The sequence below is a fragment of the Athene noctua genome, chromosome 1 (genome assembly GCF_965140245.1).
Source record: "Athene noctua chromosome 1, bAthNoc1.hap1.1, whole genome shotgun sequence".
Lineage (NCBI taxonomy): Eukaryota > Metazoa > Chordata > Aves > Strigiformes > Strigidae > Athene > Athene noctua.
The window spans coordinates 85574932-85634759 of NC_134037.1; the positions used below are offsets into that span (position 1 = coordinate 85574932).

The following is a 59828-nucleotide window of genomic DNA, read 5'->3' on the forward strand; positions in this document are numbered from 1 at the left end:
CTCTTTTTTGTTCTCAGCAGCTCTGATATTGGATGCCAATTATAGACCTCTGGGCTCCAAAACAGTCAGCTTGCCTTTCATTTAGTCAGTAAGGAGTGAATGATTGTCATAAATGAAGTGAAGGAATTGAAACATTGCTAACAAGTGACATCCATTTGTGTTGGGAAACAGCTCCAGTGAGCAAGATGTAAACTCTGTATTAGCTTCCCATGCTTGAAAGAAATATGCATTTTAGAGAAGAAGGGGATGAATTTCAAATTTACCATTCTTCAGTTTTACCTTCTTTTGAAAAATATTCATTTCTGATGAGAGGTCTTGCAGACTTCAGGAAAATAAAATACCTAGTACTGTTCTGTTTTAGTACCTACTAACAATATATAACAACTCAAGTATAATCAAGGATGAGATTTGTTCTTTATTTTTAGATTTGGCTTTATTCTGCTAAGAAGAGAGCAACACAAGGAATCCATACTATCAGCTGAGAGCCTCCACAATTCATCCCACCATGCTGTGCTAGCCAACACAAAATTAGTTACTCAGCATCCTGTTTGCTGCATACAAGCAAGTAAAAAAAGGTAATACTTTATTTACAAAAAATGGGCAAACGCACTAAAAGCCTTAACAAACATTTGTTTGTATAAACAACATCCAAACCAAACAGTAACTTGTCTTTTGCATTTTTTAGATGCTGCACTCTCCAGTAACCTCAGAACAGCTGAAAGCATGAAGTTTTAAGCAACTATTAGGCAAAACACGTTGTAAATACTAAACAGCACTCTCTTTGCAAAGTTGGTCTTAAGTACTGCACTCAAATAGTTTGTGCTTTTAAATCAGAGACAAAAACCCCATGCAACTCACAACCCAAACAAAAATCCATACACATCTAGGAACCAACTGGTTTCAAATGCATTACTGAATGCTACACATCACACTACTCCTAAACAAGATATTGATTGATCATACTTGTTGGAAAATAATTTCCAGTGATAAATACAGTGGTGATGGTTATAAACGATCAATAGATGATTTGACAAGAAGCTGGTTTTTAATTTTCTGAGTTTGTGAATCACTACAATAAATACATTTTTGGTCTGTGATCAGAGAAAGATCTTCAGCAAGAAGATTCAACATATTGCCCACCACAAGCATTTGAATAAACCCCAGAGAATGCATCAACGCATGACTGTAATCAGATTGAGTTTCTGCCACTAGATGGTGTCCAGTTACATGAGCTGTAACCACACCTGCATTAATCAAAAAACAATATTCAGAATTACTGAATGCTTGCTCTTAACAGCTTTTGTTGATGTTTTGGGTAAGCTATTTTCCAGGGAGATTTGGCTTTTCAAGTCTTATTTTTGATCTCTGTATGATCTTTCGAATGGGGAACGATGCAGTCTTTGATGTGGATTCTTGCATAAACAAAAGCAATGAACTACAGAGCACCTAACTGCAACCAAGGGAATGTGAGCCAGGGTTGAAGTAATGCAAAAATAGCCTTTCCAAAAGTAGGGGGAAAACGGAAAGGAGAAATGCGAAGGGGGGTCCAGAGAGTAAACACCACCACAACTGTCCTACTGAGCAAGCCACAAAGATTATAAAAACCAGCCTGAAAAAAAAATTAAACCCTTTCTGCGTACTGGAGAGTTTTGTACCCTTCATTTGTGAGCTACTGTTGTGAGGAAAACTGGAATAAGAAGAAAGGGTACGAGAGCACTGAAGAAATGTGTGATCCAGACACGAATGTGTACTGGAAAAGAGCATTTTCTCCTTTAGTCCTCTTTTACTCGTGTAATTAAACACAGGGATAAACTGAAAACTCAGTTGCTGCTCTGCTTCACTCTGTTCCTAGTACTGCTAATAAATAAGGCACCAGGGGGCCTCAGTTATTCACTAGCAAGAAAACCAGGGCACATTAACTCTTTACTTGCTGAATTAATACACTTCAGAGTCTTCATTTAGCAAGAGTAAAGACAACGCCTTCAAGGCAAAAGAGGAAGAAGCAATAGAAAAGGAGCATTAAAGCTCATCTGTGCAGAAATTCACAGTAAAATGACTAGAAAATGTGACTCGAACTCAGTTTTACTGTTTGTATGGGAAGTCTCCAAAATGGTTTCATGGTGGAAAAGCAACAAAAATCCCTTACTTACCAGTGTCATAATGGGGGATGGAGTGATTTAAAACTAAATTTAAAAACTAATTCGTTTGAGACCTTCTGTTCAGCTCTAGTGATAGATAATGAGAGGTGTTCAGTTATCTACAGTGTTTATGAAGGAAGCAAAGTCAGTGATGAAACTCATTACTTCAGGGCTGTTTAGCTGTAATTTAAGAGAGTCCTCTCTTTCAGTTTTTCCTCAGAGTGATACCTGCACGTACAAGCACAAATTAGACTCTTACTCTGTAAGAGTATTACAAATCAGTGTGCCCATGACAAGCAGACTTCACTGATGTCAGGTTACATGTAATCCTCCTACAAACCTGAGGCCTGTAACTGCTAGCATACTCCAAACGATTCAACAGCTGCCTGAAAATCAGATTAATTCAAAGTAACTCATATTTCCTACAGAATTAACTTAATTTTACTATTTTTTTTCCCCATACAAAATACTAGAATTACAGCCATTTGACTTTCTGTAAGGGGACAGGCCTGTGGGATCCAACTACAAGCAGAAAAAAAAAAAAAAACCAAACCAAAAAAACCTTCTCTGATGCCTGGTTTATTTTCCACTTGAAGCAGCTGCAGCTGGAGGCATCTTGGAGCTCCAGGCAGCACACTGATCCAAGATACAAAGAACAGAAGATTGTTCTCTTGCACAACTCTGGGAAGCCTCTCAAAAATTGACAAGCGCCTAAGGAAACCGTACTTGAAGCCTCTCCCTTTGAATTTAGTAAATTACATAGCCATCTAAAATGCTGAATCAGAAACTACTACAACTTAAGTGATATGTGGCAATTTTGCGTTAAGAAAATGATATCTGATCCATATACAACACTATGGCTAACACAGGCATGATAAATAGCCACCTAACCACACAGTTTAACTAATAACACTAATACAGTACTTAATGTTTAAAACGCTGTGTGTGTTATGCAGCTTGATGATCGACCTTGACGTTAAGGATTAAATTCTGTGACTTGTCTGAAGGCATACTGCACTCAGCTGTATTTTGCTGCTGAATATTGTGATATCATGTGACTGGACTGACCGTCTTTTAAACATCTCATGAGTTTATGAGACTAATGACAACTCAGACTGGAACAAATGCAGAATCTGAAATACAGATAGATACAGAAAATAAGAGATCTCATCTCCAGCATAGCCTTCTGTGGCACATGACTAGTCCCACATTCTCCAAACCAATTACTGTATTTCAGGTTTCTATATTGGAATCATTATTTTGTTAGTATTATGCTTTGTTAGTAATTGAAGCGACAAAATCTTTAAATTAAACATTTCACAAGGCTCCCTTCCTGTGACAGCATCAATCCTGACTTCACTTCAACATAATATCAATCAGTTAGAGGAAGGTTCTTCTTGCCCTACTGACCTTTTGGCTTACTCTTCCCCTCCTGCATCTGCAGCACGTGCATCTTTGCAGAAAAGTCTGAGGGCTGTACTCCTGAACTTTACAGTTTAAGACTACAGCCTGACAGGTAGCAGAACTGCTGGCCTGATTCCTATGTTAATAATCTTGCTTTTCACCACCTAAAGTTTGGAAACTCTCACTTCCTACTAGTGAGTTTGAAGCTGCTGATATCACTCTATGCCAAATATTTATAAACAGACAGTAGTTTGGCACAGAGCATCCCTTGTCACTGAATGAAACCAGTAGTCATCATTTCTCAGTGTATCACACGAAAGGAACGAGGAGCAGACCCAGAAGGGGTCTTTCTCATCGTAGATGTGGCATTGAGACTCTCACATCCCCTTCTGCACACTCAGTCACTGCATAGTCCAAATTTCAGTTGGTGCATACCCAGCTTTATAGATCGACCCTGCCCAATTCCAAGGCCCCAGCAGAACTGTAGATGAGACATTACTTTGCCTGTCTCATACTACTCTTCCCAGTGAAGCTCCCTCCAAGAGCTCCTGCCTTTCTGTATCCAAAAGGCTTTCAGCTGCATTTTGACAGCAAAAAGCCTCCCCTGTTCACACCAGTCTTCCTAAAGTTGCAGTTTGGTGGATTAATTCCTATCACACGTGGAGAATACATATTTTTCATGGTTTCTGTCAGTCCCAGGGCTTTCAGTGGAAAAGGGTAGCGGCACAGCACCTCCATGTTAGCTCTAAAAATTGAAAACAGGACTAACAAAAGGATAAATATCTATTTTGTGTGCTGGAATAGGGCTCCTACAAGACAGGAATGCAAAGAGCCATGTAAATAGCTTTCAGAATGACCAGGAAAAAAAATTACACCGACTCTCCCCCATCCCCCTGCCCCAAAGGTAAGCTTAGTGTAAGAAACTAAAGTCTCTATAGACAGTTCATAAGAACTGCGTTCACTGTTGCCCACACCAAGCATTAACATTACCTTCGTCAGGTACCAAGACAATTATATTATTTAGGTCTCATAAGACCACATTTGGAGAACATCTGTTTCATCTGGGACCCTCAAGGCAAAAAAGATATTCACAAACTGGATAAGGTCCCCTGAAGACCACTAATGGTTAGAGGGCTGGAGTACATGGCATATGAGGAAAGGGTGAAGCAACTGCTGTCTTCTACTACCTGGAGAAAAGACCTAGAGTCAAACCCTCCACATAGGGGCACAGAGAAAGGACAAGAAGCAGCGGTCACTAGTTGCATCAAAGGAAATTCCCATTGGACTTAAGGACTTCCACACCAAAATAGTTCAGTACTGAGATGTTGTCCAGAAAAGCTGTAGCATCTCCACCTTTGGAGATTTCAGAAGTTGACTGGACAAGGTCCTGAGCAATCTGCTCTTACGTGAAAGTTGTCCCAACTCTGAGCAGGGAATTGGACTTGAGATGCTCCAGATGTTCCTTCCAATCTAAATTTCTGTATAAATCATCTAACAATTAATATAGATAACACAAATTTGGGAAAAAATAGTATCATGTGTGACTTTTTATTTGCCTTTTGGAGTCAAGTTTATTAGGGGTCACGTGTCTAAGAGCTGAGACTTTAGGAGAAAACATTATTCTTGATAAAAATCTGTGAACAAACTCTTACTGTGTGTTCTTTAACTGTTGTACATTTGTTGCTCATTAAAACAATGTCTTAAGGAGTTTTTTATACAAGAACATGCTCATCCTCCCTCTGTGATTCTTCATTCAAGTAAAATCCAAGCTGAAAATGAAAGAAAAAAAAAGAAAGAATTGTGTAATTGCAGGAACATAAATTTGTCACAGCACTGGGGGAAAAAAATGAAGCTAAATTTTCTTGTTCCACTAATAATAAAATACAGTATTATAACAAATTTATAATATCTAGAGGGTTTCAGACCCTAGCGTCATTTCTTGCAGATAGCCAACCTAGCAGACAAACTAAGAAATGATCAGACAAACATATGTACTGCTGACTTGTACTTGAAAAGTTTGGATTCCAGGGAACACAGAGTCAGGACTGAGCTTTCACAGGGAGCACATAAATCTGTGGCAGCACCTCCCCTGAGAGAAACAATTTCCTCCTCTCTGTTTTAATCAATGCCTAACATTAAAAACATCTTTACTGGTGAAGTCCAGGCTCTCAAGATCATAAAATTAATCAGTAAAATCTACCAGATAGAGGAGTGCAAGTCACAGACAGCTAGGGCAAATCACGTGAAGACCACAGCCATCTGTCATTGCTGAAAGTTCCTCTTGCTATGACAGAGCACAGACAAATCTATCTGGAGAAGTTACATCATGCCAGATTTTTTTGGCCCAGGACCAAATACATTTTATTTAATTGATACAGAGGCCATATCAGACTTCATACTCTGCCTTATTGGCTGGGTGTAACACAGTACAGGATCTAGCAGACATGCTAGGATTTAGGCTGAAACAACTGTAAAGAAAAACCCATTGGTTCTGCAGGTTAGAGTCAGCTAAAAACGTCCGTGTAGTACGACAGCATGACCTTTGAGTTACAAGGCCTATAAGCACAGAAACTGATTGCAGCACATCGTCCTTTGACTGTTTTGAAAAAATAAGTGTCATGGTTGCACTGTCACTTGGGAGCCTAAAGCCTAGAAGGGATACTCTGCCTGGAAGAGAATGAAATTAGCTGCATGGTTTCCCACTTCCCCGTATGCGTATGTTTGAAAGGACAATGGGCCACTAAGATAAATGATTAATTACAGTGCAATCACTTCAAAATACATGAGATACATCAGCTCAAAGATTAATAACCAATAAGACAGACTGTAATACCATGCAAAGGAAAAAAATCTCATGCGTACAAAAGTGTCATCAAGGACCTTTGGATTGAAGCTACTGGGTAGGTTTAGCAGCTTGTTGGCAGACTAGTGTTTTGTCACTGTTTATTATTAGAGACACCTCTGTGACATGCTTGGTGTACAGTCAATGTGCACAGCAGTCACAGCTAGAGGATCCAGTTCTGGAAGAGGTGGTGCAGGTGGGGATTAGAAACTGTCTGAGGAGGACCAACCAGGGAGAGCAGCTGCACCATGAAATCCAGCAGTGGCTCACCAGGGTATCTGGGGCCATCTCAGGAAGGAGTCACACTCAGCAGCATGCCCTCCTTCTGCTACAAAGCTAGATGGACTGTATTATTACTTTCCCTCCTCTGGCTTATCTGCTTATGTTTCCTACCTACATAAATCAGGGAAGAGAGGTGGGAAGAACAAAACCTCATACTCTTGGGTTTTGTTCTCAAACAGAATTGGATCTGGGATCTCACAGTTTATCCCACAGTGCCTGAAAAGAGTGCTGTGGTCAGTGGGATATTCTGGTTCTAGTGGGAAAGGAAGAGACTGGAAGGGTTTTTACAATCCACTATAACCCAGCAACTCTGCATCTTACTCTCCCTCACCCTATCCCCAGCAGCATACTGCTGAACTAACCAAAGACCACAGAAGCACAGCACTACAATCATCACGCTAATTGCTCGCTCCACCTCCCAAACTTCGCACACAGCTGCATCCACTGCCATCTTCTTCCTCTTCAATTGCCTTCCACCACAATTCCCCTTTCTCCATAAGCCTACACTCAGCTCCTGGGAAGATTTCCACTATCATCCCCAATGCTGCTGTACAAGTTGCTGGATCAGATCCACAGTCACCCCTTGGCATCTGTACAGCAGGCCATTTTCCTCATCTTGAAGGCCCTGCACTCCACAGCTCCTCTGTGTGCTTCCTCTGTGTTCTAGACACCCCATCGGGTAAGGAAGGACACTGCCTGTCCAGAGCGAGCAACACCAGCACAAACTGAATGGACTCTGGTGAATATTTAAGACAAAGAAGCCGAAGGCTGAAATATGCCATCCTGGCTGCTTGTGGGAATGGCAGTCTGTCCCCATTCATCAACTCCAGAATCCTTCTGGAAAAAAAACAGAAGAGCATTAAGTAACTGCAGCCCCATCTGCTTTGCCACAAAGCAGCAGGGAAACCCACTCACTGCATTCCACTGGCTGCTGAGCCTTTTGTTAGTCAAGCAAAGCTCCAGAGTCATCAGTATGTACATTTGTAATATGCAATATACTGACCTTTCAGCAATTTTATTGACATGCTGTCCTAAACTTATTTATAAGATAAAGGACAGATTTTAAGTGGACTAGAATTTAAACAAAGGAGGTGATTCAATCACGTAATGAACTAACTGCTGCCAAAATCCCCAGCTGGGGACTCAGGTTCTGAAGGTAATACTTAGTTTTTACAGACAGGCCAAGCAGGGGGCTTCTCACGACTGTATTCTCTACAACCATATGTGTTTCCCATCCTGCTTTTTTTTTTTCTTTTTTTTCTTTTTTCAGCAAGGTCTCCAAGCAATACACTATGAAATACCACACAAAATACTACACAAAAAATACCACACAGGAAATGCTACACAAAAACAGTTTGCATTTAACCATAGGTTAAACTGATGCATTATGACACTGCCATTGAGGGGCCATTATCCTCTAGTAATCATCTGTCATTCTTAATTATATGCCTGCAAGTTAAAAATCTAATATGTTGTGACAAAACAGTGCAAACTGCAGAGTAAGCAGTTTGCCAACTTGGAACAACAGTGGACAGGACACAGAGTTTCAGAACACCACGCTGGATTTTCACCATGAGGAGAGAGTTCTTTACAGGTTAAAAAGTGGGTAAAGTTGGGGTTTTCAAACACCTTTCAGAAGGAAAGGCAGCCCAACCACCCCATTAAGTCATCAGGAAGCCAGTACTACTTTCAGTAGATTTCACTTTTTTGCAACTTATTACATCGTTGATAAACATCACTAATGGTCTTACCATTAAATACATTTGTGTGTACTGGAAGATTTGAATGGGAGCATTTAAGAAAACATTTAACTTACCTCTGTGATAAACCTAAGAAATATTTTGTCCTTTGTTTAACCATAGAAGCAATTGTTCTCCTTTCCTGGAAAAGCTGAGAATCTACTATTTTTTGTAGCAAAAAAAGAGAACTGTAGTTACACTGAACCTTTTCTTCAACCAGAGACTGACATGATTAGCAGTCCCAGTCTATTATAATAATTAAAAAAACCCTATGTTAATAATGAAAGAAAACACATCCCATTTTCCATTACCTTTTTAACCCAAAACACAACATAAAATATATCTGAAATTTACTTGCTCCTGAACAAGACTAGAACAGTCAGACACTAATAAGCAACAGTCAGAAAAAGGATAGGCTAGATGAATCAGGTCAGCAAGAGAAAACCCTGTGTTACAAAAAGATACCATTAACTCTCTAGGGTTAGAAGAAGGAAATAGAAAATTCACATTTTTATCATTCAAAACACTTATGAACATTTAACTTGAAAAATATGATAGGGACAGGACAGATATTCTGGAATGGTTCTCAAAGGATGAGACTCCTACCCAGACTGTGATTAAAATAAGGAACTCAAGACCACAAATCATTTTAGGGGCCAAAGATTTAGCAAGATTCAATGAGAAAGCAAACATATATAGGAATAAAGAACTCCAGAGTGTCAGGACCTGGAGCACGCTCCAATCACTGGCAGCTTAGTTGGCTGTTCAAGGCCAGCCAGTTGACAGAAGGTATGAAGAAAACTTGAAGGAACTTGAGCAGAGGTTTGTCCTTAAACAACTCTGTTGGGAGGAGTCAGTGAGGGCAACCCTCTTTCCCTTCAAGGCTGTTTTAAAGCTGAGGTTCTCACCCTGGTCCTTCCCTGAGCTGTGCCACAGCCATGCACCCCATTGATCCAGGTCCAGCCCGGCGTGACTGCAGGCCTGCTTCACCACTGTGGACTTGCCTGGCAATCACCGATTCTAGCCACTACGTCCAGACCTGACTGCGATCCTGACTCAATTTCCCAACTTGACTTTGGACCTACCTTGTCACTACAGATTTGCTTGGTGGTCTGGCCCCTGGGCTGAACCGAGCTAACATCATCGGCACTGTCTGCCTCACTTGGGCTACAGTGGGACTGGTCCCTTGCTGGTGAAGCTACTGCTTCTGCTAGCTTCCTTTCCCTGAGGGAACAGCTTTGCCCTTGCTGCGCTCTTGACATGGAGCTACAACAGCTGAAGCTAGCAACAAGTATTTGCTGGGAAACAAAACCTGATGTTTGAGCTTTTATAAAGTGGTGCAAACTGTCACATATACACTGCTGGCACAGATCTGATGAAGCTTCCCTTAATCCAGTACTAGCTACTGCCAGATGTGGTACCAGAGTTAACAGAGACACTCAGTCCATAGTAATATCGCTTCTCCCTTTGTCATACAGACTACATAGGAGCTCATGTATTAACACTAGAAGTTCTGCTGAGGTGTATTTTCCTTGACATCTGTGTCGTTGCTCATTGATTAGCACAGAATTAGTTGACTGGGGTTTAATAAATTAGTAACTGTTGTAATGCACAAAGAGGAGTATTGTGTTGGTCCAAATACAAAGCAGAAAATATCATTTTTGAAGGATCAGAATAAAAAAAATCAAAGCATACAGTAAAGAACGCACTAAAGGCCCAATTCCCTCCAATTCCATGTGTAGTCCCCAGTATGGATCAACACCAATCTCCTCCTGTAACACCCCACACCATCCTTTAGATCCCAGTAGCTCTCCTTGCTGCCTCTCTGCCTACCTTTCCAGCACCTCACGTGACGGGCACGCTACTCTCCAGCTGTCCATCCACACAGCACTACAGAGCGTTTTGTCATCTCCCCCGAGGCACTGACATGTTGTAGCCATAAAAATTGAGTTTAAATCTCAGCATCACCACCTCCAGCAGGCCACACTTCACTTTGCTTGCAACTTGCCCTGCAGCCACAGCACACCTGCAGCCGTGCACAGAGCCTGTGTGCTGTGGCACCAGGCAGCAAAGCACCCTGTTGTCTAGAAACTCAGCACCAGGGCATCTTTCAGCAGAGGGATAAATTCTGCCCCCCATTTAATCTAGTCCTTGTCCTGTGTTTCCACTAATGTAGAAGTCTGAAGTATGGTGTAACTGAATTATGCCTACTTGATAAAGTTAAACAAGAGTTAACAACCAGTAAAAAGTGTATCAAAACAGAGGAAGCTGTGTGTTCTTTAAGCACTCTCACATATTTGTTTTGAATAAAAGTATCCTACTGATTTCAGAATACAAAAGCTCCAACAGCAGTTTTTCTCCTATAGTGTTACATCTTAGAAGTATCATCACTAGATATTAGAGTCAGCTAAAAGCCAGAACTCAACAGGAAAAGAGATTTGAGACATCACATTATTACTTCCTTCTGCAGGCATGACTTTTTTTATAGAAAATAAAAACCAAAAATTTTTATTAACTGTACTGTAGATACCTGTACAGAGTGTAAACTTTAATATTTCACCAGACACATGAATAATTCTGGAGAAAGAGTTATCAAGCACCTTCATTTCAACAAATTTTTGATATTTACAGTAAGACATACCTGATTAAGTGTATGAATAAAATGAATTAAAAGTTATACAAAAAAGAATTTTTAAAATGCTTATATGCTTTCTTATTTTATGATAAATATACAATTAAAGACAAAGATGTCACACAGTTAAGACTCAGAATTTGCTCTGTTTAAAACTGTTACTGTTGTGTCCGAAGAGGGAGTGAGGAAATGGGGATGTTAGCTTACTGCTCTGATCATGACATTGTGAAATGTGCTCTGGCAGAAGCCTCACAAGCCCTGTTTTGTTCTGTTTCAGGTAAGCTTCCTTCCTAACACACACTGCGGAAGCCAAACTTCACTTCCAGATGTGTACTGCTGATTTGACATAAGAACGTACATTTTGATTTTCCTTCCCTACTCCAAACTTCTTGGTGATGATGAAAACATCAACTTTACTTTTATTTTCAGCACACTTTTTTGCTGTTACTGACTATTGACACATAAATGGGGCATCACTATCTTTTTTTCTTTTAAGCACCAAGACACAGGTGACCTTCCTGGAAATCAGATTTTTAACTGCCATGGTTTCTCATGGTCTACAAAAACACACAGCATGGTTTGCTAAAGATGAAAGATTGCTGGGATAGAATTCAAAGACTACTTTCAGGCTTACAGAATCAAACACAGAAATATTCTTTTAAAAGCTCTCAGGAAACAATTATGACTGTGTCTCTAAAACCAAGCATCTTCAAGTGAATCTACATCCATTCTTTGATGAACTATCAGCAGTAGAGATCTATATCTAAAGTTTGTTTAGTGGAAATACTCAGGAATCCACCTCAGACAGAAGAAAAATAAATCTCTTCAAATCTAACAAAAACTTCAAATACATCCACTAAGCAGTGCCAATTATCTTTAAAAAAATCACATGCTGTGGGAAAAGATCACAAGTGTTAGGGTGAAAACTACCCTCACAGCACATGGATTAAGTATTTCCGTAATAGAAGAGTCAAAAGTTGAGATTCAAGTTTTGGAAGAGGAAGGACTGGTAGTGGGAAGGAATGCAGTTAGGCATTAAATCTGTGATATTACTAGGTGTTCCCACTCACATCTATTCATCCTTGGGACCCCCTGGTTGCTTCTCAGTGAGAGATGTGGCCGTCACATATATGAAGAGCCAAGCATGCCACTCTGCAGATAACTGCTGCATACTCGGAGGTACAACCCAGTCTCAGATTTGAGTCATGCCAGCATCTTTACTCTGTTCAGTATCTGTTACTTTTAATTTTGCCAAGAGACACATCCTCCTAGCCCAGCACAGGTGGCCTCCACATTTACCTTTAAAATAAAGGAGATAATTTTACAAGGAATAAGATGCAGTTGGACCCAATCTGGGCAGCTCTGTCTTGCTTAACTGCTACAAAGCAGTCACTGCCTGTGTGTGTGTCTGCACATGCACATTGTGGCTTGCTGTGAGCAGCACGGAGCACTTATCTTTAGGGCCTGATTGTGTTGATAGGAGTGAATTGTTTACAGCACATTTTCAAAAGGTGTCTGCTGCTCTAAAGCTTATTTTTATGCTCAGTTTCTTTCTATACAATCCACTCCAACTGTGTTGTCAGGGCAGCGGCAAGAACGACCTCCTGGGGTAGCCAAGCAGAGGTGAGTACAACCACCGTTATTCACTGTACAGTAGTTATGTCCTGGAACAGAACAGAGAGGTAAAATGTTAAAGAAAAACAAAAGCTAAACTACAATAAAATCCAAACCACATACATATAGAAGTAGTGCAGATTTCATGATTACACTAGAGAAAGGAGCCATAACGAGATTGAACAAGTGAAACAAAACTATGCTTTGAGGAGATGAGAGTCATCATATCCCTTGTGTCAGCTTCTGATACTCACCTCAAAGAAAAATCAAGATATCGAGACAGAGCAGGAGAGGCAACATTAAAAAGTTGAGCTGTTCCTGAAGTAGTCACAGACACTAGAATGAAGAGACAGTGAGTGTGGAAATACAGAAAGTGCAACATGCTGGGACGAAGTCCAAAATGCTACAGGACATCACCCCTGGATATCACCCACTACAAAAAACATGGGGGAATGTCCCATGAAAACAAAAAAACTGGGTGGGTGGGGAGGACCACATTAATGTTGAAGGGTAAAATGAATGAAAGAAAAGACAGTGCCAGAAGCAGTGGATCTGAGGGTAAAGGCATGCACCTCAGAAAAACACTTGAAATAGACAGATGATGAGAAAGAAATGATAACAATGTTCTGAATATTATAAACGTAAGCATTTACTCAGAGCACACAATGTTGGTTTGTTTTACACTGCCTACCAAAATGGAACTGTGAATTCACTAGTAATAACAATGTAACTGATTTCTTAATTATTACACTTATATGCATTTTCAAGCTCTGAACCAAACTTTCAATTAAGTTACATTACGTTTTTTTTTATATATATATATAGAATAATAAGAAGAGAATCTATCTTAGGGGGTTTTAGGCCTAAAGTAAAAACACCACAACTCCTGTATTTCTAGCCATGTTGTAATAATAAAAAAAGTGAACTCTTCTCCTAACTGTGATTTGCTAAAAAAAAACATAACTGAAGAGTGATATTGCTCCCCAAAGAACAAATGGTTATTTCAAGGTTATCAACTTCCTCTCTTCTGAGCTTCACAAGGGGCTTTTCAATCACGTATCTGAAAAACTTAACATTCAGCAGAGCAGAAAGACCAGCCCAGCCACTCTACCACCTGCTGTTTCCTGACCATTCCCTTTTTAAAAACACTCATCTCATTAAGTACATCTGGAAGACCATGATATTTCTGTAGTTTAAACTTAAAAATAATAAGGCTCTAGCCATGAATATAGCATTCAATTTAGATGATGGCAACACAGCAGCTTTTACCATGTCAGATCCTCATCTTGATCATACACTCGTCCTTTCATAAAGGACAGAACAGGCCCCTTCCTCCCTCTCTATTCTGGCTTCATATGGAATCACAACTGCTATTAGAAAAAAAAAAAAATTAAGTGTCTTAATTTCTCAGTAAATGAAAATCTAGGCACTAACCAGTTCTTCACTAACTACCTAGGTCAGTTGGCAGCCTGTCAACGGAAGCTGCTCCTAAATTCATTTTATGCTAAGATGTTTCACAGTTGTAAAAACTTGAGAATCATCTGGATTACCTCCTGGGCACTGAGCAAAGGCTGTAGTGATTCCATAGAGACGGGAGCGCTTGTGAGGCTGAAAGTTATCCTTTTCTATTGAATTCATGCGATCCACTGCTACAACAGCATCCCTGCCATATGCAGAAGAGAACATAGAGAAGTGAGATGAAGGTGGAAGTACAGGGGAAAACAAAACAACAAAAAAGGAAGAACTCTGTAGTTGCTTCTTTTTTAAAATTACATGTAAAATTCCTGATTTTACAATTAGGAAGCAATGCCAGAAGCAAAATCCTCCAAGAGCTCATCCTTCCTGGACAACTGAAATATGTCATAACCTTCATTCTAGGCAGCTAAGAAATTTAGCAAGGAGCAACTTTCCCATGCAGTACAATGTCCCTCTACAGGAACACATCTGTTAGTAGTTTTGACACATTCTCCATATTCTACCCCTCTGACATTTTCTGTGGTATAGCTGATATATTGCAGCTATTATGCATAATGATTATGGGCAATGTTGTATTTCAGTTGGAGCCTGGTATCTGGAAGGAATACAGCTAGTCGTAAGCAATTTTCTTCCTAAAAATAAAAGGGCAGTCAACTGACAGACTTGTAACACATTGTTTTCTATTTATACAAGCCTGTACTAGAACAGCATTTCCTAGCTGTTAGGTTCTAGCTTGGAAATCCTTACACACATTAATAGCTCTTCTTGCTGCAGCTGATGGAGTCATTTGTGTAAGAGTTTGCAGACAGAGCCCACACAATCATTTACATAAAGGAAAAATATTTTTAAATGCATGGACTTAATTTTTTTCTGGAAAATACAGTAAACTAAACTTTGATCATATGTTAATGTTTTAGATCATTTGCAACAAAGAAAGTGTCATCAAGACAGTAAAATATTTTTTTACTTATTTCTGGTTGAACATTCAGATAATACAGGCATAGAAAGCCATGAGTGATGAATTTCTGCCCTCTATGATGCAGAAAATACAGCCATAAGAGAAACATGTTAGCTCCCACTCCTTTCCCAAAAATGTTCAGTGTTAAAAGCATTTTCTCAGATGACAAATCACTATGCTGAAAATGAAAAGTCAGTTAACTGGCAACGTCAATAGGTCAGCTCTACAGATCCACTCCACCCTGCATCAGCTATTGCCAGGAAAGCAAGGAAACAGGAATGTGTGAGAGGTCAGACACGAGAAATGCAGCATATACTTCAGTTTCTACCAGGGAGAAGAACAGATTAAAGCACTCCATAATTTCTTTAGCAGATAACATACCTTCTCCAGTCTGTGTAGTATAAATTCTTCCCATAGCTTGTAACACTAAAAGGATACTGAATTCCTTCAACAATCTTTCGTCGACCAAGCTGATTAGGGTTCATGCATTCCAGCCTCTTGGTACCTGGGTGTAAGTGAAACAATTAGACCTTTGAACCAGAGCAAGAGACCTCTCATGAGGGATGAAGGACAAGCGTAAGCATGCAAGTATGAACAGAGTAAAACTTCCTGGAAGTCTTTCAGTATGCTGCTTAGCCAAAGCTGTCCCCCACACCATGTCTCTGTGTGCCAAAAATTGGATGGAAAAGTACTTTGGTGCTAATGCTAATCAGCATACCACCTAACTTACAGGAACACACATGTCCAGTGCAGCCATGGCCACTGCCCACAAGTTGAGATTCCTGCTACAGAGACCAACATCCTCAGGCTGATGTGGAAACTGACAGAAGGTCTCCTCCATTCTGGAGGAATACTTCAGCCACTAACCAGTTCCACCCCCTCTGGAAGGCATTTTTGCAAAGGTAGTTTAGTGAGCATGTTCCCAACATGCTTGCTGGGTTGGGCCATGAAGGGAAGACTGCAGAAGAACATCTCAATTGTAGATACAGATAGGGTGTAAAAAGGTCTAGCTGCAAAGCTGCTACACACCTTGGGAACACTGCTAGTGAATGTAAACAGCTATAGGTTTCTCTTAATAGTGGGTTTCAAAATTAGGGGGGGAAAAGAAAAAGAGACAAGTGCAAGAACAAGAGAGGAAGAAAGAAAAAGAAAAAAAAAGATAGCACAAGACGACATATTTGAAGGTTGGAGAGAGTGTCTTACAGTGAAAGAGAGAGCTCAATCTTTTTATTTTATCAAAAACTTGAAAGCTGACTTGAAGTGTAAAAGCACCTCCACAGGAGGACATCTCTGGCAGAGTCTACAGGGAGAAAGGCAGCAAGATGGTAAAAACCCCAAACTACACATTTAAATTACAATTAAAAGGACACTTTTTTTTTTTTTTACTGGTAAGACATTGGCACAAAACTAACAATGCTCAGTGGCAGAACCTTCATCTCTTGATCTTTAGATCTAGTGTGAATTGCTTTTTCAAGACTTGCTTCAGTTGAATAGAAGCAGGACTTTGCCTAAGGTTACATGTCTTAGAACAATAGTGTCAGGATGACATTCTGTAGGGCTAGATTAGATGAATCAGCGGGGTTTTTTTCCTAGTCTTAAACTCACAATTTCTTCTACAAAGGCCTAAGCACTACTTAAAGTGCTTAAAGACAAACAGATATAAGCCTGTTTCATTCCTAGAAAGTTTTGTGATCAGAATTGAAATCTTTCAGCTTGCATACAGTTTAACGTGAATGTTACAGTGGCAGTTAACAACAAATAAATTGAGAGACTATTAAAGCCAGAAAGATAGCATGAAGTCTAAGATGCAGACCAAAGAACTATGAACATTAATTGGCTGTGCATAATTTCAGGATTGGACATACTTATTCTACTACTATTATGAAGAAAGATTTTAGCACCTCTTTACCTGCATCTACCCAGCACAGCATTGAGGAATAAGGATCAAATGTCAGCCCATTTGGTAGCCCAAGATCATCTTTGACAAGAATTCTTCTGTTGGTGCCATCCATATATGAGGTTTCAATTTTAGGAGCTTCTCTATTCCAGTCAGTCCAGTACAAGTTTCTTAAGAGGAAGAAAAATGCAAGAATTAAGACAGTGACTGATCTCAAAGTAACATGCAAACACCCTACATAATTTAAATAAATAAGAAGGACCATACTGCACTTTTGTATAGAAGTAACAAAAGTATAGTAAAGACGTAGCAAATTATATACTTCCATTAAAAACAAAAAGTGCAAGCACATACAAAAGAAGAGAAGTTTTCTCTACACTGTTCTGTGCAAGATGCCAGGCAAAAAGACCTCTATTTCGACAGTTCAGAGGACCATTCAAAATATATGTCTACAATTCTCCTCACTGACCATCACGACTGCTCAGGCTAAGCAGCAGGAGCATTTGGCATACATTTGTGGGATTAATTCAAAACTACATTTTTCTTTTCTGTGCACCAAGTAAGCAACATACAATGAAATCAGAGTAGTTTATGGTCAGGGGAGAACCCCAGAGAGGGTCATTAATTCACTGATGCTTTATTATTAATGGCTATTTGTTAGTGATGTTTTTTTATCCCTTGGATGCACTTTCTGTGTCTGAGAATTTACACAGCCCCTTGATGCAAGCACCTTTGTTGTTTACTCGTTAACACATACACAAAAAAGTCTACTAGGACACAGAAGCCCATGCTGCTTGACCTGAACCAGAGCCCTACTCTGTCAGTGGGGTTCCACACAGAACAGGGGTCTCTCCTCAGTTTGACTACACTTGTGCCTCTCCCCTTCCCTTACACCATGCGATGCATTCGTTTTTACTTATGCTGTCACTTAATGTACATCCACAGATGTTTTCAGCCCCCTATTATATGACTATTATGTAGAAGTTTATTTTACGTTAAAGGAATTAGAGGAGTCAACACTATTACTTTTTTATGTAATTTTGTATCACTCATTTTCATGGATCACATACATTCTCTTCTCACTACAAACTTTATTTGCAAATATCTGGAGCAAGGGTGCATCTTTCAAAAAAACCTCTCTCTGAGAAATACAGTACTTTTGTCCATAAATTAATTCTCACCTAAGAGCATTCTAAATGCCTATTTTATCAGTCAAGCAAGCATTTAGTAGAGCTTCTCAAAAATTTGAAACTGAAAAGAAAGCCTCTTTGATTCTGTGCTTCTGAGTATTTTGACTGAAATGTCTTTTCTCAGCAGTAGCCACACTACAGAAAGTTGCATCAGGACAACAGCAGGTAAGTTCAGACATTAATGATCAGACATGCAGTACTACCATGGACAGTCTGTAGTAGCTTTTAATTTTCTCTGTATTTCTTCCAATATTTAGAGAGGAAAAAATGTCAGCAGATAAAAAGTATACTTAAAGTGTGTATACGCTTCAAGTTTTGCAGGCTGGAGCCATAACTTGAAAACATTTACGCTTTCCTACTGGTACTCTGCTAAGCTATTTCTGCAGCTTACATGCTAGACTTTTAAAGTAAGTCATTATCTGCATCTTCGAATAGAAGCATAATAGGACCTTCTCAGGCAACTGAATGACAAAAGCAAAAATGATGACAGAAGAGAGACACCATGGGAGCTATCAAAGAAGGAACACTGTACAGGAAGAAGGATTACCATGATGGAAATGAAAATAAAAAATTGCTTAATCTAGTATTTTAGACCAGTAATCTTGCAAAAAAATTTTTTTTTAGGTAAAGGCAACAATTGTTATCCTGCAAGCAACGTACTGAAAGCAAGGTACAAATAAGTATTTGTCAAACCTCTCAAAATATATCACAGTATTACCTAGCAGGCATTTTAGAAGTCTTATAGTGTATTACTCAGACACAGGACACAAGTAGATTGTTCCATTCCTGTTTGTTAGTTGCTTCAGGAAGAGATAGTTGTCTTATTGTCTACAGACAGCCTAAAAACATGGACTCTGAGTATATGCTTATGTTAAATAAATAAATAATATAAATAAATAAAATCAAGCTTTGCATATATCTCTTGGCAACATATCCATACCCTCTCATAGGATCCGCAACAATTGCTCTGGGGTTCACCAGGCCGGTGTCAAAAAGGATGCGACGCTGGCGCCCATCCAGCCTAGCCACTTCTATTCTATCCAGTTGAGAGTCAGTCCAGAAGATGTTGCGACCTAGATGATCTACAGCTATCCCTTCAGGGCTTCCCAAGTCTGCAGGAGAATAGAGGAAAACATGCCTAGGCATTATATTTATTCCCAATACATAATGTCATCCTCATAAGCGTAACTCTTAACTGAGACATTTTCTTCAGTTTTCTGGCTGTGGTCCAACAAAAGCTACTTCGTGTCATTTGGAAGAGGAGCACACATTTTGCCTTATGAAGTTTAAATACACAGAACTTTTATAAATACATAGGATGGCAAATGCTATGAGGAAGGAACTCATCACACATGTAAGCTTACCTTGGGGACACGGACACAGAAAAAGAGTTGATAGAAGAGAAATAAACAGCAGAGATTCTGATAATCTTATCCTACCCTCCTTAGCAGGCCAAGGTCTAGAACGGATTTCACAATCCTTAATATTTCCCTTTCTTTGGTACTGGCATACATGGCACCCCTCTGAAAACTGGATTTATGCTATGTTTAGCCGATGCAATACTTAAAGATAATTAAGCTCCAAAGCACTAGAGATAACAACATCAGCTAACTGATGGAATTTAGATCCAGTTCTTTGCTTTTGCAAAGCAATCCTTTTTGGAACATGTTTTAGTACTGTATGCACGCAGTTTTTCTTGGACAGTTAGTTGTTCCAAAAGCAACAGGAAATAGCAGATAATGACCTTACTGCTTTAGTATTAGTAATTTCGAACTCAGATGAAGGATGCGGAATAAATATATAGCACTCCAAGGTTTAATTCAGCCACTATGAAAAACTGCTCTATACTTTTCAAGGTTCATACGTCTGTTGAAAAAGACCAGGCAGGCTCTGTGGGATGCAATGAAGCCAAAGACAGGTACGAATTAAATTTAGTCCAATTTTAGTTCCAAAAGAAAAAGAAATAATTTTACAGGGTCAGTCCCAAAAAGAGGTGAAGTGACCCTTTATGCCAGCCAGCTGTTGAAAAAAAACCCCTCACTTTCAAATGCAGATCCACACATCATGTAAATACCCAAGACTGACAGAATGTGTCCACTAGCTTTCTATTAATTCTCAAGTCTATTTGCTGACAGCCATTAAATAAACAGCATGTCACAGAAACAGCCTTTCTGGAGAAAAGGCATTTGGTCCAGAACATTGGGTAGAGCTGTCTAAAATTTGCTACTGTGACTTTGCTATGAATAATAGTTGCACAATAGCCTAAACAGTCTCTGCTGTCTCCCATAGGTGGATTACACTTATCACACTTAACCTGAACACATGACATTTTGGATGTATATTTATTGCTGAAGAAGCAAAAAAGAACAAAGAAGATGTATCTCACTGCTTCTGACTCACTTCTCATACACATCGGTGGCCCAAGAAAGTAAATGTGAATCAGTTATCTCCTTACTCCTCCTAAGAGCACTTGGGCATACTTTAACTTAGTTACACCAACTTCACATTACTAGTTTGTTTTTCTGTAGAGCTAAACTTGTCATCTGCAAGAAACCACCTCACATATACCTCAGACACTCAAATGTTCTTACTCCTTTTCTTACTAATGGCAAAAGGTGCTGAGGGTAGCCTCTTTTTGAGGTGATGGTGATGACAATCCCCAGTCTCTGGGATCAGAAGATCACTGACTAAATGGTAGTGGAGGAGCTCCCAGCCTCTTTTTGGAAACAGAAGGCAGCAGGCAAAAGAGTCCCTGTTCCCTGACTAGTTTTCTTGCTTCAGCTATACACCAAGAGATTCAAAGAAGTCTAAAGTAAATGTCTTTTCTGTCTGGTTGAGAATGAGTCAGAAAAAACTATCCCCCATGGCAGGGTAAGGAAATATACAGGCTTCATGTATCACACATCTTTCCAGAGGCAGAAATGTGTTCCTGCTATATTGTCATCAGGCCTGATAGAGTCGCAGGCTCTGTCCCTGTGGACAGGCTTGTGCAGACATGTATGGCTGATAGGACTTGAGCACCTACAACAAAGAGGAAAGTTCCTTCCTGACCTGCCTCCACAGCGGCAGAGCTCAGAAAGCCTCCACAGGCTATACAGCTGCCGGGATAAATGAGAACTGGATGAGGCTCCACAATAAAACATGTTTCTGCAAAGCAATGCAGCTTGGATCACAAGAGCTTTAACAAACAAAAAAGTAGTGCATTCCACAAAAATACATGTGAACTGAAGAAAGCAGCTGCAGCCCACAGGAGGAAAAAGGCAAAGATCAAAACAAAACAAAGAATTCTCATGAGTCTTCTAAAAGGGAGGCATTTTCCTGTTTCCTGAAATGTTAAAGTTTCAGTTTTGGTCAGCATAGAAGGCCTCCATTCAAATACCGAATATTCAACCTTATTTTGTTCTGATTCCTTATTGAAGAGCCCATTAACATACAGAAAGTAAGTGAAACATCACTCAACATCTCTTCAGGAATGGCATTCACTTCCTATGCAAACAACAGAAATCATGAGATGTCTTTACACATACAATGTTTTTTGTAGCAGATAAAAAACATGAGGTTGCCATGTAGCACTGGGGCATGTTGAATTACCTAAAGTAAATAAATTTAGTTGGAAGACTTCATAAATATTTTTAAATATTTTATACACTGCAAGATTTTTTATGCATGCATACACACTCTCATTAGACAGACTGATTCATATCGATATAAAATTTTTAGCAACAGTAATTTCCCTCATTTTACGAGGTGCAGAATTTGAGAAAAATACTTTAATAGTGGAAATCAGAAATCCTTTCCTCACAGAATTTGTAGTTGTACAGGCACATGCTTGCACTACAAGTTAGAGTCCCTTTCAGATTAAATATGTTGGCATGAAAAAGAAGTCTTAGAAATGTCTCAGCCATAAAGCTGTACAGAAATATGAAGCTCCATAATTTCTGAAATAGTATGGGATGGCCTAAGCTCTCCCTTCTCCCTTCCCAGGACAATGGTAGGATCCAAGCTGTCCCCATCTCTGCGCTGCTCCTAAGAGCCTAATGGAGTCCCAGCAGACTGGCTATTCAGAAATAAACTCCAGACAGAGGTACTAAGCAAATTTATTGTAGAGTTTTAAAACTGGTTGATCTAAAATAATTACCTAATTTTTTGTTACAATAACTGCAAAGGATCTAAAGCAAGGGCGACCTCCTCCAGTATTTTGGCTCATAGGTGAGGATACTAGTATTCAAAAAGTGCCTCCAGCTATTTTTGTTGATTTTTTTTTAATGCCCTCCCATTCACTTTGTTCTCTAAACCTGTCCTTCCCCTTAACCCTTCCCATTTAAAAAAGATTTTCATAGTTAAGATGCATGGGCTTACACTTACCCTTCTAATGAAAGTGAACATGGACTGCAGTGAGCAGCAGAGTCTTGCGGGAGAGAGTATAAGAACAGGACATAAACTGCATGCAACCCCACAATACCCTCTAGTCCAATTCTCAAAATTCTTGAGCAACTCCAAGGGCGAAAACAGAACAAGGTGGCTTTACTCACTTTTATTCTTCTGTGGGAGGCATAGAAAGTCACAGCTGAAACAGTTTCTAACCACCTTTCAGCTGTTTGATCCCCAAGCCCAGGAGCAGAGAGCAGGGGTCCTCCTCTCCAACCTCTCTGCTCAACAGTCCTTTCTCAGCAGAGTGGGCAGCTGACAGGCAGAGAACAGGAGAGAAAAGGACTACACATACCCAAATCTCATCTAGCCAGTGGATTACCTACCTTGCTTGTCAGAAGTAAAATCAAAGACACCCACAGATGATATTCCATGTGAACACAGAAGTGCAACTCTTCAGTCCGCTTTAGTTTTGATAGTGCTCAATACCCATTCAACAGCAAACTGACAATCCATCACCCTCCATCATCCCCTTTCCAAATCATAAATATATTGAACAATGATGGGTCTACCCCAGCACACGGCTTAGCTTTTAATGATAACTTTTCTGCTTCACATATTTGCATCTTGTAGCCACTGCACCATTGCAAGCATGAATAACATCTATCTACAGTAGTCTGAGCTTAGCCTACCTGTATGTTCCATTCTTCATGGCCAGGGACATGGGACCTTTTTAGAAAGGGTGCTGGACCACCCTTTCTGATCAGCACTATTGACAAGACATGCCTATAAAAGAGGTGGGTTACGCAAAGGCTGCCAGGCTGGCACAACATAGCACAGCCAGTCCTCAACACAGGAAAGTGAGGTTTTGAGTGTGCTTAAAATCTGGGATGTCATGACCTGGGGATTTGCCCTGAGAGTTCTAGCTGTGTTGCCCCACTATAGCCACAGCCCTAAGGATGCCACCACAGGCAGAGAGCAGTAAAGACCTCAGGCTTACCTCAAGATTCCTCCCCAGAAGTGACAAAGCATCCAAAGGAAGTAGTTTTTTGTTTTGTTAAACACAGCAAGACTATAATCACAGCCTAGGACTGTAATTTGGTACAAAAATCCTCTAAACATTCCTGTGAGGTGCTGAGACGCAGTCCAAAGCCCAGACTGCAAGGCTCTGAACCCTGCACCCATTAGTGCCTTGGGATATGCTTTAAAACCACCGCAGCAGCTTGATTCATCTTTCAGATCCCTCAACCTTCAGTTAAAACATCCCCAGTGATTTTCACAAGACACTCAATGGTTAGACAGGTACAGTACCCTGCAACTGCAAATAAAGACAGAAATATCTCACTGACATACTGCTCCCACTTCTGGCCTCAAACTTAGTGTATCTAAAGAGAACCAACTTCTTGCCTATCTTAGCAGCAGAAAGGCAGTGAAGGGCTATTGCATAGGGAACAGATATTTTAAATTTTATGTCATCCAGACTTTTTGGCTACTGTTTATCCAAATAACACCAACTTCTAATGCTACAGCTCAGGCAACACCTGGGGAGTATATATTATTAAATTCAAGTCTCTAATGCCATTCCTAGGGAGTAGCAAGAAGAATTTTGTGCTGTTACCTGTTTTGATGATGGTTGTTGGCTCCCCACCATGCAGGCTAGCCCTGCTGATCGAAGGGCCACTGATGTCTGTCCAATAAACCATCTTGTCCGTGCAATCATAGGCAACTCCAATAACAACTTTGTCCTGTTGGCCAACAAGCAAGTTACATCAGCTTCTGCTAAACAACAATTATTTGCCAGCAGCACTACCTTATGGATCTAAGTCTCAAGCCTGAAAAAAAAATAATTCTTGAGAAAGGGTGAGAGATGGGGAGGACAGGTACAGAAAACAATTGGGTGACAGTCATTGTACAACAGCTTAGAAAAATACTTTCAATTATAAGTCACTTGCAACTAGTAGACACCATTTACCATTATCTTATTTCAAAGAAGCATTGTGGATACTAGCACTGAACAGTTGGTCTGACTTCTACAACTTCATCTGCATATCCATTTAAAGAAAGATCATGTTATTTTACTGTGTTTTTCCTCATCTGCTTTTTCCTCTCATTCTTTCCCTTCAGGGGGGAATATGACTCCTATCAAATCTGACTTGTGTTCTGTATATTCATCAACCCATGCATTATGGCTGCTACCTACATCGCATTATTTGAATCAAAGTTCCAGCAAAGTATATTTTTAAAAGAAAAAACAGCTTAAAAAAACCTCCTTAAATCATTCTGCTGGAAATATGCTCAGGGTCAAGGAACATATATACCATTTTCCAGGCAGAAGACAGGACTAGAGTTTGAGTTTAAAGTTAGAACTCCTTCCTCCCAGGCAAATGAACAAGACTTTCAGGATAAAACAGTAATTTCACATGGATTCCCAAATCTATCACCTTTGCTGCTTTTGTAACTTGCAACTTCTTAAAAATCTGGTCCAAAATCATGCATTAAGACAGATGCACTTATACATCAGCATACATTAATGCAGTAGGTCACAAAACAATCTGAACACCTCTATGCCACTAAACACTGTCACTTTGCAAATACACACCATCACAACAACACAAACAGAGACAACACTGTTAGCAGAGACTGAAAGTTTTATTTGAATTGAAAGTTTTAAGGAAGAGTTGCATCTTATCTCTTGGAAGCTCTTTCCTGAAGATTCTTCTAATTAATTTATTTAAGCTAGATCAAGTAAATAATGAGACTAGCTGGCAAGGATTCAGAATCGTATCTCTGTATCAGACTAACTACCCCATTTTGCACACAGTATTTTACTTTATTTTTACATTATTGCAGCAGCACTTCAGACAAGAGACAAATGCTTCGTTTTGCTCTTACATCACAGCACAGTTTGTGGCACTATTTACTGAAATGAATCTGTGTAATTCAGTCAGTATTTAGTCTACTAAATATTCACAGTAATGTAAAAAAGAGCTCAGCATACTACCTGGTATTGCCATCTATTATAAATACAGTAACACTGGAATGAAAACAGAAATCCCAGGCTTTGAGCAAAACAAAGGAATGTGATGAAACTGGAAGTGAGAGGAGTTGGTGTGTGTCACAGGTGACGGAAAAGATAGGTTCTCAGCATTAAGGATTCATTTTCAAGGGAAAAAGATTATCAAGACAGTAGCAAGAAGTGTGGGAAAAAGATTTACCACCCACTGGGCCAGCACATGGAGAAAGATGCAAAAAAAAAAAAAAAGAGGAAAACAAATAATCTATATATAACTGTAGCCAAGAAGTGCAGAGAACTGACTGAAAAACAGGAAGAGATTAAGACTTAAAAAAAAAATTTGAGGGAGTAAGAGAGAAAAAAAATGGCCTCTCCACATGCAGCTCTTGTAGGTTTCCTAGACTTTTATACCAGAGTCAGAAAGCCAATGGAAATGTGAGTGTAGGAGAGTTGATACGATGAGCTGTTGGAGGCATGCGAGATCACACATAATAGATTTTTGTCTTATGAGTTGTTCTTTAATGGCAAATCAATTTTTCTATAGCACAGTTTCAGGCTTTTTGACTAATTGGGGCAGGCATTTTCCGTGACAAAGTGATGGGATACTGAAATTCTAATCAAGAGTAAAAATTGAGTTTGGAACTTATCAAATTAAGTAGACAAACACCCTCATCAAGTCTTCTAAAATACATGGACTTGGTATAGATGGTTACTTACTGGAATATGCAAGAGTGCTTTTGCACCATTTTTCTTCATATTGTTTCCATCTAGTGGAACATGTTCAATTTTACCACTTTGGGCAAAGAGCAAATGCGTTCCTGGTGGCAGAGGTACTGTATCTGGTCGGACAGAGGGCCCAATAACAACAGGAGGAGCAGCTGTGCTCAGACCTTGTTAACAGAGAAGGAAACAGATGGGGAAAAAATTAGCTCGTACAGCATAACAAGGCTCCTTGTTATTTACAGAGACACAATTACAGTCAGACTTCTTAGAAGGAAACACCCCTATAAGCAGACACTAATAACTATAATCAGATGCAGAAAGCTTCTGAATTTTTTCCCTTGGCTGACAGAGAAGGAGCAATTGACATAATAGGTCTTTTCATGTTCAGCTCTGTAATTGCTCTTTCCTTCAAATGTTTAGAAAAACCTATCTTATTTTGCAGCTGAAGTGAGGAAGATGTAGGAAGGAACATCCTTCATTTCCTGAGGCAAGTTAGTTACCACACATTCATATTTGCCACAGCTCCCAGAGGCCCTTCTGGGAGGTTTCAAGGCAGGGAAGAAGTTAGAAAACCATCTTCTTATTCAGAGGCTCACCACAGTTGTCCAGATGCCCTGGCTAAAGGAAAAGTGTATGCTGGAGTTACAGAAGGGCTGCAGCATGAGGCGTATCATCACTGGGACAGCAAAGATCTGCATTGCTCCAAGTCACTGCTATATGTCATGGGCATGACTAACCTCCACATTTGGGAGACAGTGCACTTGGGTGGAGAGACACCCACAAGAAACAAGTGTTTCAGCCACTTACATGGTGGTTGGACTCCTGGGCCGCTCCTGGTACCCTCAATCTCATTTCCATCCCTATCCACACACCAACAATATTCAGTGCTAGAATGGCACTGAGTGGGTAGGTAATTCCCATGCTCATCACACTGAGGAATAAAGTGACCAATTCTTATCTCCCTTGGGAAGAAAGCACCTCCACTTCCAAGAGCTACTTCTCGTTCGTGCTGGCACTTGGTCTTCTCCACTTCTGTGAAAAAAAAACCCACAACCAAAAACAGACCAGTGAATATTTCTGTTTTAACTAATAACTATGTTCCATTAACAGTTAATGTCTGCTGACCACTTACAAGGCAAGTATTCTTACCGCTGGAGGACCATGGCCCTGTTACAAACCTTGAAGACGTATGCCTTCAGTGCACCTTCAGGAACAGTCCGCCCTATATAAGCGTGACACATTTGCCTTAAACTTATGTCATTTTATCTTTTGCTGTCTAGTTTGAAACAGAACAAACAGCCCCCCTGCAACTTCTTACAATGAAAGGTCACAAACAGAAGCTGGAAAACACTCTTTCTCCTTGAGGCACATTAGCAAGAACATTCTGTCCGACTTCCGAACATGATGTCTACTCATTTGGCAGTTATCCACGGGCCTCCAAACGTGATAATTAGCCAGGCCATACAGTGGATAAAAGGGTTTTTGTAATGTTAAAAATCAAGATTCACTTCAGAGCCACATGAGAAAACCACAACATGAGGCAAATGCTGAGCTCTCTACAGAACCTGGGAAGTGAAACAACTCACTGCTTTGATGTATATCAGGTTTTCAAAATTCAGTTACCAAGTCTGAGCACTCATTTGATACTTTTGGACCTAAGAAAGGAATTGCGGGGACAGATTGTTCAGTCCCTGGTAAAGCACATAAGTAAGGCTATACTGAAAACAGGTATTCTGCTATGTATGCAGAGAAACGTATGATGCACAATGGCTACACCGCATGCATATGTATTACTGTATAGATTACAGAGGAAAGACCAACTTTCCAGATTATCAGGAGATTCAGGGATCGGTTCTTTTGGTTTCAATTTTACAAAACAGTGTGGACTAAAATATACATCTTCTTCTGGTGTTAGCTGTCACGCAGTAAGGAACATCATCTGAATCAATATAGCCTAGATTCCAAACATAAGGAAATTAAAAGAATACAATAAAAATAATTTTCTTCCTTCTCTAGACAAATATATCTGGCTTAGTTTTACTTTATACTTGATACGCCTAAAGGGTTTTGTGCATTGGGAGAGAAAGAGCTCTAATTATGGGAGACTATCTTTTTCCTGTCAACGATTTCTACAGACAGTTAGAAACACTTACCACAAACTGCCTGCTGAAGAGGCTTTAACATTACACTTCCATTTATTTGTTCTTTTTTTACATTGCTTGGTGGACATCATTAGCTATGTGTGGCTCAGACTTGACCCAGCTCAGCTGAGCAAAAAGCTAATCTTGTGCGTTCATAGACTAGTGTGGTGTAAATCACACAAATACAAAAAAGGAGGACAGGTTTTTATTATTATTTAAACTAGTTATGCAAGCAAAAGCTTTGGACCAGTTTCACGCACCTGGACACAATTAGAGAAATACAAATGTCTGGAGAACAGCTTACTCTAAACAACTGAAATATTTGGCATCAGCTTTAATGTGGGCGGTGGAGAGCCTTGAATCAACCTACAAAACCAAACCCTGAAGGAAAGCCTTCATTATCTTCATCTCTGAATCATGAGCAAGATTACTATGCTTACAGTTTAAAGACACCTGAAAAAAAGTGCCGATTCCCAGTCCAGTGTTGTAGCCTGTGCAGCAATGAAGGCACAACAATCTTAGCTACAGATGACAGCTGGTTGGGATAGTCTGCTTTTCAGAGGTTCTTACCATTCTTGAAACGCACATTTGAAAGCCAAGCCAAACGATCATACCAATTATGAGAATACATATAGGTATAGGTATACATATAGGTATAGGTATACGCTAGGGTTAGTTCGTACTACCAGAAATGAAAAAACAGTAAGAGAAAGACCTGGGTAATCTTCAGTGATGCAGGAAAGGGGGTGGCAACAGCCCATTATTAACAGCAGGACCAAGTTTCAATATTTTTCAGTACCTATGTTTAAACATTACTGTTTAGCGTTTGTTATAAAATTGAATAAAATCTGTTCTCACTGCTTTTTGATGCAGTTGTTGCTTGGCTGATGAAGGGAACACACTGACCTAATAGATTTGCGTTTCCCTGTGGCACTCTACTTATGCCCACTGGACAGTATCATTTTCAAAACAAAGCACCATACTGTGGGCTACCTTAATTTGATAAATTATTAAAAAAACTGAAAAAAAATCACATGAGTCAGTGGACAAATGTCACGAAGTAGTGATATTTCTAGTAAGTTCTCATATTACCTTAGTCTTGGTTTTAAATTTCCTTGTTAAGAAATGTAATCCCTTCATTAGGATTCCAGAGAAGACTATACAACCATAAGTTGCATCATTTGTGGAAGAGAAACAGGCCACAAAACAAGAGAAGGACAGGACCTCATCACTAGGTAAACTGAGCTCAACAAAGACAACAAGTAGATTCACACAGTCAAATGGAAAGTTACACATCTTGGAACACACTGTATTAGTGTATTATACACTTTAGACCAGCCTCTAAAGATAGACTCATCATGGAAACCACAACCAGGAAAAAAAGTAATCAACAGATCTCAGCTATCAGCAGATAACTGTGAGAAGATAAGCTGCCAGCACACAGCTCAATGCTGTAGGGATTGTGAGGGGGTATAAATAAGAATTCAGCATATACCCAGGGAACACTGCACAGGTATAGAGAAGCAATGTGGGACTGGAGAGATGATTCAGGGAATACTGGGTCCAGCTCTGATAACCACAGTTCAAAAGGACTGTGAAAATTTGAACCAGTGTACAGAAAAGGGCTCCTAAGAGAGAAGCTGTAGTGCAGAACAGAGATGAAAGGCCTGATGAAGTTATGTTCCACAGACCACAGTACACACAAGTTACTTAGAACGGTGCATCCTGAACTCAAGCTAAATGTATACCCTTCCTCAGAAAAATAAATTTGTATTCAGTGTCTTAAACCAGTGGCAAACTGGAATTTAAAAGCCACTGAAATATATCATGAAACTTGAAAAAATGACATGGCAATAGCATCGATATGCAAAGTGGGCCAGATGAAAAAAATACATGATCACATTTCCCACATAACCGAAGAAACAGACAGAATGGGGAAAAAAAAAAAAACCAACTCAAAAGCCATACACAAACATTCAAAGTCTTTTTTGGTCATAAAGGAAAGCTCTTGCAGCAGCAAGATTTATGGACTTCTCAAAAAACAGATGAAGGCTGAGAAAACAGGATGAGATACAGAGATGTATAGGACTCCTTCCCTTCCATTTTGCCAAGGGATTACAGTGTGATACACTAAACCAAATTCATTTAGTTGTGCAACAGCATGCCAAAATTTTTAAAGATCTGATATAACTATTCCAACAGGGTTTCATTCACAAAGTGAAGCCAGAAGTGATTTAAAACTGTGTCCAGAATCAGTATGTAACCAAAGAGTACTGTTTAATTTTTTATGTGGATCACTTTATTCCTGACATATCATAAGAGGTTATACTGACATTTTTAATTGCTGTTCTCAGACATTGCCAAAAAAAGAAGAGGAAAAAAAATCAAAATAAAATAACACACTTCCCTTTGTCCCTTCATTTTCCTTTGTAATCCTTCACCTTCACCCTTCACAGTGTTGTCCTGGTAAGGATATTTCTCATGTGAAACGGATTGCACACAGAGGACCAGCGAATGGCTCTTAACAGTCAGATCTCTAGTTCCAAGAATCTAGATTTTTTTCTGTTTAGTAAACAGTGTCTGGGGTCTGCAGGGGTAGAAACACTCAGACATCTGGTTTTTGAAATGGAAAAATGAAGCGTGAGGAAATAATGAAGTACAGACTTTCTTAATAGCTGTGAGCAGTGGGACATTCCAGCATCATTAACTCTTTCATTAACCTGCTGGTTCACTCCTACAGATATTCTCTTGTGTGTGACTCAAATCCATTTTACTTGTTAGTCTACTTGTTTCAAGAGCTGCCGTTCAACAGTTGTAAGATTCAACGGTAGGTTTGAGACCCCAAACAAGCAAGCAATTGTACACATGGATCAGAAATGGGTACACCAAAAAGAACTGAGTATTTGGATGAATTAAACTTTCCTGGTCGTTAATAGCACTGAAAAACTTCAGTCACTTGACTGAGGCTAATTAGATCAAAACTTTAGTAGGTGAAAAGGGGAAGAAAGGGTCTCTAATTACAGCTGAATACAATACAGCCTCATCTGGGATCTCAATTCTGAAGCAACTTACTTTACAAATTGGGTGGTAAAGTAAACTAAGCTGCTTTTTGCTAGGCTTCAGAAAGTATATTTTGATTCTATCTCCTGGCAATGATTAACTGTTGGATATATCCATTTTAAAAGTACTAAAGCTTTAGCAACAGATGACTTCCCAAGGGCAGCTATTGTTCTGTTGACTCTGTTGACTCTCTGAGAAGGGAGGAGTAGCTAAATTTGTTGTAAACACTGCCGTTGCTGCAGACTAGCAGACCAATACAGATACTCTGTACTTCAGTCAGGATTCAGCAAAAGTGAGACTTCTTATCTACACAGATTTTTTCTGCTCAGAACATTTCATGGCAGAGCCAATTGATACAAGTGTTTCTAAAGCCTGTCTTCTACTGGTAGTACTAAACAGTATTTAAAAAAAAGAAAATCAGAAAGGCATTATGAAGACTAACAAAACCTGGTAGATCCCCACCCACTAAAACAGTAGATATAACAAAACTCACCAAAATATTTTGTTACTACCATTAAAGCCATGACACAGAAAGATACCCATTCAAGATACAACTGTGTTGAGTGTGGAAAGTCAAGAAGCGTACAGGATAAGCAGCAAAAAATAAAGCTACTACAACACTGTGCTTAGCAGTTTAGCAGACACGCTAACCACTGCATGTGAGAAGGTGTTGTTCTTAACAAAAAAACCCCACTTAAGTATGCTATTATATATACTCAGAAGAAATGAATTGTGTCCTGGTAATAAAGTTAATTGGGTGAATTCAAGTATCAGTCTACTAAACCACCTGTTTCTGCTACAAAGGGGATGTTCCAGACATAAAAGCAGTATTTCTGCCTTGAAGAACTGGAAGCTTTAAGGTCTGATTTTGCTTCAAGTTATTCACATCAAGGTTCCCCTCTAGGAAAAAGGATTCTGGTTTTACCAGTTGGTTGGTTAGCTAAATATTTTGACACAGGCCAGAAACACTAGGTAGTACTTCATTCATCTGGCATTAAAACGAAAATACACATGGGCATTCACGCGTGAAAAGTTAGTTAAAAGTAATATTGAAAGACTGACAAAGTGGCAAAAGCTAGAGCTTCAGAATTAGACACTGCAAAACCTCCTATAATATACCTATGTTAGAAAAGTCTACAAGCACTTCGTAGTGCTTGATTCGATGTAATGCATGTTGTTGAACACATGATGAAGAGTCATGTAAATATGACCTAAAACCAGAAACAGTCTTGGGATTTTTTTTTATGCCTTTCCTATAAACAATCCTTTGCCTTTTTGTTATAAGACATGAGTATCCAATTGTGAAAAAAAAAAAAAAAAAGTCAGAAACTCAGACTTAGGGAATACAGTGGCAGAAGAAAAATACTAAGTTTCGGCAATGCATCAGGTAGTGGTATTGTGCCGTGCAGACAAGCACTTTTAAGCCAGCACATACACTGTTAAAAAAAAAAAAACCAAACAACTCAATTTTGAATCATCAGATACTTTGGACATCATTAAGGCAGACCACAGTGCAGAACTGAATTATAAAGAGAGCCTTCCTCCTCAGTCATACTGCTTCTTACTTTCTTTCCCTTTCTTAATCTTGGCTGCACAGTTTGAGTTTCAGTCTGTTGAGAGGTGCAGGGTCATTTGCCCAACAGCAAGAATCTTAGAAGCAGGAAAATTGCATTTGAATATACTCAGAAATTAGGCTGTATTTCCTGGATGAAAGTGTTCACTGTTCTGCAAAACCTGAGTGCTGTCCCATAGGTTTTGCCATGCTTTTGAAGTAAAGTAACCATAGCAGTGCTATTTTATGTTTCAGTGTTCCTTACTTTCTTTTTTTAAGCATACCTTCAAGATCAGGAGTTTTATATTTCAAGACCCAAAATACAGTGCAAGAACAGAAGTGTGGGAGGGTAAAGAACCTTCTGCTAAATAGAGAACAAACGGGGTAAATAGAGAAACAACTAAGTGCTAGTTCAAAACTGGAATTAGTCTTTCTGGACTTTTGCTGGCTATACATGACATGTAGGCATCTAGATCCCACTGCAGACAATACAGATACTTTGGTCTCATCCTTCATTTTTATCCTGTAATTGTTGCATTTCTTTTACATTGCCAACAGTTCCAGATGTTTTATGATAAGTGACTATTGTGTATGCAAGCCAAATCAATCTGTGGTCAAACCTTTACATAAAGCAACTTCATAAGACAGTATCAGCTTGGGGCTGAGAACTGTTGAGGATAGAACAAACAAAATGTAAAATGGGACACTGAACAGGATATCATGGAAAAGTGATAACAGTCAAGATACAGATTTTGACACAAGCTTGGTGAAGTTAAAAATTTGAAAGACTTAAGACCCCAATAATACAATACACAATTTGTTCTAGAGAGGAACCAAATTAAGATATATCCTCCAATTCCCAAATTATATTTCTAGTCCAGCTTTCAAGAACTATAAAATTTTACCTCCTAACACACACCGGAAACCATCTCCACGATAACCTGCCTTACATTGGCAGCTGAAGGACCCAGGAGTGTTGTAGCAGAAAGCATCTGGATGACAGTGGCCCTGCTGACATTCATCTACATCTGTAAAAGAAAAGATCAATCTCAGATAACTGTTCCGTCTGATGGACAAAGCAGAGTGTTGAATGAAAGTGCAAACCTGCTGTATTACTTTCAGGCTCCTATTTTAGGATATCCGATTAGACTTGCAGACCTTTGGAAGAACATCTATACAGAAATGCAAAGGAGAAAGAAAAAAAAACCAAACATGCATCTATTTTAGGTTCTGTCTCTCAGCAAATCCCTGCGCTCTGCTATTCCAATGACTATTGGTAACTATTAAATCACAGATTAATTTAGAAGTATATGCCCATGTTTCTCAAGGAAAAGACTTAAAACAGCAAGAGAAGCAGGATATGGCCAGCAATGTTTCTAACATGTAGCTAGGTAAAGCTGCTCCCCCACTGCACTCCAACTGACGAAACAGAATATAACTTTTTTTTATATAGTCTAAGCATCATGTGTCACCACCTTAGTGATATAAACCAATGCAGTACAAACATTTCCAGCAGATGAAGAGTTGGTCTGCTAACTGCAACTACTGCAATTTCTGCATTTACTTCATCACCTGCATCCTTCCGTAGCTCAAACATTGAAGACTGAATTCAGAAGCAAGCGGAGGAAAGAACAAAAGCTTAATGCAATGTCTGCCTGAGGCACTTAAGCTATGAAATTTCCTACTTTAAATCACAGGTATAGGACATTGCAATGACCAGCCAAGTTGAGCAATAAAGAGAATAAAAACCCAAGAAATGATGCTACAAACCTTCACAGGCACGCCCATCTCCGGAGAAACCAGGGAGGCATGTGCAGATGTAGGCAGACCCTCCGGTGTACACACACTGAGCACGCTGTGGAATGTCACAGTTGTGTGTGCCTGTCTGGCAGTGGTTTATGACATATTCAATAGCTGCAGGTTAAATGTACAAGAGAGGAGAGGAAAATTTGAATTTTCCTCCATAAAGTCTGAAGCTCATAATAAGTTTATGGGGAGATAAGAACAGCTGCAAAAACATACAGCAGAGAAAGGAAACAAGAACACTGAGTTTTTTGTTTTGGGGGTTGGGAATGTTTTTTGACAAGATCTCCCCTTTCACTGATGTTAAATCTTCTTACTAATGTTGTACAAGGAACTGATTGTCCTCAGCATTTTACAGATATTTGTTACTACAGAACAGGGCAGAAAAGCTACTGCAGTGACAGATCCTAATATCCATGACAGTATTGTTTATAAAAAGCAGTCCTGAATGAAGAAATGTAAGGCATGTCACAGAGGTATTGCACATGTTATCTAAGTGGCCAGTTCATTGTACTGGGAATTATTAGATATCCCTTTACACTAACCTAGCATTGACCCAGGGCTGTCGTCACTTGGCCACAGATAGGAGCTGTGACTCACTCAATAGGAGAGAAACACATTTGTCAACTATTGGAGAGATTTTTGACCAACTGTGGAAGCTGTGGACCAGTCCTGCAGCTTTTAATAGCTTTCTCGTCATTGACAGCAGTGACTCCGGAGGCATCGCACTGCTTTACACACAAATTATTTCAGGTAGTTGCTGGAGCTCTGCCTATACAGACTGTTATGTCAGAGAAGAGGAAAGGAAACCATGGTATTTAAAATAGGAAGAGGCAAAACACTACAAAAATTTTGGGTCCAGAAATACATGAGTTTGCACTGTGTACATCTAGGAACAGAATTCTAGCTGCTGTAGCAGTGTCCACTGAGGCTTTATTTACACAGTTCTTACAAGGAGTTGACAGAGGACTGAGATGGGACTCTACAATGCTCCTTTCACCACAGTACACAGATGGAATCTACCACAGCATCGTCAGGGAAATAAAAATTTGCTATCAGAGACAGAACTGAAAACAGTTGTTTTTTTCCATTTCTCTGAAGGAGATGACATAATTGCTAGACTATCTGTTCTGTCTGATGAAGTAAGTTTCAGATTACAAAATATTTTATTCAGAACTGCATTATAAATGCATAAGATTTGGATTTGGAGCTTAAAGGGAGTCCCCAAGTCCTCTCATTCCTCAGCCTACAGATGAGAGGATTTATTTGCAAGTCTCTTCTAAAGCTATCCAATGAGTCAGACAGCTAGTATGAAAAAGCTGTAGCTCCAGAAAGGCTGAGTCAGAGGTGGTATTCCAGAGCAACCTGCAAAAGCACAAAGAGGGTAGCTGTTGCCCCTTCTGGGGTTCAAGTTGTCCATGGGTTATAAAACTCTCCCCAGTGGAAAGGGGAACAAGATTATCATGACATTTATTCTCCACCTGTTAGGAAACTAGAGTTCATCTTCCCTCTATTCTGTCTTATGGATGCAAAGTTTGTTTTTGATTGAAAGAATGGATCAAATGGGTCCTTCAAGCTGGGCAAGGAATTACTTCACACTTGTTAGAAGTGTGACACATCAGCTTCATGGAAAAGTGGTCGTGAAACCAGTGAGGGAAGAATGTTCCCTGTCAGGACCAAGTGACAAAAGGGCAGTGGTGGACATAATGGAAAGAACACAAAGCTGCTCTTCCACATCTCACCCTATCCCTTTCCAGTGTCCTGGTAGAAGAAGTTGCATTTTCCAACTGTTCTGCAACAAAAGGGGAGACTTAGGGTGCACTGTAAGCAGACATGAATGGCAGTTCTTACTGGAGCAGAGAAACAGGGCTTGTGATGGAATGTAATACACAGCATGCAAAGTCACACACTTAAGGGAAGTAATGCAACTTTCTGCTGTAAGATGAAGGCTCTTCAGTCTTAGCTGAAGAACAGTCTCAGCTGTAATGTGGAAAGACCTGAATGCATTAGCTGATCAAAGGTTCACTAAGCTTCCACTGCAAAGCAGTCATGACAGAAGTAAATGTAATCCTCAGCTGTTATCAGTTATTTCCAAAAGAAACGGGGATTGGTCCAACCATACTAGCAGAGTGTGTATAGGTTTTGTCAGTACAGAATTACTGTCAGGTTGCAAAGATAAAAAATTTTAACTAAAAAAAAAAATCTAATCTATATCCTATAGTGACAGTTGCAACTCTTCTATCTCCCATTTGCCATTACCCCTATTCTATCTTCCATTTGTAGACTTTTCTGTTTAGCTTTTGGTATTTGCAACATAAATGACACCCAAAAGAATCAGGTTAATGTTTTCAAGGGTAAAGTGCATGTTTTTTCTTTCTATATGGAAAATTCACTTTCAATACACATTCCACACAATCATCTTGCAATTCTGCCAGCTGCCAAATGGAATTTCTACAGCTTCAGTGAAAAATAAAGCAAACAGGAAAAACATCCCTCCTTAGGACAACCTTAGTCTAGCAAGTAGAGATTAACTTGGGCTTCCTCCAAAAAAATGTTTTTAAATTAAATTTAATTCAGTGACAACTACTGAATTTAAAGTTTTAATGTCCATTAACAAACCAACTAGATTTCCTCCAAATAGCAAAGATTTTAACAGTGAAATAATCTATAATTATAACACCTTTTCAGCATGATTTACTATCACTTCAGAATAAGCCTGCAATAGCAAAGACACACTGGTTTAGACCTGTGCACTGCCTTGTCCAAGGGATGAATCTGTAACTAAAATCTAATCTGTCAAATCTAATTCTGGATTAGATGTAAGAAAGAAACAAAACCCCACTCCCCAAAAAGCCAGAAGTGCAGCACTACAGAAAACACAGAAAGAGTCCTACCTCACCTTCAAAATGAAATGCTGTGAAATAGCAAAAAGTTAATAACCGATCACTTTAATTTTCATTCCTTTACAAATGTGAATTTCACTTCCATATAAAATCTACAGCTAAATAATGATAGAAGGACATAAGCATTCAATAATTATTTCCACTTTTGATTTGGAAACATTGAGGAATTTTTGAGAGGAAAACAAAGTACTGTAGGCACCTTCCTTGGTTACCTAACGGATTGTAATCACTACCTGCGGTGTGAACAACTAAATTCAACTCACGTTAGAAAGTCAGTGCAGATCCTAGAAACTCTGTTTTCTGCCTCTGAGAGGAATCACAGCCTGAAAGCCAGTGGGCAGTGTTTTTAAGAAATGTGAAACTCACCAACACAAGTCCGCCCATCTTCTGCAAACTCATATCCTTCAACACACTCACAGCGGTAAGTTCCTGGCTGGTTATTGCAGACTGCATTGTTGCCACACAGACCCGGCTGCTCTGAACATTCATCAACATCTACAACATTATAAGGATTACAGTTATTACAAAGATACATTTAATACTGATGTCAGAAAAACAGAATCTGTGCAACTGTTGGAATAATAGCAGGCGTGTGTATTTAAAACACATACTGGGTAGACCCTACCTCTTAAGAGATGCTAGGAACCGGAAAATAAGTTTTCAGGTAACTCTGTCCTCAGCTAATCTGTACCAAAAAACCCCGGAAGAGGTTCTATAATGGAATAATAAGGGGAAGGGATAGGGAATCAGAGAGGAAGGAGGAGCCACTGAGAAAGAAAATGCAGCCTACAAGGTGATCAGAAGCAGTGATGACTACTGGGGGAACATGAACTTTAGGAAAGTCTTTCCCTTTCATTATTCATACACATCTCTAATCCACAGCTGCTCAACTCACAGCGCCAGAGGACTAGGAGGGACAGTGTGATGCTGTTGTTTTCATTTGCGAGTTGATTTAAGGGTTGGAGAGGGGGGAGGGTTGTGTTTTGGGGTTTTCATTTTTAAAAAACTCCACAATTCAGTTAACTAATAGGGATGGATGCATATTTCATTAATACACACTTTCACCTCTTGAAAACATGTACATGTGCTGTGATTTGATTATAAAACAAAACCCAAATACATTAAGAAAACAGAGCTGGACAGAGCTGGGAAATAAGTCTCCTTGAACAGAAGGGGTTTTCAAACCATATCCTGAAAAAGATTATTTCAGTGAGTTCCATATATCTGTGCTCTGTACACACATGCACATGCCATTCCTCATCTCCCTGAAAAACTTCTAACCTAGTTGACTCATTTTAATCAGAACTTGCATTACAGTAAATTTCTCACAGCTAAGTTCTCACAGGTTTTATTAAAAAATGAACTGGGTAGGAAAGATGCTTTGCAAGCTAGCAAAACATACCCAAATTTGGCCCTTCAAGTCAGTCAAACTTGCTTACTTTGATTATTGAGATATGTCAGCTACCCCAGCATCCCTGTTTCAGGACAGTTCATTTTGCTAGAATGGTTAGTCATGAGAGCTAATAAATTCCAAGCAAAAGAAATTCTAGTTGTCATTCTGTTACAAAAGTTTTCTGATACCATAACAAACGTTCCCATCTCCACGGAAACCAATCGAACATTCACAGAAGAAACGATTTCCAGTTCCCGCACGACATATCGCATTGGTGTCACAGTTATGGGTACCAGTGTAGCATGGATTCCGGTTAATATCAGCAGAACCATCTGACGAGAGAGAAGATATTTAGCCATAATGACTCTATCCAAGTAATAGCACTCAGTTAAGGCCCAGAAGGAGATGGCTTGTGGTGCACATCAAACAAGGAAAAAATACTTTTTGCACCACAAAGAGAAGCCACAACAACCTCTCTAATGAGCAAGACTGACAAAGATAATGCATCTTCCAGCCACTGACATTACACCCAAAATGTGATTCTTAACAGCTTGGTTTCTTCATTGTATTTAGAAGAACTTCATCTTTGTAACAAAAGTGAGACATCTTTTCTTGTACTCATCTACTGTGCACTTGTTCCTTTGCTTTTTTTTCTGGTTTTAGTGCAAACAGACAAATTTGAGACAGCTCATCCAAGAAAATACACTTCATAGGCTGCCAGCCTTCCAAAGAGAAAATGCCATGTTTCAAGATAAATTATAGAAACTAGCTATTTCTATAATAATAATAATAATAATAGCTGGGTTTTGTTTCTCTTATAACAATAGTGGTTTCTATAATAATGAAAAAATATTAATAGAGGAACTATAAATTAGGTAAAGATAAATGGTATATTCCATGTATCTGAGTAGCAACAGATTCAAGGTGGTATATGTTGAAAGTATTTCAAGGAATTAGACACAAACCTCACTGAATTTCAAGAGGATATAATCTCTTCCCCAAGTGAAAATACAAACTTTCAACAGTCCCATTTCTCCTAACTGATGTACTCGGACTTCTACCGACTAATGCAATAAATTAATATAACTCATTAATTTAACACAGCTAAGGCAGGCTTATAAAATATAGAAGCCTGCTCTTAATTACGCACAAAAGAGAAAAAAAAGATTTTCGATTCACACATACCACTGATTGGGCCAATGGAATTACTCATAGCATATCGCAGAATCTGCTCATCTCGGTTATACAGGACAAACACACTGTCCACTGAGAGCTGCTGAGTAGCAGAAGCAGCATAGTGAGAGTCATCATGAAGGCATTCATCAAACGAGATGGTCTGTCGCCACTGATAGACACCCGTGTACGTGGAAGCAACCCCATCCCTTTCAGGCTCTGTCACTGTGTACTCCCTGGTGGACGATGACGTGATGACTGCAACATGGCAAACACACACACTGATCAGAACAGAGAGCAAAAATACTTTGCCCAGTGCTATCTGTAGACTTGGGATACAGCCTGAGTAGTGTACAGAGAAATTTAAAAGGCAAGAAGCTATGAATATAGATGCATTTCCATGCAAAGGAATAGGTACTTGACAAGGCTTACTGTGTTCTCAGATATCACAGCCTTGAGGAATGAGTCATACAATTTATCTTGACATATTTTAAAAATCTAACTTTCATTTGTAGGTTACCTGGTAAAGAAAAGAAAATTCAACTCAAGAAACTGGGGTTTCTTTAGAGGAATTTACAAAACGGATCTATGAGTTAAGAAGCACAAGAGCCACCTCAGCAGCACCAAACTACACCCACTTTTAGTTCATTGGCCTTGGCTTAGTCTATGGGCCTTGGATTTTGACAGAGTCCTGAGGAAGATGCACATCAGAGACCTTGTATGCCTCACAACAGCTTTCTATATCGTGAAAAATTGTGACCAAAACTCTTCAAAGCAGATCTGGGCTTGCGGACCTTCCCATCAACAGAAAGCTCTTCAGAACTCCACTATTCTTCATTTGGACACCAGAACACACGTTTATCTATCCACTTGCAACAGTTGGCAGAAGCCAGATTTCTGCTTAGTTAATGGCTATCAGATGTGCCATAGGACAGCAGAAGAATAGCTATTTGAGTAGCGGTAAATCAAATCCAGCTTGAAGAATGCCTCCTTCCAGCCCCTGACTTTTCCTCCATGGGAACAGCATATCTGCCAAGGCAGCAGGTGATCTACAGAGCACACACTGCCCAAACAGCTCTTCCAAAAGTTTGAAGCTGTTCAGCACAAAGCAGAAGCTTCCTGCTGTCTCCAGCTCCTCCTCCTCACAGACTATTATGACAGACAAAGCAGCAAGAGGGATTCATCACTGCCTATCAAAGGTAGATATTAGCAGATATAAGGCAGTGGTGGTGCAGCTAGACCATACTCAGCTATCTCCAGCAATCAAAATGCACCCTTGGAGCAAAGTGTACTCTCTCCAGTATTCATGTGCACCACAGGCTGCTTCCTCTTTATTGCTCTTGACATCTGGGCTGGCTGGCCAGCAGCAACACTCCAACCTCCCTTTGTTTTTGCTGTGTTGAAACACCCATAATTTCAACCAGGAAGAAGAAAACAAAAGAAGGGAGATTCCCCTGTTAATACTGAAATGAAGAATGGCTCTCTTACCAAATCTCAGAATATGAGATAAGGAAGAGAGAGAGAGAGAACCAAAGAAGTACTAAAGAGACAATGGAGGACAGTGATAAGGGAATTAAGAGGCTCCTAATTATCTGGTGACTTTTTAAAATCCAGTTCAAATAACACTGACAAATGCTTGTTACTAACACAAGGCACAGTCATTGAAATGCAGTTTACATGACACATACTGGTAAATAACTGGTTTGCACAGTCTCATTGGACAAGACCAAAGCCCACCTGATGACATTACCATAAAAAGGTATAGACCAGTACAGCTTCTATTGAAAACCTGTGGACCCTACAAAAAGCTTTGGAACTCATACAACTGCCATCACAGTGTAAAATAAAGCCAATGAAAAGGGAAATTGAGAGTGTTTTGCAACCATCAGTTCAGAGAAACTTAAACTCACATTTTTTCCAATCAAAAAATTAGAAATATATGCATTGTCCCACTCAAAATCCACCTTCTTTTGGGACCTGTTCCTAAGAGGCAAAAAAAGGGTCCTAAGTACACTCTCTAAGAAGGGAATAAACTAATGTTTTTCAGATTGTCTCTGCTCTAAGAATTGTGCAGAGAGAAACTTTCTTATCATTTCACTCTTAGGGAACCTTACCAGAACTGGAAGTGTGATAGAGTTCAGTGTATGGTTCTATGTGGACTGATGAGCCAGATGGGATCTCTGGTATTCTTCCCTCCATTTCTGTGCTGATGGTAAGGTGACCATGCTCATCAATTCCACTGAATTTCTGCTTTATAACCAGCTTCTCATTGTTGCCAAGAAAAGTTACTTCAGTTTGCCGTGTAAACTCGCCACCTAAAGAAACAGCATCAGTTAAACCACTTAATAGTGGCTTCTGAATCCTTCTATTCAAAGTATAGCTTCTAGGAGATAAAATACAAATTACTATTTTCTGCAACATAATTGCTCATGTTTCTAAAAGAATAACTTTCAGAGGTATACTGATAATATCCTTGGATAACGCAAGGAAATGATCTTATCTTAAGCATTGAACATGCTAAATTGCAAGTAAGTCCAAAGGAGTAGGGTTTTTAAAATTTTTTTTTTAAAGTTCCAACAAAGCTAATACTAGTAGGCCTTATCCTACCAGTTAAAATGGCAAAGGAGCTGTACATTTTAAAGAAAACCTCCATTAGGAATACAATGAGTTAAAAAAACCCCAAAAACCTAAAAATCCAGTACATCTGTTTCCAAATCAAAACCAAGTGAAATGTATGTTGTAAATTCCAGAACAAACTTCAAACACACCAAATCCAAGAAAACCCCAAAACAAAGAGTTATGTTCAACTAAATGCACAGTACAGAGCCTGTAAAAGATAAAATTTTAAAAAGAAACACATGTTCTCCTAGAACAGATTGCATCTACAGCTTCAATTCAGGTGCACAACCAACCAGATTTGACCTCAAACTCTTACGAAAAGTTGCAACTGTGAACTGGGGTTTCCCACAAAATAAATTAACAGAATCACTTGCATCTCATGCAGGAATTGCTTCTGTTAAAAATTTCACACCTTCATGAGGTCAGGTTTTCATTTCTCTTTTGCTCCATTACTACAATCAGGCAATTAACATGTTAGACCTCTTGTAGATGTAAGACAGCTTTTTTCAGTAGCTCTGTACACTCTAGTACCAAAAATCAGATCCTTTTTAATAATCTCTTTCTTGCACAGGAACTGGCCACATCATTCTTCTTTCTAACAAACTTATGTGCTTATTCACTAACAGTGAATTAAAAAGCCCAATATCTATATATTGTAAACAAGAAAAATGATGAGAACATTGATTACAAAGCAATCCATTTGCAGCTCAGAATAAACATGTTTTCATCCTGTATTGCTTCTAAATACACATTTCTCTCAAGACAAAGGAAAAGCATAGCACAGTTTTTGAACATTATTTTAATTTAGAAGTTACCAGTAACACTGAATCCATTTTTATAGCCTTGCTGTTCCACAGCAAACATCCATCCTATGATACCTCCAATAGAGGCAAGAGGCAGTAAAGAATACCCCAAAGTCTCTGGGATTGTGCTGATAGCTGTGTAGGCACGCCCTTGGTTCATCACAACATAGGAATGGAGATCAGTGTTCTCGAACATAACTGGAACAGGGTTATTTCCTACAAAGATTCTTCCTTTGACCTTCCCGTTGACTCTCTGAGGAGAACCTAGCAAATCAATACAATGCATCAGAACAAAACGACAGTTCTCACATAATCTTCAAGGAATGTGTTCAGAGCATTCACTATGTTCAAAGAAAATAGTGTTGAAATAAACAGCAAACAAACTCTCAGAGAATTCAACAGGAAACTGCCTACAAACACTGTGTTCATTTGCTTACCTACATACATACATACATGCGTGCGTGTGTGTTGTCATTATATAGATGACTAAGTGGCCAAAATTGCTTGAAGACACGCCCTTTGTCTTAATTAATAATTTTGTCTGCAAAGATAACTCCATAAATACAGACTAAGAGGTTACAGTCTCTGACAGTAAGTGGCATAAAGAACCTTCTTTTGAAGATCACACTTCACATCAATATCTATTGAAGGTAACTTTGTTCATTCCCTATTAGAGGGCCAACACTGTTAGATGTTAGAATAATTGACCTATTATTCTAGCCTATTCTATTTCTTGACTCAAAACTATTGACCAATTTGAGACTGTGTTTTACTATAGCTACTGTATATATACTGTGTTTTACTGTAGCTACTTTGGTTTACTAGTTTTCTTCTGTACATAATTCCCAACAAGCAAATTCAAATTCCATTATCATCAGATTCTTCTTTTCTTTCTCTGCAAAATTCAATTTTATGAACTGAAAGCTAAGTAATAGGTTTTGCTTTCCTGCCTCATAAAACACAGTCTGCAGTCAGCTATTTTAGTTGTTGAAATGCATCTATACTCTGAGTCAAGTCACTATGAGGATTACAAATGTGTACATAAGAAATTCCTTTATGGATTTTACACAGGAACAAAGTTTAAATGGGTATCTAACAAAAATCTGCCAGATTAGCTCTTTAGTAAAGAAGCTTAAGGGTCAGACAAAGAGGAGCCATGCTCTTTAGATTGATGATCAAAGTTAATTTGTTCATCCCCTTTGAACTGTCCATTTCTAGAGTGGGGACCAAATAAAATTATAACATGTTAGAACTACATGATTGATTCCAGCAATAAACACTGGATGTTACTCTATCTAATAAATTATGCCAGTTATGCAAGAGTTTACTTTTTCTAGAAAGTCAAGTTAAAATGCATAATGCATACAATTGACCACCTAAAATAATTTGCTCCATTCAAAAAAATCCATGCCAGAAAATATAGCTCACTTCTTAAAATACCTTTCAATACATGTCAGTGTATAGTCTTTCAAGAAGTACTTAATCCCATCTTTTTTGGTACTGAAAACAGGTCATCTCCTTCAAGAAAGCCATGTGCAAATACTGCATATGTACCTAATTTTCAAAAAAGTTACCTTCTGCTACGCATTGTCTGCCATTTCCTTTGTAACCAGCAATACAACTGCAGCAAAATCCATTGGGATAATCTTTGCAAATAGCATGAACAGAGCACTGGTGGCGGTTGTTAGCACAGGTCTGTTGGATGTCTGTGTGGTAGCGAAACACTGTAGAAAATAAGACCAGACACTTACACTGCATGTAGTTACAACAGTATTCACATATCCCTGGTTTAGTTTAAAAATGTCTCTTGACTAACTTCTCTTTAACGAAAACAAAAGAATCACAATTGATTTTTGCTAACCTTGCAATCTGCAAGTAAGTCTACTATTTTGCAGAAAACATCAGGGCTTCAGATGTTAGGAAACTGTTTAATTCCGTTGACTTCAGCAAGTCTGTGTTAATACAGATTGGTTAAGATGTCTTGGCAGAACTAAATACACAATAATTTTAACCTGTCCTTGTTCCCAAATCAAAACAAAAAGAAGCCTTTTCAACCTCAGAACAAAACCCATCAGTACGATACCCAGGACCATGTACCAGCTGATGCACCCTGTAATCCTAATCAGTTTACCCTTTTATTTCATGGAGATAGCAATTCTCACCTCTGCTTCAAGAAGCAATTAACATCTGGGCAGTCAGTCACACTGTTCTGAGTTTTCTACAAATGCTTTCTCAGAAGTTGAGTCGCTAATCCCACCCTTGTAAAATTTAAGGCCATGAAACCCTAGCCAACAACTTTTACAACAGTTATGATTCCCAACCTTTGTTAAATCATCTGTATTCAGTAACACATCTCTGAAAGGAAAATAAGCTAGGTTTCAGTAGAACCGATCATAAAGTCCTTACCAGGTACAGCTACCTAATGCAGCTATTAAACTTAAGATCATACATTTAACAGCCCTGGGCAAAAGAGAAGGGGAGATCAGTTGCCACTAAGAATGCACCAGCCTTAGGAATACAATTATCCCCACAGGAAGCTTTCCTTAGGGGAGATTCAGGTTCCACAGACACACTGTAAATGTGCTTTCCTGTGAGAGTGACCAGGGCACAAGTTTACTAGACTGATGAGATCTGAATCTGAGGTGACATCCAAGTTAACTGCTCCAATGAATAACACAAACTTATTAAATGTGTTCAGACTGTCAGATATAAGTGAGAAGGAAACAGGTTATTCCTTTGGTAGTTCAATTTCTTGCATGCCTCTGTCTTTTTGCAGTCTAACCATCTCAGAAGTACTCAAACTGTACAAAAGACCTTACCTATACCAGTTTCATCAAATTCTTCCACATCTATGACTTGGGGTTGCTGTGGGGGGAACTGCTGAACGTGGAACTGGCGGGGTGGAGCTTTTGCTGTTGGGAAATCTTGATGACTGTAAAAAGACTCAGTTGAAGGTGTTCCTGTTACATCTTGGTATGAACTCAGAAAGTCTTCTGCAGCTAGCTGAGGAACACTATATGTAACGTGGTGCTGATCCTCTTCTGTGCTGTCTGTACTACTGGTGACGTACTGCTGTCTTATTTCAGTGGAGCCATAGTCTGACATAAATGGTTTTGAAGTCATCTCCTGGTCTTGTTCACTGGACTCCAGGCTCTCCAGAATGTTGCTGATCTTGGCAGGCACAATACTGTCAGATGAGCTACCAATCTCGAAGACCCAGACACCCTGTTTCCCAGCATTGCTGCTTCTATCAAAGAGAAGCATATGACAAATCAAAATGATCAAGCACAAGTTGTGTGATATTTCTAGCCTACAAAAAATGTTATCCTTCACTGAGAAATGTCAGGACAAAACTGATGAATTATCTTATCTCCATACTTATCTACCGGTACAGTTTATTCAGCTATAAAACACCCCTCACAGTTTGGGTAGCACTTTTTCTTCACACCTAGAGCTCTCTTCAGAATTTCTAGCCTTCTTGTCTCCAAAGTGATGAAAGAGAAGGATATATCTGGGCCACAAAGATATTTCTAACACTTACCAGAACCTTCTAACTCATTCCCTTTCCTTCTTACTCAAAAAAAAGACTGCCCAGGATAGACCATGAAGAGTTAAAGTCTTAAGTGGTCCTATATTTAGAAGGGTTAAGTATACAGCAGTTCCTACCAGTGACAATGGAACTATGTATGGACTTTTGGCAAATTAGACCAAAGACCTCCTATTCCTCAAGAGGGTGGATATTTATCAGTGGCAGACTTTGTGATTTCTCATGCAATGACTAATGGGATCTTATTAGTTCTCATTGACTCATGCTACAATTAAAAACATGGAACTTCTTGATGTTTTCTTGAGGAGTTTAAACAAATAAAAAAGCATACTTGTGCAGGTTTCTGATGCTTTCTTCATCATTAGCAATGACATTGTAGGATCCTGGGTTTTCCCAGAAGTAGTAGTTTGTGGAGGCTTGACTAAAGCCAACCATAGCGGGAATCTTTTCATCACCGTTCTTGGAGTATGTACTATAGAACTGCAAACTATCTTCTGGGTAAAGGAAAATAGCATAGGAACTGGAGTCAGAAGAGGCTAAAACAGCCTGGAATGTGTTTCTCTGTGGAAAAAATTTAACATCCATTTAATCATGGAAAAATAGTCAAGACAGACAACAGAATAACATTTTTTTAAAACTCAAAGTCAGAATGTCCATCACACATAATGGATCATGTACTTCCTAGGAGAAATCAATATTATGCAAACCACCACATTCACTAAGGTAGTTTCAGCTTTAGCATGCATAAACATTAAAAAGAAAGCATTATCAAAGGTAAGTGAAATCTGTTAGGAAATAGCCAGAGAGGCTGCCTAAAACATAACAGTTCTAAGTGCTATAATGTGCATAGGTTGTTATGTAATTTCCTTTAAAAAAAAAAAAGGTGATGTGCTAGACTAAATAGAAAAATTCTGTAAACAGATTATTTAAGGAAGAGTCATGTTGCAGCAAATGTCTTTTCGTGTAGGAGCACTCCTACACACTGTAGGAATCATCAGTACAGCACCTCAGACATTAGCTACTTGTTGCTACCAGTGTGCAGAATCATTATTGTGAACACAATGGTTGTGTCACATTAGGTACAAGAAATTAATCTTTGACAAAATAAGATTTGCTAAGCTGTGGTAATGTTCTCAACTTTACACACTGTGAGCAGGCTCATCAGCTGGGGTAATTATGGTGCATAAAGTTACATATCTTTGCAGGATAGTACCTAACCGTCTTACAAAGGGAAAACGGTTTGCAAGTAATACAAAAAAATAACCTCTAATTGCTTCTTCATTCAATACTAGCTACAAAGCATAAGCTTTTTGTGAATGCAATGTAATCTGTCCAAAAGGAATTCACAATCTGAAGTCCCTGTTAGTCCATATACCTATCAGATTTTAGATCGTTTCATGCCAAAATGGCTTAAGAGTCTATTGAAAAATGTAAGCAAACTGGATTATATTGCACAGATGGAGGACAGGATATCCTACCGTTTCAGTTATTACCACATCAGACTGAACAATCACAGTAAGAATTGTCAGGGAATACAAAGAAATCAGCTATGCAGATTCAAGCATTTTCTTCTGAACAAGTAAAATACTGTAAAATAAAAATCAAGTAAAAATTCTGGAAACTTCTATTTTGCTACAACCTTTTTTCAACAATAAAATACATTCTTAACTGGATTCATTTAAACACAAAGGAATTCAGGCTTTCAAACCAACAGGTTATGGTGTGACTCTTCAGCTGAAGATGTGCCCAACATGTCTTAAAGCTCTAACATTCACCTTTTCTTCCAAAGCATGATCTCCTGGTGCCTGGTAAGGAGCCACGAGCTTCCAGGTAACAATGACAACACTGCTGGGATCAAAAGTAGTCTCAGGAAAACCTTGTTTTATATAGTCTGATGCAAGTTGCAAGACATCTGAGGATGAATCTTCTCTGTAATACACATTTCCACGTCCATCTGTTGTGTCCAGGTCAGCCATAAAAGGAGCGATAGCCCCAAAACTAACTGGGAATTGACCAAGGTATTTTTCTTCACTTGAAGGTTCATTCACTGCAATAATCCCATTAGTGGCAACCTAATAAAAAGGTGGAAATTATAAGAGAGATACTGTTCATATGGCGGTCTCGCACACCCATGTGCTCTAGACCATAATATTTTCATTGCATTTCCAAAAGAAACTGAGTCAAAAGTCAGCCTTGTATTTGTTAAGTAACTTATTTTTTTCAAGTTTTTGTTTTGTATCCCACGTCAGGAGTCCTGAGATTTCAGCTGCACAAAACCAGAAGTCTACTTTATGGATAAACCAACCTTTTTTCCCTAGATAAAGATTTTGGCTATTTCAATTTTAGACACTTATTGCCTCTTCTAATAAAGATATACATAGCCACCACATTTCACAAGTTTCCAGGTCTTTCTCAGACCAAGACCCAGCACAACCCCTCCGTGAGTCTCCCAAGAGTTGTGTGTAGAGACTCCCAGATGACCAAAACCTTTCAGCTGTTAGTCCTCTGAAGAGCAGTTTTACAATAGCATGACTGGGGATTGGTAAGGATCAAGCAAGTATTTTCAACAGTTACTTTTTAAGTTAACCAGCGTGTTAGATTCTTACCTGGCATAAAGCAGAGCAGACTCTGTACCAAAGTCATAGCATGCCCCCTGGCAATCTGGACTTCTACCGTGAAGGCAGAGGAGGAGGATACTTCATCTGGACAGTTTAGAAAGCTGTCCATGCCTAAGAAAGTCTGATGTCAATGGTAAAAAAAAAAAAAAAAAAAAAAGGGGGGGGGGGGGGTGCAGGCAGGAGAAATTGAACAGCCCTGTCTTGTCTCTCTCACACACACATGTAAGTCATGACACAATAGGCTATGTCATTCCCATGAAAACCTGGTTAGGGAGTCAGGATGCAAATGGGTCATCTGAGCTTTCACTCCTAGTACAGCACTGCCTCAGAAGCTGATAGAACTTCTGAGCAAAGAACTGATCTACACATAATCCACCCAAAAAACTGCTCCACGCTTAAATACTGTAATAGCTCGGGTGAAAGACTTCTGGGAAGATGTACAGATTTCTCTTTGCCTGGCCAGGACTGCTTCAATTTTCATTTTACTTCACTACAACCATCCTCCTAGGAACTTCTCTGCTACTATGCGAGGCTGACTGCAACAAGCTGCTGCTCACTCTTAAGATATGCTGTGAGCACTACTCCTGTACCAGAGGCTACAGTGGCTAGGAGACAGAATTTCTGTAGCAGATACAGGCCACCCTGTAAATTCCCTTATAGCTAAGTACCCTGACACTGTCCTATGGTAAACTGGCTCTGTTACTTGAAAAAAAAAAAAACAACAAACCAAACAAACAAAAAAAAAAAGAGCATTAACTTTTATATAACTTTATATAAGTAAAACTCTTGGTCTGAAAATGCATACATACTGGTCCAGCGAGATTTAACTGGTCAGTGAGATGATGACTTGCAGCCAACCACCTCTAACTAAAAATGAAATAAATACACACATACAGGTAGATGCTAGGACATGTCCAAGTGTGATGGCCAAATTCCCTTGGCAAACCAGAGCTAATCCTCACACTACACAGAAACAGCAAGCAATACTATGGGCATCAGGACTTGAGGCAGTGCATAAACTGCTCACACTCAGCTTTTTGTCATGGGCCCTTCTTCCAGATGTGTACGGCATGGTATGAAGCAGCCAAGTATTGATTTTTCCAAGTATTTGGTCTGACTACCTGATAACAGGACACATCTGACTACCTGCAGGCAGCCAGACACTCGCCATTCTAGAGCTGCTGCTGCACACGCAGATAACTCAAAAAGGGCCAGAGGTCCCAAAACTGGCACCACAAGCTATGAAACTAAAACTGCAATCTCCTACAGATTCATCTCACTCATAGGGATTCTTACAAGTCCAAGAACAAAGTGCTGCTGGATGTTTTCACATGGTCAGGATGCTCACAACAGTACGCAATCTTTATAAATGTGTGGAAGAGGGTCACAATGGCCACCGTGACTCAGACTGCAAGGCCACCTAGCCCAGTAGCCTGTCCCCAGCTGTACCTGCTATCTTACGGATTCAGCAGAACAAGAAAAGGACATGCACGTACTCCTCCGACTGGCCTCTGACCACATTCAGCTCAAGGGATTCCCTGAGGTTTGACTATTTATTCACCCTCAGTGGATTTCCTTCATGTATTTGTTAAGTCTTCCCTTCAACACCTATAAACTTTATGCATCCACAAAATCCTTTAGAAAGGAATTCCACAGATCTGTGACTCATACCCTGAGGTCTCTCCTACTTTGTTTCTTTTCAGTCTGGGTCCTGGCTTCATTTGACGGCCCCTAGTTTTTGTATTGGAACGAGTGAAATCCTACCCAGTTTCTCCTCCTATTTAATTTCTCCTCCAGAATGAAGACCCCCAGTCTATTCATTCATTTCCTACATAAGAGCTGTTCCCTGTCTCTGATCGTTCTCATTGTCTCCAAACTTTTCTTCCCCTTTTCTACTGTATACCTTTGGAAACAAGGAGGTCTGGGCTACATATATTCTTCAAAGCACAGAGAAACTGCCGTCTGTGCAAGACTGTCAGGGCTGTTGGCTACATATATCTTGGCAACATCTTTTAAAATCCAGACCACCATTGCTACTGCCACATACAGCAAATGAGAAGAAGTGTAGTGCAGGAACTCCTGCTACAAATCACCCCTTCATATACAACACCTGTATCTTGAACCCTCCTTTGGCTACCCAGGGGGTCAGAGCATGCCCTCTGCCACAGGCAGGTCAGTCAGCTTGGTACATAACTGGAGAATGGGTAGCATGAACAATGAACTAAATTTAGCAAATAGTTCACATAGTATATTAGAATTTACTTTTTAAATGGCTTGACATATGCTGACTGTATTGCCTGCAGATGTATAATTTCACTAGCTGCTACAGTGAAAAATACCAAAGTTAAGATCATGTGAAAAAATGGGAAGTTGACTTTATGCATGAACAGTATATCTAAGATATATAGGCAGTATATAATCTTCACAAGCATGATGGGAACACAGGTCATGTTAGAAAGGGGGAAGAGAAGCTGAATATTGTCATCATTTTTCCTCTAATCATTTGTGACTTAACAGTGGCCACAGATCCTAAGGTGAACTATGAATTTCAGGAATATGGAACTAAAACAACGGCATGGGTTATCCCAGTCTAAACCCTGCAGTCACAGGCAGACATGCAACAGAAATCTAGTCCAGAAAGGTTCCCAGAACTTCTGTAACATCTATGCACTAGAAAACGCCTTGTATCCCTGTAAAGCAAAGCTAAAACTTACCCTAAAATTTAAAAGCCACCAATTATACTATACCACTGGAAGACAGTAGGTAAGATGGTGCATGTTACAGCGTGCTTGCTAATGCATTTTAACAAGGAGATGCAGTCCACCTTTAAAGTAATACATTTAGAGTAAATTAAAAGGGTTTTTTTCCTTCATTCTTCTTGCTTACACTTTTTGTACACAAGCACCCCTACTCCCACTCTAAATCCTCTTGTGAGAGATGACTGGTGTTTGAAGTATTTTAAACAAATTCCATGCTCTTCATCAGATCTGGTGTGTGCAGACTTTGCGGCTGCATGGTCCCCCATTTATGGCAGAGATTAAAATAACACTAAGAGAAAATACAATCAGGACTAGTTAATACTACAGAACAAAGTAGAGACCAGAAGAAATGACCTAACATTTAGCCTTCCTCTTTTCACCTATAAGGGGCATGCTTCTGACTGTTTATTTCCTATCTTTCTAAAAACTTAAATGCAACAAGTAATTTTATCAAGGACTTGCAAAAATTCAACTCTATTTTCATTTGTTCATAGTTTATAAATGAAACAGTTCAGTTTCAAATGTTAAGGGAATGTTTGGATGCAAGTACTCAATCACCCAGAAAACATTTGCAAGCCATTAAACGAAATTAAATACACAAACTGCTCACTCTGCAAAGGGATTCTGAATGTAAAGAAAGAACATCATTACTGGGAAAAATGCTTTCCGTTTTCAGATTTAACAATATATTCATATTGAAAAAGATGGTGAAGGATACGGTTTAACTTTACCCTGTTCCTTTTAAGGACACACAGATAGGTTGAAGTGTGAACTCTGAAATAAAGACAAGTAATTCAGGGTAAGTGCTGGGTTTCATTAGGGTATCATTCCTGTCAAAAGGGAAAGGGAAAAAAAAAGGCCTCAGGTGGGCGTTGTCTAAAGACCAGCTGTATGGTACATCTTTCCTTTTAGGGTATAATAGTATTTAACTTGACAGGAACTAACACAGATGTATTTTTAGCATGTTAAACTTCTGGATTACACACATACTTAACATACATTCATGGTCTGTAGCAGAACAAATCTCACACACTCTATTTAGGTCCACCCTGAAAACCCGAATGAGGAGAAGGAAGTACAAAGTAACCAAGTACTTCTATTGAAAGAAAAGTGTATCTGTGTGTGCTTAATAAACACTAAAGTTTCAAACAAACAAGGCGTTTTTCCCTGTTCAGTGACTAGGCATTTTGAGAACTTCAATATTTCTGAAATAAGAGAGTCAAGAAAAATTTAATTTATTCATATAATGAAGTGCCAGTTGATGTAAAGCAGCAAAACTTTCTAATACAAGCATGACCAACTATTAATTTAGGAAGTTAATAAAATTAATAATTAAAAAATTGACCCAAGCTTGCCTTAAAGGACTCTGATTCTTTCCTAAAAGGAAGTAATCCCTAATCCTTTAACTTTTCCATGTCAGTAAGCCCTAGTGTAACCTGAAAAAGCCTTAATAAAAGTGTGCTATTAAAACAAATAGATCAGTATGGGTTAGTGATAGGATTCAGTGCTATAGATCTTGCACAGGAAAACACCATATTGAAGATTACAGTATGTGAAAGTCTGTTTCCACTTATAGTAAATAAAAGCTCTCTCTCTGCCTATGAAAAGAAGTTTTGTTGCCAGGGACTTTATGACAAGTTGATACTAAACAATTGTTCCTCAGAGCTCCTTGCCTTTTTCTGCATGTGTAGAGCTAACTCAAACTCAGCTTCTCAACTATTAGAAAAGATAGAGAACCCACATAAATTTTCAACCGATTGAAGGCAAAACTTGCAAAAATCAAGCACTCAAAAATTAAGATAAGCTTAAGATAAGCTTATCCTGATGAACCATATAGATCCAGGAATTCCTTTATGTATAATAATATATTTCTACCAATACCACATGTTAATTGTATCATCTTGATAATATTTACTATCAACTAGCAATACTTTGGTAAATTTTGCTTACTGAATAACATCATAGAGCTTAGCAAGCATTCACTGCCAGTATACAATAAACCTGTGTACTGTGAAGCTGCATTTATGACTGCTCAATTATTAAGGAAATTACATTTCCTTAACAGGTATACTTCTCCTTTTCCTACCCCCTACAGTTTGTAACATGCTTCTGTTTTGCAATACTTGTGACAGATCAAATGCACGACAAAAGCCTCTGCATATTATGTAGACTGATACAGAAATACCATTCATTATCAGACTTCGCCTATATAAAAATCACCCGTCCTTAGTACTGAATAATCATGCTGAAAGGGCCCTAAAAGTGATTCTGGAATAGCCTCTACGTGGGTATTCTTTCAGATAAAAAACCAACTAGGACCACTCCTGGTTTATGGCATGGGCAGGTAACAAGATCATTAAACTAAAGAAACCCAATGTTGTTAACCAATTTACTGCTCTTTGAAAACTCTGTCCCCTTTCTGTCACTTACTTGGCGTGTTACTTCTTGTCTTTACTTCTCAGTAACTGGATACACAGCCCACTATCTTTCAAGAAAATGTCTGTGCTTCAAAAAGTGTATTTTTTACTTGGGTTGGCTAATCAGTGACCAAACTTAGAGTGTGGAAGACAAGACAACGAACTAAGGGTCAGACTGAAATCTGAACTCCACTTAATACTTGTGAATTACTTTGTCTTTACTGCCAGCCTCAGTTAACAACACCCATTTTCCACACAGGAATAACCCGAATCCCTCAAAATTTTGGATTTTGGATGTGGTAGAGGCAGTACGGACGATGAAAAAGAGCACAACTTAAGTGGCAGCATTAATAAAATCCATTGTAAAGCAAGCATGTTAAATCTTCAGTGAACGGCCATGAAACAGACTCAAGCACATGGGAACTACATCAAATTTTTAATGACTGTGGCCACATGGAGGTCTAGTTTTCTCAAGTGTCTCCATGTAGATCAGTCCTCAGAGTTGCATCTTTGACCCACGGTGCTAAAGCACATTGGTTTATCTGGGCAAGAAGGTAGGGTTTAACTTGATCAGATTAACACACTCAACACACTGGGCCTTCCCTACTAAGACCTTTCTAAATATGCTCATTAGCATCTTCAACTGCCAACCTAGATGAAGCTCCACGAGAAAAGAGGCAATGATAAAACAGCCCATACTCTCGCAGCGTTCTGGAGACATGCTGCCATTTGAAACTTTTTTTTTTTTCTTCTGGCTACATTTGAGCAGCCCTGCTTCAGACAATCTGTTTTCAATCCCACCTTCATATGCTAAACGTCCTCCATTAGCTATAAACACGCACACACAACTCCGGGATGGGGATTCTGCTGTGAGGCAGCACACGTGGCTGAGGTCTGCCTGCAGCCCAAAGCCTCCAGTGGGCCTGGCTGTGGATTTCCTTGCCCGAGAGACCCTTGAGCAACGAACAGATGAGAGCCCCCAAGAGATTAAGGGGCAGCAAGCACTCTCGGTGCTAAGAGGTGCAAGTCCTGGACGTGCCAGGCTCCTGCTTGAACACTCATAGTTTCACCGCGACGAGGATGTTTCTTAGCCGGACGCACAGCCTACGTGCGGGAGCACAGAAAACGCCCGGGGATGGCGTTCACTCCGGGGAAGGGACTGCATTCTCCCTACCCGCCTGTCGCCTGTCCTCCCCGTGCGGCCTCTGGGCACCGCAAAGCGCCAGCCCCAGCCGCAGCGCCACCACGGAATTAACGCTGCCCCGACCCGGCTGAACGCAGCTGGAACAACCAAGCTCTTGGGACCGACTTCTGACCACGGCGCTCACACAACCGACGTGACCGCAGGCACCCCCCCGCGCACCATCCCAAAGCCAGGCAGCACCACGGCGAGAGCCGGGGAACCCCCCGGGGAGCTCCCAAGCGCCCTCCCGGCCCCCCGGCGGCCGGAGCGGGGCCCCTGGCCCTCCCGGCCCCACACTCACGTAGAGGGAGCGGACGGTGGCGCCGTAGAAGCGCAGCGCGGTGCTCAGCTCCAGCGCCGCCGAGCGCGCATCGTCCGCGGGATCCAGCGCGGCATCTCCGCGCCCCTCGCCGTGCGGCAGCAGCAGCGGCGGCGGCGGCCTCTGGGCGGGCAGCGCCAGGGCGGGCAGGGTCAGGGCCAGCAGCGCCCAGCGCGGGCAGCTCGGCGCGACGCGCATCCCGACGGCTCCGGGCCCGGCGCCGCCGTCCCGCCGCTATAAGCGCGGGCAGCGGGGGGAAGGGGGGGGGCGGCCGGGCCGGGCCGCGGCGCCGCCGCCAATGGCTGCGCGGGGGGCGAGGGGGCGGGAGGCACCCGGCGCCCCCCGGGGCGCGATCCCACGGCCAGGAGGGGAGGGCAGGGGGGTCGCTGCCGGCTCCGGGCTTCGCCCGCCGTCCCCGAGGCTGCGGGAGCGGCGCGGCGGTAGCCCCGGCACCGCGGGACGGTCCCTCGGGGGGCGCGGGGCGGGCGGGCCCCCACCGCTTTGGGGGTGAGAGCGTGGGGCCGGTGGGGTGAGGAACTCGGGTTTCTGCGGTATCTCAAGGCTCTTCCAGCAGCTGCGGTATGCCGGCGGCTAGCGTCCTGAAACTAAGTACCCAAATCCACGAGAAACCACCCCGTGCTGTCTTCTGAAATCATTTTCACACCAGGTGCTTATATTATCGGGGGAAACGAAGAAATACACTGGAATGTGTTTCATAAATTAACACCATCAGTGTCAGAGCTGCATTTGGTTGCAAAATAAAACTTAAAAATCTGTAAATGAAAACTCACTGATGAGGTACACAGAAATGTGGGATATCTACATATATTCTTTCTGATTACATCTTCTTGTTTTACAGCCTAGTCCTGCTCCCAAGAAACACTTTGGAAGCAAATGAAGAATGGGTGTATTTCATCTATTTTTCCTAAAGCTTCCAAGTGAAGACAGCAGTGTTTAGGATTAACTCTTGTCCACTAAAGTGTACACAGTGATATTTCCACAGAATGTTTACAGCAGAAAGATTACCTGAGGGAAGGCAGCTGACACGCTACCCACATGCTTTTTACATGGCTTTTTACTTTTTTTTAAACACCTGCTCACTTTTTTGCTAAGAAAACATAATTTTGCATTTGATGAATTGCAAAAGCACAATACATTCCAGGCTAATGCCTACCTAAAAGAGGAAAACACATCTGTATATCCAATCACCATTACTACCACTACCAACTATTTACAATTGACTTCTATATTTCAGTGAAAACAGACACTGAGACAAGTAGCACAGTGTCTGGGAGGAAGACAAGTCATCTTCTCTACGCAGTTCAGTTATCATTGTACTTTCACCTCCAACTTTGCTCCATATTTTAGAGCCCATAAGACAGTAACTGGTGGATTCAGGGATATCTGGCTAACCACTGCTACAGAAGCAGTCTCTTGGCTGGATCACCACCAAATCTGAGCATAGTCATATGCACAAAGATACCTCAAGATGTACTTAAACTACAAGCAGTTAAGCAAACTGTAACTTCTTACCCATATTAAATATGTAACTCGTATACTACTAACTACCTTCACAACATCATCCTCTCCTTACAACCTCCCCTCTTCAGTGTAAACTCAGTTCCAAACCTCCAGAACCTAAAGGCAAGATGTGCTTGTGCAATGCAGCTCCACAGCAATGAGAAAGCCTAAATTAAACCCCGTAACACCTCCAGAGCCCCACATACACGTTCACAACATAAAAATGTAATTCCTGTTAGGCCTGAAGTTTTCCATAGCCCTGTTTTCCCTCAATATGAAAGTCAACCTCAACAAGAGGAAGATACAAGCACGGCAAGAAGAAAATTCTCAGAGGGTAACGTTTTCCTGTCAGATCCATGTGGTTTCCTAGTATCCAGAATTCAGAGGATGAGGACCACTGTAGTAAATTTGAAATTGATTTGAAGCCTGAAGAGTTAAATATCTATGTCTGCATGTTTAAAACACAGAGTAATAGTCATGTTATGGTAAATCCTTTGTCCATTAGTCAGTATATTGTGATTGTTTAGTCTGTTTTTACCTTAAGAGGACCACAGTGTTTCTGCTGCAGTTGAATAAGTTTATGTTGTATGCAGCTCCCACTGTGAGGAATAATGAGAATTACAGAATCACAGAATCATCTAGGTTGGAAAGGACCCTGGAGTTCATCTAGTCCAACTGTTTGCCTAGCACAGTTCCCACCTACAGCATATCCTTAAGCTCTAAATCGACCCTACTCTTGAACACCTCCAGGGATGGGGACTCCACCACCTCCCTGGACAGCCCATTCCAATGCCTAACAACCACTTCTGGAAAGAAATGCTTCCTAATATCCAGTCTAAACCTTCCCTGGTGCAACTTGAGGCCATTCCCTCTTGTCCTGTCGCTTTCTACTAGGCTAAAGAGGCTCAAACCCAGCTCTCTACAGCTTCCTTTCCGGTAGCTGTAGAGGGCGATGAGGTCTCCCCTCAGCCTCCTCTTCTCCAGACTAAACACCCCCAGTTCCCTCAGCCTCTCCTCCTACGACCTGTGCTCCAGACCCTGCACCAGCTTCGTTGCCCTTCTCTGGACACGCTCGAGTCATTCAATGTCCTTTTTGTAGTGAGGGGCCCAAAACTGAACACAGGAATCGAGGTGCGGCCTCACCAGTGCCGAGTCCAGGGGTCAGATCCCTTCCCTGTCCCTGCTGGCCACGTTATTGCTGACACAAGCCAGGATGTCATTGGCCTTCTTGGCCACCTGGGCACACTGCTGGCTCATATTCAGCCGGCTGTCAATCAACACCCCCAGGTCCCTCTCTGACTGGCAGCTCTCCAGCCACTCCTGCCCAAGCCTGTAGCGCTGCTGGGGGTTGTTGTGGCCCAAGGGCAGCCCCCGGCATTTGGCCTTATTGAAACTCCTCCAGTTGGGCTCAGCCCATGGCTCCAGCCTGTCCAGGTCTCTCTGCAGAGCCTCCCTACCCTCGAGCAGATCAACACTCCCACCCAACTTGGGGTCATCTGCAAACTGACTGAGGGTGCACTCGATCCCCTCGTCTAGATCATCAATAAAGATGTTGTTAGTTCTAAGACTAAAAAAATACTTTCGGTTGTCTTTTCTATTCTTCAATAATGTCTTGAAAAAGGGATGGAAAAGCATGCTTACAGAAGATGTAATTAACTGGGACAGATTAATTGCTAAAACCAACCAGAGTGGAGAATGCAAGACTAGCGAGATTTAAGAAGGGAAGAGATGTATTCAGATG

General features: G+C 40.1%; 1 protein-coding gene across 3 annotated transcripts; it reads right to left on the bottom strand.

The window, feature by feature from the left end:
- Positions 1-5089: 5089 nt before the first annotated feature.
- Positions 5090-56764, bottom strand: NID1 (nidogen 1). Of its 3 annotated transcripts, XR_012632893.1 has the most exons (22): positions 56549-56764; positions 49046-49342; positions 47602-47831; positions 46543-46970; positions 45298-45447; positions 43736-43987; positions 42416-42616; positions 40314-40559; positions 39317-39460; positions 38102-38230; positions 34800-34943; positions 33935-34057; positions 27084-27308; positions 26271-26443; positions 24159-24285; positions 19113-19284; positions 16995-17152; positions 15467-15590; positions 14202-14314; positions 12108-12701; positions 7029-7503; positions 5090-5311 (listed from the first exon to the last, which is right to left on the bottom strand). XR_012632893.1 is itself a non-coding variant. In XM_074896781.1 (20 exons), exons 1-20 carry the CDS (start codon positions 56762-56764, stop codon positions 12580-12582), a joined length of 3774 nt encoding a protein of 1257 aa, XP_074752882.1. In that variant the 3' UTR covers positions 10889-12579. The 3 variants fall into 3 exon arrangements, 1 of the variants encoding a protein (XP_074752882.1); XR_012632892.1 differs by lacking the exon at positions 5090-5311 and having other exon boundaries at positions 6405-7503; XM_074896781.1 differs by lacking the exons at positions 5090-5311; positions 7029-7503 and having other exon boundaries at positions 10889-12701.
- Between the last annotated feature and the right edge of the window lie 3064 nt (positions 56765-59828).

What these genes read in the sequence shown, in the direction of transcription:
- NID1 (XM_074896781.1), bottom strand. Translation starts at nt 56,764, where the DNA reads ATGCGCGTCGCGCCGAGCTGCCCGCGCTGGGCGCTGCTGGCCCTGACC. An exon ending in ATTTGATGAAACTGGTATAG is followed by an intron (nt 45,448 to 46,542) that starts GTAAGGTCTTTT and finishes TATTTTCTACAG; the next exon opens with TGTTTCGCTACCACACAGAC. An exon ending in CAGACAATGCGTAGCAGAAG is followed by an intron (nt 43,988 to 45,297) that starts GTAACTTTTTTG and finishes TTGATTTGCTAG; the next exon opens with GTTCTCCTCAGAGAGTCAAC.